The 70,641-nt window shown below is 50.4% G+C and overlaps 1 protein-coding gene across 1 annotated transcript; it reads left to right on the top strand.

Annotated features, from left to right (window-relative positions):
- The first annotated feature begins 23,816 nt into the window (after nucleotides 1–23,816).
- Nucleotides 23,817–70,373, top strand: Tsnare1 (t-SNARE domain containing 1). Its single transcript, XM_076912307.1, is given in 18 exon segments — nucleotides 23,817–23,862; nucleotides 26,611–26,756; nucleotides 26,759–26,950; nucleotides 26,952–27,039; nucleotides 27,042–27,140; nucleotides 36,778–36,803; nucleotides 41,227–41,275; nucleotides 41,832–41,905; nucleotides 49,063–49,137; nucleotides 51,447–51,499; nucleotides 51,501–51,519; nucleotides 51,996–52,052; nucleotides 52,641–52,653; nucleotides 57,687–57,776; nucleotides 57,779–57,928; nucleotides 67,136–67,313; nucleotides 67,535–67,549; nucleotides 70,235–70,373. Coding segments are annotated over 18 exon segments (1,509 nt in total).
- The last annotated feature ends 268 nt before the right edge of the window (nucleotides 70,374–70,641 follow it).

The following is a 70,641-nucleotide window of genomic DNA, read 5'->3' as shown; positions in this document are numbered from 1 at the left end:
GACTACTTACTGGGCTGAACACTGTGGGGCCTGGGCCTGCCCTGTTTTCTGCCAGTTCAGCTTCTGCCTGTGTAAGCTTAGGGGTATGCCCTTTCTGCCACCCATGGGTACCATGGTGCTCCCCAGTTCTTGGGTATCCTTTTTCTGTCCTTGTCTGTGAGGACATGTGTAGTTATACACACACACACACACAGAGAGAGAGAGAGAGAGAGAGAGAGAGAGAGAGAGAGAGAGAGAGAGAGAGAGAGAGAGAGAAATATAAGAATGTGTGGGTGTGGGATATGGGCTGCTTCAGATTATCCACAGCAGGTGACTATGATTTGCTTCATGCTCTAGCAGGGGTGTGGCTTTGCCAGTTGCAGATAATTTTCTGCGAGTGACATTTGTAATTCTGGAGACTTTTCGGAGGATATATAAATGCTAGAGCCCCGATGGGGAGCTGCTGGTTGGCTGGGTAGTGTTTGATTGCTGTTGGTTGCAGTTTGTCAAGTAGCCGTGTGTAAAGAGACGAAAAGGAGAAATTAGATATCCTGGCAGTGAGGATCAAGCTTGCCTCAAGGAACTCATCTCCCCTAATCAGCAGGAAGCATTCTAACGATTTTGTGGCCCTCTCTCCTCTCTCCTTTCTTTCCGACTTAGTGCTAGGGGGGTTGAAAGGGAAGAAGGAAAGGGGAGGAGAAGGGTGGAATAAGAAGGAACACAGAAAGTAGCCAAAAGTCCAGCTACAGACATGGATGTCCACATGTTGTCCACAAGCCATTTTGGTGGAAGACCTGTGTCTCTGGCGTGACTGTGAGGCATGGCCCTCCTAAATTTGGGCTTCCTATTTCCAGCCAGCTTATGGTCTCATCAAAGGAAAAAGTACAGGGACTATTGGTATTCAGGAGCCTTGCCTGAGGTCCACTGGATTTTGCCAAATGTAGATTAGCCCAACAGTAGCATTGGTACAAGCGCACGCACGTGTGTGTGTGTGTGTGTGTGTGTGTGTGTGTGTGTGTGTGTGTGTGTGTAAATATAGAAGCCTCTCTGTACTTCCTGAGGCCTTAGTGCTTAGGGATTCCTTCTGCTCTGACCCTGTCACTTTCCAGTTCCTTGATTCTCCGGTCCCCTGTTCCCATCACAAACTGTTCACATACAAAAGAACTCCTCAGGAGCCTCTGATTTATGGGTTTTTCCACTTGTAAAGCAGTTTGCTTGTCAGTCAAGCCCTCTGTGAGTCTCTAGACTTTTGGTTTCACCCCTCACTTTTGTCAAGAGTTTCAACATGTGAATTTGGGGATAGTCTTTGAGCTCTGGAGTTGCTCTCCGGCCCTGGGCCTCTCTCTGAGGGATAGCAGGAGCTCTGAGTCCAGCCTCCACTATTCAGGAGTTCTGACTGCAGAATGATGCTTTGTCTTTGTGTTGATCTTATGGGTGTGCTCCCTCTATCCTTACCTAGCTAACTTTGGAGGGGTCTAGCTGTTATTTCGGACCACAGAGGTAAGCTCTGTCTCTCTTCTGCTTCAGGCATCATGTGGTGAAGCCAACTCCTACCTTGGCCTAGGTTTTTATCTTCCAGGTCCTCAACTCACAGGTGGTCGGGTGATGTTAGGTCTCTTTTTGAGCCAAGTGCTGACTCCTGCCCAGCCTACATCCAGGTGATAATGTGGTGGTAGGGGTATATGGTGGTATGGTCACTCCAGAGAACAGGGCTAGTGTCCTTTTTTTCTTGGGACAGTGTGTAGTGACCTCACATGCCAGACACTGTCAGGATGGCAGCTGCACCTGACTCCAGCTCTCAGGGTACCCACCAGTCCAGCCTGTGTTTTTGCTCTGTCTGGGCAGGTGTGGGGGCTTCAGTCAGGAGACCAGTGGGGGCTGTGGTGAGTGGTAGGCAGGGGTTCCTGGAAGAGAGCAGAACCCTCCCCTCCAGCCCCCCCCCCCACAGTATCCTGCCCAGTGATTTTAGAGTCTGGGTCTTGGTTTCCTGAACCAGGTGGAGTTCGATGGCACATTGAGGAAGTCTATCCCACTATTTCCCTCCCTGTGGATGAGGCCCGGCTGGACTAGTTATGGCCTCATGGGCCTTTAAAACCATCCCAGCTGTTCTTTGAAGGTGGCCAGGCCTAAGCCAGCTCCCATGGCCTCAGCCCAGGTCTGTGCCCTGTGGTGTCTTCGAAGACCAGATGGTTTGCTTCCCAAGGGGTTTGGACTCAGCACTGCTAGGCCCGTGTGTTTATTGACCCCCCACCCCCCACCCCCGGGAGCTGTCCCGCTCTTCTGTCTTCCGAAGCCTAAGAGAATCTTTGGGGGCAGGATGAAGAGGTGGTCTGATAGTGGAGGATCCAGAGGGAGTGAGACACAGGCAGGATCAGAAAGGAGCCCAGAGGGAGTGTGCGGAACAAGTGGCTCCCTTAACCTGCTTGTTGGAGGGCATCTCATGAGCCTTTTGGCTTTCCTTTGCTCTCCTTATCCACTCAACAGACAGTTGCAGGGGAACCCCCGGCTCTGGTGCCAGGTGCTCAGTGCTGGCAGCTAAGGCTGCAGTGAGCCACTGCTGAGCTTTTCTGGCCAGCTGCTGCCCCTTCTGCCCAGCATCTGTACTCTAGAGGCCTTGCTGGCATCCAGCCTGCTGAGTGTCTGTCAGTGTGGACCTGTCCCCTGGGCTCCGCTCTGTGTTTCCAGGAGGTGATTTCCAGCCTTCACAGTGACCCCATCCTGAACCCACCCCTCGTTCCACTGCCTTTGTCTGTTCTCCCCCTCCAGCACTGTGACTGAACCCAGCGCCTTTGGCTGTGTTAGCACTCTACGACTGAGCTGTATCTCCAGACCCACCCTTGTCATCTGGATGGTAGCACTGCCAGCGAGGAGATCACAGTGCCTCTGTGCCATCATAGATAAGGCTGTTGACATGACATAGGCATAGTGCCCAGTGACTGTGGTAGATCTATAGTCTGTCAGGACAGGACTGTTTGTCCTCTTGTTCTTGGGTAAGCTTGACCTGATGGCTTACAGGGGATTTGTTGACTTGGTCTAAGTTGGAGGACTCACAGGTATTAACATAGCTAGAGTGCTTGAGATTGCTGGTGACATGGTCCCATCATCCTCCGAGCATCCCTAGGTCTAACAATAGTGTCCCTGAGTGCTCACTAGGGGCAGTACTCCACTGTGGCTCCATTTTGTCCCTGACACTTGCACTGAGAAAGAACACTTTTCTGGAAGTGCTTAGTCAACCCTTTCGTTCCCCTTGGCTTCTCTGGAGTGTTGTCAATGAATGGAATAGGGTTCTGCCATGGTATTCTTGTCTCACCAACTTGGGGAGGCCACTCCACTGGGTAACAGTTCCCGAGGGAAATCTGTTGTTCCTCCCACAAGGTCATGAGGACCTCTCTTTGTCAGCTTCTAGGCCTTTACATTTTTTTTTTTTTACATTTATTTACCTGTCTGATTAATTATTTCTTGCTATGATTCTCTGTTTCCTCACGTAAGTATGGTTGGAGCCCCCATTGTCTGACAGCTCTAGGGGCAATCTGTCTGCCTGGTTACCTTCTCTTTGTCTATGTGCTTCTCTATGGGGGCTCTAGCACCTTGTCTCCTGAGTGTGCCAACCTGCTGACCAGCTCCCCACAGGCACCCTTCATTTCTGCTGGCGGTGTTTATTACTTCCGGCATTCACAATTCTCAGATTCTCACATCTCTGTGAAGTAGTCCATGGTTCCAGCATGTGGTCTGCTCCCTTGGAACCTCTGATGTGCCACAGTCATTTTGGGGTCTTAGTCTGAGATCAGTGTCTGGTTGGCCTTGCGCTCCCATGGTATAGGATTGCATATTCCTGGGATGTCAGGGGTCAGCACATTCATGGTCAGAGTAAATATCCTGTTTGTTCTGCCTGTTGTGTGGGATTGAGTCCTGCTGGTCTGTCTGTTGGCAAGCACGTGCATGTTTGTGTGTGTGCATGTGTATGTTTGCACGCGTGCGCGCGCGCGCACACACACACACACACACACACGTGTTGGGTTGCTTTGCCTTGCTGCTGCTGTGGCTATCCTCAGTTTCCCTCAAATTCATGTTCTTCAGAAGTCCCCTTGTGCTTGGGGTGGACATGTTGCTGATAGCTCTCCTGGGGGTCTCAGCCTCAGGGGTGGATAGTTTCTTTTCACCCACTCTTGCCTCTGTCTACTCTCTGCTTCACTTGGCTCTGTGTTCATGATCACAGTAGTCCCACTGCAGCCTCAGTCATGACAGCCGTGGTCTGGTAGTGGGCTTTCTAGGAACCCCTCCCGCTGTGGCTGTCCAGTTGTGTGATGGCTCTTGTTGGTACTCTGGGGCGAAGACCCTCTGCTTTCCTTCCAGGGGCAGAGGGGCATATCTTGTTCTTGTTGCCTGGTCTCTATGGATAACCTGCTTGTCCAGGGATCAGCAGTTGATGCCTTCAGAACATTAGCCTGGCCTTGCTGCTGTAGGGGAGACGGGACCCCCACCTTGGCAGGGTTACAGCAGCCCTTGTCCCTGTACCCTAGGGATATCTGCTTATGAAGAGTGGAGTGGCTGTGATACCCAGGCTATTCCATTGTCTGAGAACAGGTTCTCATGATGCTCAGAAAAAGACAGCTGTGCAGCTTCTGTAGCCTTTTGTCTTGTTGGGTTGTGGCCCCAGGGGAGGAGCCCTCTCTAGCTCTGATCTGCACATCTCCAGTTCACGGAGATGTGGACTTCTGGTCACATCTTTAAGCCTGTTTTGTATAACACCTTTGAACTTTCTTTGTGTCTTCTTTCCCATTCAAACAACAACAACAACAACAACAACAAAAACCCCTTTTCTCCTATATGCCCAGAATTTCCACTAATAGTTACTGTCTGGAGCAGTGCTCGTCGTGCCCACACTGTGCTCGCTGTGCCTGCTCTGTGCTCGCCGTGCCTGCTGGCCATGTTGTGAGTCGTCCCTCTCTTCTCTCCCCTTTCCCATGGGAATATCTTCTTTTTTGTGTTTGCACATTCGTTGTTCTGCCTTTTACAGTGACAGCCATGATCTGTTTGGAAGATACTCCTTTTTATTATGTGAGGCATGAATCGATTTTTATTTTTCCACATGGCTGGCCAGATGTCCCAGCACCACTTAGGGAAAGCTCATCTTTGATCCCGGGTGCTTCGTTTATCTCACGCTGCATTTCCATAGTTGCAGGGACCTATTTTTAGACACCCCCCCCCCCATTCCCTGGTCTGTGTTTTCATGCACAGCATTTTAATTATAGGGACTTTCTAGCATTTTTAATAACAGCTTCATTGTCATGTCATCCACATACCAAAGGCTCGCCTCTTTCAAATGCACAATTCAGTGGGTTTGGCCTATTCACAGAGTGGTGTGCCCATGCTACTACTGAAATCTAGAACTTTCTCCATCCTGGTTAGCAGCCCCTCCCTGCCCACCTCTGGCTCCTTGCTGTGTCTTGGGTTTGCTTGCCGTGGACGTCCCATGAAGGCAGAGTTGCACAGCACGAGGCTGTTGGTGCCTGGCTGTGAATGCGCTCAGGATCCACCCACGCTGTGGCATGTGCCAGTACTCTGCTCTAGGATCTGCTCAAGTCTGCCAGTTCTAGGCCTTTCTGTTTGTTTGGTGTCTTCCTGTATGTTCTCATGCATTTGTTTCCCCACATGAACCTCCCTGTCAGTTTGTCGAGCCCCATAAAGATGCTGTTGGCTCTCTCCTTCCGTGTGGTGGGAGAATCCGTGTCTTTGAGAAACAGAGCTGTCGCATCCAAAGACTAGAGCGTGTCTCTACAGAGCTGTGTCTGTCTGGGGCTCCATCCTAGGACCCTTTCCAGTCTCCAGTGTCACACCCTCTCAGGTCCACTGCTCTGCTGCTGCTGGAGTTGAAGTTTCTCCATTCTCTCCTCCAGTTTGTGGGTGAATCCTTTTCTTTAAGACTCATTTTTATTTTTATTTTTATTTATGTGTGTGCCTGTGTATCTGTGTGAGTACAGACAGGTCCCGATGGGGGCCAGAAGAGGGTTTTTTTTTTTTTTTTTTTTTAATTCCATGGAGCTGGATTTATGAATGCTTGTGAGTTGTGAAGCGTAGGGGCTGGGCACTGAACTCCAGTCAAATGTTCTTAACCACTGAGTCATCTCTCGCGATCCAGCTGTTGGTTCTGTATATTAATATCTCATCCCGGTGTTTGGGTTGTGACTATAGGGTTTCACCCAAACTGTGGTGCTGCTTGCACGAGACAGTTTCATTTTGGCTGTGTGACTCCTTTTCTCTTCATCTCAGGGGCTCTAGCTGGCCCACTCACAAGATGTTGGCCCTTAGAGAGAAAATCCGTATGTTTTCCCAAGCTTTGGGAGCAGCGCCTGGTGTCTCCTTGTTAAATGAGATGCTTGTCTAAGGGTAGGCAGGTATTTATCACCAAAGATGGTGTTTTGAGCCATTACCCAGCAACAAGTGTTGGGTTTTGTGGGTATATTTGTGGCACACATATATATGAGGACCCCATGAGCACTCTCGTGTAGGTCCGCCATTAAAGGATGCCACATAACTGGATTTCCAAGTGCTGAGCCAGCTGTGTAGTCCTAGAAATTTTTTTTTCAACCAACAAGGCTTTGAATCTTGCTTCTTAGTGTTTAACTTCCGGTTTTTCCAGTTGATATTTATACTGACTTGTGGTTTTCTTTTGATTTTGGACCGTTTCTTGCACATCATTGTTACATGTGTGTCATAAAAACAGTTAGAACCAGGGTCAGTGAGGTGGCTCAGTAGGCAAAGGGGCTTGCTGCCAACCCGGATGACCCGAGGAGTTTGATCCCTGGGACAGGACTGACTGCTGCAAGTTATCTTCTGTGCACTGTTGTGTGAGTGAGTGTCATAGTCTCCTGCCCCTCCCCCACATGCAAAATGAAGGAAAATGTTTCAAAGGATTTTTAAAAATAGTTAACAAAATCCTAAGGAATCAGAATTCTCCTTCTGTTGTTTCTAGTGGTCTGGAGCTGGCTGTGTCCCAGCAGGGTTGTCCTGAAGCTCCTTCTCAGGACAGGCTTTGATTTTCCTATCCTTTCCCCAGCAGAAGCTTGGTTCTTCTGCGCGTCCCAAGGTCAGCATCCCTTGCCTGATGGATTCCCATTTCCTGTGACCCTTGTTTGCTCCAGTTCAGGAGTGTGAGGGACCCGGATTCCATATCCTGTTCTGTGTTCTCTTTCAGCTTCTACATGACATGCTGTGTTTCTCAGTTTTGTTTTGTTTTTGTTTTGTGGCAGGGTTTCATGTAGCCCTGGCTGGCCTTGAACTTGCTGCATAGATAAGTGTGTTCTTGAACTCCTAATTCTTCTGCCTCTATCTCCTGAGTGCTGGGACTATAGGTGTGGGCCATTCAACCCAGTTTAACACAGTGCTGGGTGCCAAGCCCTGGGCCTGTGTATGCTGAGCAAGCGTGCTATCAACTGGGCCCAATCCTAACCCTCTCCCTATTTTCTTGATTAAGTTAGTTGTTTGATGTCTATCTGTTAATTTTTTTTTTTTTTTAGAAAACAGCATTTTGATTTATTAATTAGGTCTCATGTTTTCTATTTTCTGCCTCATTGCTTTTTGCTTTTATTTGCATTATTTCTTTCCTTGTGGCTATTTTTGAGTTATTTGTTGTTTCTTTTCTAACCTTTTGAGCTAAAAATTAGTTCATCTGTTTTCACTTTTTTGTACAATATTGGAGTTAGCCATTTCCTCTCCTTCTGTCTTTGAATGTGTCTTCCTCATTTCTAAATGTTTCCGTTTCTAGTGTTTCCATTGTCAGTGTTCTTTTCTGTTCGTGTTGTGGGGTGCTGTCTCCTGCCTCTCCTCCCATAAAGCCTTTCAACCCCTTTCCAGGGGCTCAAGGGGCCTTCTCTGTTCTTTCTAACACCTGTGGGTACCTTTCATGTCCCAGGCCACCCAAGGTCAGTGGGTGCCCTCAGACCACCTGCCTGCCTGTCTTTGGTGCCTTGGGGGAAGGGGGCACCTTGTTGCAACGGGCTCTGCTCTACAAGGCTTGAGACAAAAGACTTAACAACGCCTGAATAGTTACTATGTTGCGGCCTGCTCCGCTCTGCCTGGCTTGGCCTTTCAAAGGCTGGGATTAAAGGTGTGAGCCACCACTGCCTGGCTTCAAACTGCCCCTCCGGTCTTCAGGTCAGGGTCTAGAGAGAGAGAGAGAGAGAGTGGGGATAAGGGGAAGAGCTGCAAGGAATAGAGACAAGACAGAGGTTCTGATCAAGTCTCAAGTCTTTTTTATTGAAGGGAAACCTGGGGTATTTATACACTTTTGCCACGCCCCTTGTAGGCGCGTGGATATGACGTAAGCCTTGGAGGCGTGGCTAGCATGTGGATAGCTGCTTTCTAGCTGCTTTCTGCTAAAAGTCAGCTCCCAACAGCACCTCTCTTTCTTCTGTTTGTATTTTTCTTCCCCCCACAAGACTTGTTTAGTTGGTGATCTTTATGTGGAAAGGGCTTCTTGGCTTAGTAAATACCCTAGTGTACATTCGTGCTGCTGCTGGGCCGGTGTTCAGTTTTGTTCCTGTTGCTAAGATAGGTGGGATCTTTGAAGCCTCCACCATGAGGCCAGACCTAGCAATCTTCCTGCCTCAGCCTCTCAGGGCTGGGTGTTTCTCTAAAGTTTTCAATAAAAGACGCCTTGGCAAGTGGACTTTGAAGCCTTTTAGGTGTCATGTTTACTAGTCTTTCACACACGGCCTATAGTGCTCAAGGGGCATTATTCTTCCCAAGTCAGGTCTCTCACGATAGCGCCAGCTCTACCTTCCTCCATAGCTGTTAGTGTATCTTTTACTTAGGATCTTTCTGCATGAGTATTGGTCAGTGAGTTATACTTCTTTCTCCCCTGCCTGGGCCCACCTCCCAGGTTGGAATTCTTTTTGACCGCAGTGGGTTAATGTTTTCCTTATGTGCTGAGGGCTTGGTCCCAGCATAGCAGCTCGCAGAGGAGAGTTTCTAAGCAAACAGCTGGGCTCCTAAGATCTTTCACCATGCCAGTAGAAGACGTCAGAGACTCCTGCTTGGCTGGCATTGTTAGCAGGTGGGTAGGGGACATTCAGGGGCAGGGCTTGTTTATGGGATGCACTGGAATTGGTGTATTACCTCCCTTTTCCTCAGTCTTCTCTCTACTTCCACTGTGAGGCAAGCAGCTTTGCTCCTGTACGTCTCTTCCTCAGAAATAACAGCACCAAGTGACCGTGAAGGATGCCTCGGAAACCATGAGTGGAAAGAAACCTTGTATTCTTTAGTTTGGTTCTCTCGGGCACTTTGTCACAGCTGTAGAAAGACAGCACTCACCGTCACCTATTTCCACACTCCCTGTCCTGGCTGTTTGCGTCATCGTGTCTTCCTGAGATGCCCTGGCTTCCTCTGAGCCTCTTCCCTATGTGGGAAGCCTGCCTTCTCCCTTTCCTCTGCAGCCCTGGAATCAGCCACTTCTCTTAGGATTCTTGACTCCTCTCATTCTTTATATTGAAGAATCACCATTAGTTTAGGAGCTAAGATGGATGTGCTGGTTAAAGCCTTGGAGGCTGTGTCAACATGGCTTTACCAGAGAGTGTACAGATGTGTGTGTGTGTGTGTGTGTGTGTGCACCACCTATGGAACTCCCACAGCCTATGCCTTTGTTTCTCTGTGCATATTAAAAATGATGACTGAATGCTAGTCCCTCTAAATGCTGAGCTCCTTACAAGTAAATCATCAAAGGCCTGGCCAGAGTGATGTAGCAAGGGAGAGGATGCTGCCCTCCTTCCATGTAGCTTCTGGCTAGATGGGAGGCCACTGTGTGGTACACTGGAGACCTTCATGTCTGGTGTGGAGAGCACACATGTGGGCCACACAGAATGGAGGAGACCCTGCAGCCTGTGCCACTGTGTGATACCCTGAGACTTCTCTGGGACTCTGCACTTTTCTTTCCTAGATCTACTTTTCCTTACCTGAAATACTGGGCTTTGAACTTCTTTGGAGAATTCCTAGTGTGGTGGCTCTGCTCCTTCACTTGGCTCATAGGGGGACATTGTTGTCACTCAAGACTCCTTTTGACTCTAGAGCAGACGTTTCCCCACACGACAACACAGCCTCAGGAGTTGAATGGCTGGATTCAACTTTTAGCCTGTGATTGAGTTGGCAGGTCACCTAGACTTGTGCGAGGCTGTGGTCTCTTTTATAAGGTCTCTTTGTATGACTTCGTGTCCCCAAAGATGCAGTCATATGGTTGAGGAGGCAGTGGCCAGTGGAGGGACGTAGGGGGTCCAGATGGCATTAGTCACAGCTTGGAGGCTCTGGCAAGGGCTGAGTCATGACATCCTGCCTGGCTAGGAAGACAGCTAGGGAATTCATCAGTCACCTGGACCATCCTAGGAAGAGCCAGGCATCTATCCATGCCTCCCAACACTGCTTTCACTGGGGAAGCAGTGCAACCTGGGGCCTCATGCTTCCCTTCCTGCACCATGCACCAGGGTGGAACTGAGTGCAGGAGAGTCCCGCCTCCAACTGTCTCTCTTCCCTTAGTAGACCAATGGGGATGTGGCAATACCATCATAGGTGGCAGCTAGGAGATTGGTCTCTTATCTTGAACTGTGAGCTGCTTGGGACCAGGAGCCCTTTCTAAGGATCAGAGTTGGGTATAGGTAGATCATAAAGTTGGGGGTAGCCAGTATCTGGAGCTTCTGTCTAGGGACAGACTATATCTTACACTTTATTGTGTTGGTATGAGTTTCTACTCTGTGATAGTCCCTCTGATTTTGCAAAAAAGGGAACAGGTCCTGGGACTGTTGGATTGACTAAGACAGTGTCTGCTAGAGGCCAAGTGGGAAGCCGACCCAAGTTTCTACTCCTAGGCTGGAACTTTTTCACCTCTGCCTTCAGCTGAGCTCAGGGAAGGCACTGTGTGGAGAAGTCCAGAGAGTCTGGAAGCATCTTGGTCAGTTCAGGATGCATGGTGTTATTAGCAGGCTCCATGGAGTTCTCAGAAAAGCCAAGAAACAGCAAGTCTTGCTTGAGGAGCTGGTGGGATCCCCCTGAGTGGTTGTCTGCTTCCTCCTACAGTGAACTTCAGGGTCATGTGTGAGGTGTAGAGTGGTCTGTGGTAGCAAGCAGAGAGTGTGCCTGTGAGTCTTGGCACGATTGCCTGTGGAGGTGTCCTGCCCAGCCAGCCTTTGCCCTATAGATGTTGGGGCTCTGACAAACCTCATCAGGTTTTTCTTCTTCATCTTTTAGTTTTAGAAGATAATTTTCCCTGCCAGGACAAGCTTTGGGAGAAAAATTTACCAGGGTTTGGGCGCAGTGTGTGTCTTCTCTGTGTTAGGCAGGACCTAGAGGTGCAGGCCGTATGCAGTAGAAATGGCGTTGACCAGCTACTGATTGTGGCCTGATGTACACCCTGCCCCCACTCCTTGCCCTTCCCTCTTTTGTCTTGGCAGTGTCTTTGGAGCCCCTCATGAGGCAGTTAGGATGAATGTGAAGGTACAGATGTGCTCCTGCGGGCTAGCCAGTCTGAGCTCTAGGAGACTGAAGTCTACCCTAGGCCGCCATTTGTACCTGTTGTATGAGTGGAGGGCAGGTACCAGAAAGGCGATAGATGTGAGCTGGCCTGCCTGGCTTGTGCCAGGGGCATGTTTAAGGACAGGAACTATGGCAGGCCATATATAGAGCCACTGGAAAGTCAGAAGTCATATTCACAATGTCCTGATGTGGAATTAGTGTAGGAACCTCCCAGGGGTCACCTGATGATTCATGGCTCAAATTCTCAGGAGTAGCTATCCTTAGCTCTGCCTTCCCTCTGGGATGGTTTCAGTTAGCAACAACCCATCTTTCTTCCACCTGTGTGACAACTGTGGCAGCATTCTCTGCTTGTCGCTGAATATGAGATTCCCCCAAGGGGAGAGCAGGCCAGACTGTCCTTTCCTACTGTTTACTCCCTGCCACCACCCCAGTGTGGGTGACTCCAGTCCTAGGAGGGAGGCCACTGGTCATTGACAAGTGACAAAACCTAGTGAGATGTGGCATCCCCTCTAGAGATGTGGCAAACAATCCCCATGGATTAGGGAACCTCTCAGCTCAGTGCAGAAGTGGGGTCCATTCTGGGGAACTCCATCCTACGGGTTATGATTTCTTGTTAGCTCCTGAGAAGGGTAGTCTTAGCTTGGGGGTTCTTTATGGGAGTAGCTCCTGGAAGGTCTGGCAGCTGGGCATGGAAACTGAAGTCAGAGCCTGGCCTGGAGTCCAGGACATGGAACCCTAGTCTGGTACCATGGATAGGAACACTGGGAGGTGGCAGTCCCTGGGGACTCTCTCCCTGGGCCTGGGTGCTTGGTCTTGGATTAGGACTTAGCTACTGGGGCAGCAGCAGCCTGAGGTAGGCGTTCCCTGGCACCCCCACTTCCTCTGGCACCCTGTAAACAGGATCTAGACAGTGCAAGGACAGATGGCTCCCTTCAGACTAGAAGGGGTTTGAGGTCCCTGGGAAGAAGTGGCGCCAGCCTGGAGAGCCCAAGGCCGGAGGGGCTGGGAGCTGGCCTTGGCAGCAGACATAGAAGCTGCATGGTTGGAGGCCTCCTTGGGAGCAAGTGATCATTGTCTCTGTGGTTTTTCTTCAGCCTCAGTAGGTTTGGGCCATTCTTGGGCACAACAGCCTACCAGCTTCCGCCCACCCCTCTGGCCAGGCCCTGCTGCCAGCTTCCGCCGGCCTGGGCTATGAACGGCTCTACAGCCTCTGTTCGGCTTCTCTTACAGACCATCGTTGCCCACTCTGACCTCACTACACCCCCTAGGGCCGCCTAGATGCCCACATGCCTGGTTCATTCCTTCCTGCCCCGTCCTCTAGGGACTCAGTCCCTTTGTCCTTCACTCCTGGCTCCTGCTAGATCCCTTGCCTGTGTGTAGTCCCCAGTTCTGGCCTGCCTCCCTCCGGAGACCTTAGGCACACTACAGAGACAGGCCTCAGTGAGACCCAGAGCCAGCTCTGAGTCCAGATCCTTCCCGACCTTAGCTGAGTGCCTAGTGCCTGGTGGCTGTGTTTCCCCATTGTCTGCCTTCTGGTGCTACGCCACTGTGCTTCACTCTGGCTTCAGCAGGCTCTTATGTCTCAAGCCCTGCTGGAACTTGCAAGAGCAGGAGTGCAGACGTATCCTCCTGGAGGCCATAGTGTGTGATGGGCAGTGTGTGAACTTGGAATAAAGCTGCACACTGCAGTGAGTCTGGGGCTCTAACACTGTGTTCCAAGCTCTATACTGACTTTCCAGTGACCTTGGACAGGTTGAGCCTTCTCCTCCCTTTCTTTAAGTGGAGCCTGTGTTTCTTACAAGTGAGCTGTGAGACGTAAGGTCACTGATACAGGTGAGGTGATTCACCAGTGCAGGAGCAAGCGAGCCCATGGATTTGACCTCCAGCCCCCTCGCCTGAGGTGTGGAGCCAGGTGTGTCTTGTCTGCCTCTTGGCTTTCCTGGTTCCTCTGTAAATAGGACTCGTGTGAGCATTGGCCTTGAGTTTGAGGGTGCCCTGTGACGTGAGTTATGCCCAACCCCTGAGGTCACTGTTTATCTCGTTTCCATACCCCTACTCCTCTCAGTGAAGGATCAGAGATGGCTCTGTGATGGACAAGCAGTGGAGTGTCCTTGAACTGTGGCAGAAGTGGTCTCCAGTTGAGATCCACTGGGACATGTTTGATGGTCACACAGGCTGGTTGGCTGAGACATATGAATAGGGCTGGCCCTGGGAAGGGTAACAAGAGATGGCACCCGGTGTCCCCAGAATGCAGGGACGCCTGGTAGGTGAGGGCCCATATGGGAATCTGAGGTGAGGCATGGCAAGAGAGCAGGCTGCCTGGTTGAGAAGGTGGGGGCAGGTCCTGGTTGCGGCATATGGGCAGAGACAGAGAGGAAGGTGGGAGTACAGTATGGGCAAAGGCACTGGGGTTGGAGACAGCTTTGGTGCTGATGAGTGCAATCCCAGAAAGCAAGCTAGGGTGGAGGAAGCTTTGAGGTTGTAGTGGTCCTGCTTCCAAGGCCAGTGAGGTCCCTGGAACCTGCAGACTGTCAGAGAGAGGCTCTGGGACAGTCTGAACTATAGACTTAAACCACATTGGTTGACTTTGGGAGGGCTGGTGTGGTAGAGGGTTCAAGTTTTGTGCTGAGGCTATAAGATGCTTGCAGTTTTGATTGGGCCAGCAGAATGCCTGTGGGTCTTGCTGTCTCCCAGAAATGGGTATGCATCTGCTGGATCCTAGCATCTACCTGGAGCCCAGAATGGCTGGCTAGGTGGTAGCGGACACACAGTAGTATTTCCTGTTCTTTACACCAGCTTTATTTTTCCACCCGTGGCTCTTTGTGTTCCTCCTTTCAGCTTCTGGGCGAACAAGTTCAGCATGCAGCAAAATGAAATTACAAGTCTGAGCTGGAGATCTTGTCCCTTTCTGTCACAGCCTGTGCATATATATCCCTCAGGCTGCACACACCTGGACAATTCTTGCTTTGCTCAGGTCCTGGGCCTGGTTCCTCCAGTCCTTTTCCAGCCATCCCACCTGTATTCAGGCCACAGAGGTCCTAGCTTTGGTGTATAAAGCCTGTCTGAGGCTCAGACACCTTCCTACCTCCCTACAAAGACTATAGACTTAACCACCTCATGGACACTTGATAACTCACTTTGCTTTCTCAGAAACCCGTTAGACGGCCCCGCAGTCCTGGAACTCATGTTGTCGACCAGGCTGGCCTCAAACTCGCAGATCTGCCTGTCTCTGCTTCCCAAGTGCTGGGGTCAAAGGCGTGCGCCACCACGTGGCTGTACACTTGGTGGGTTTACAGTGAACATTCCTGCTGCTCCAGGCCTTTCCTCTTTGGGCCTGGCTTGGTTCATTACTCTCGACCATAGATCCTCCCTGAGGTGGTGTCCCCACTGTGTGTCCAGTCAGCTGTCCTTTCTGTATGCATGGCTATTTACTTTCTGGTGTGAGGCGGTCACAGCTCTGTCTTCTGGCTTTCTCAGTAAGAGCTTGTGATTGGTCCTCTATGCCTGCTGACAGCCAGCTCACTGGGTTCCCTCTACTCTTCCAACCTTCGGCCCAGCTTTCTCTGAGTCTGGGGGACATTATTAACATGGCTCCTGGGGCACAGAGGATGTGCTGGGCCAGTGTGTGGGATGATTGGCCCACCCAGCCACCCAGAGCAGAGTGTACTGGTCAAGGGCCTGGGCCCCTGCTTTCCCACCTGTCTCCCTACTGGCTGTTGTGTGCTTAGGTTCCTGCAGCCTCTTCTGTTTCCAGACACTTTTGTCTGACTGATGTTTTTGTTGGGCTCTTATGCACACAGCTTAATACTTTAAAGTTATACAAGCGGAGAGTTTAGGGAGTAAACGAACTCTACAAGATTAATTAAGAACATTGTAATCCCCAGTGCCTCTCCACCGCCTCCCCAGAGGAGCTCTTTTCACCAGATTCCTTTGATGTTTATCTTTTCTCTAAATGATGAGCTGCGTTGCTACTTGATTTAAAAAAAAATCGTTTAGGCATTATTTATTGACTTGCGAGAGGAAGAACTCCAGTTTCTGTGCCTCTCACGGGCATGTGCACACTCACAGGCATGTTCTCACACAGCGAAGGCACATGTGCATGCACACACATAACACACAGCATGCAGGGGCACGCCTGCCTGTCGTTCTCCAGCTCCTGTCTCCCTTCTGCTCTTCCTCCGAGTTTATATCGGCCTCGGTGTAGCTTTCATGTCCTTCTTAAGCACTTACTGAAGCCCTGCCTCCAGTTCCTTCTGTCTCATGTTCTTGCCTCTCAGTCCAGTCTCCCTTTCATCTTCCTGATGTCCCTTAAGAAGCTTCTGCAGGACCTGGTCGGCAAGTATCCACCTTGCCTAGTCAGTCTTTGCCCTGGTTTCCCTTCATCTCTCTCTGGATTCTGGCAGTCGGAGCTAGCCTTTCATTAGCCACGGGATGAAGCCTTCCATTAAGTCTCATGGGGTTAAAGGGCCCTGGTGCATTTCTCTGGGGCCTGACACAATAGGACTAGGTATCACAGCCAGAACCCCTGGACCCATCTATGATGTAACACAGTAGGGCTAGGTCCAGGACCAGAGTGCCTGGATCCCAAACCTCTCTCTGCGAATTTCCAGCTGTGTGGCTGTGGGCAGGTTGGTTCCTCCTGTCACCTTCTGTGTCCACATCTGTCAGGTCTGAACTGAGAGGCTGAGCCCGTGAATGGTCAACTCGGATGCCTGCATGTGCAGTGTGTACTGACTGCTGACTGCTACCGGCTACCATTCCTGCTTTCTCCAGTGAGCCAGTAGTCTCTGCTCCACTCCCAGGCCCCCTATGTCAGGGGTCTCTCCCAATGCAGTTCTGCCATAGGGACCACTCTGCTCTGTGGGCCTTACCTTGACTGACACTTAAAGCTGTTGTGCTCTCTGGTCACATGTCCCTAACACCAACAGACATCTGTCACTTTCTTCCATTGAGGTTGTTTTCTGTCACTTCTCCAAAAGCACCTAGAAAGTAAAGTAGGGGAGAAAACCAGGCTGGGGGCAGCCGCTGGCACCTGCCTCAGAGCTCAAAGTTGTCTTGGAGACCCATGGAGGCTCCACAGGGCAATGTGATGATGGAGAGGAGGCTGCAGAGCTTGCAACTTAAAAAAAAAAAACCACACAAGTCTTATGAAAGATGGCAGATGTACATACCCATCACTGCTGCATCTCAGCCAGCAGGCTGCAAACACATGAGCCATGGGGCACTGAGCACTGATGACAGAGAGTGGCCTGGAGCTCCTGCACAAACAGGTCAATATGAAACAGAGCGATCCCTAGGCCCACTGACCACCCCCTAGCATGGAGCTGTTGTGGCTGCAGCCTGTGCTGCTTGCCCTATTCTCTACAAACACAAAAATTGAACCCAGGAAGTCTGGGGTGGCAGACATTGAGGGAAGGGAGGTGTGTGACAGCCAGACACTCACACAGAGCCTGCCCTCAGATGGCCTTCCTAGCCACACCATCGCCCTGACTCTGGGTAACAGCAGGATATCTAAGACTCTGTAATGGTCCAGTATGTATGGTGCTTCAGAAATCAAAAACCATGAACCAGACCAATGATCAGACCAACAACTCATTGCAGTGAGTATTTTTGCATGTAAAGCTGTTGGATATATATCTGTGTGGCGTACTGATGTTTCCAATGCCACTGCAAGGAACAATATCCAATGGAGAGGTGAGAAAGATGGAGGAATGGGGCGGTGAGTATGTGCCAGAGAGAGGTGGAACTAGAGACTCGACAGTAGTGACAGATGAGGAAGACTGCAGTGGATGGGGGACATGTTGTTGCTGATAGGACTCACAGGGTGGTATGCAGCGGCCTGGAGCTTGTGCAGACCCAGCCCCCAAATGCACTCCCAAGATGCCAGATCGCCCTGGTTCTGAGCAACAACAGGGTGATATAGATGAAGAATGGCTTCTTTATGGTCTGTGTAGGCCCCGGAGACCATGTTGGCTATCCATGGTCCATTGCTCCAGGTTATACTGAAGCAGAAGGTTCATGTGAATGTCTGGTCTGGGCTGCCACGGGAGGCCATGTGGATACCCAAGGCCTGTGCTACCACCTGAGGCTAGTGGACATCTGTAATCTGTGTTACTGCAGGAGGCCATAGTAGTGTGTATGTTTGGGTTGCCACCAGAGGCCATGTTGATGTGAGTGGCCTGTACTGTCACTTGAAGCCGTGTTGATGTCCGTGGTCTGCACTGCCACCAGAGGCCATGCTGAGGTCTGTGGCACATGCTGACGCTAGAGACCATGTGGATGTTCATGGTCCAGGCTGTCACCAGTACAACCACGTGGAAGTCCATGCTCCACACTCCTGCTGACTATGAAGTGCAAGGAAGCTACTTTTGAGGTGGTGTCAATGACTGCAGACTCATAATTGAGAAAAAGGGACCTAGAAGGCTTCTATGACAACCCTTAACCTCCTTCCCCCAAAGTAACAGCTAAACAAGAAGCCATTGAAGAGAACTCTTAACGATTGTGATGAGGATGCTGAATCAGCTCTCCAAAGCTGATGGCTTCTGGTAAAGGTGTGGGTGGGGGAGGACTCAGTCTTCTTTAAGGGGCTGGCCACTGGGAGTTTGATCATGCTCCTGTGAGTATATGGTCAGCACAAATTGGACTTCTTCTTCCTCTCCCTCCTCCACTTCTGCCTTTCCTCCTCCTCCTATTCCTTCTCCTTCTCCTCGTATTCTTGGGGGACGGTCACAGGATAAGGGGTGGACCTGGGAGGACTTCATGGGTGTGATGGGGTGCCTGATGTGAAATTGTCAAATAATGAATAAACATGTTATGTTGTTAAAAAAAACAGAAAGGAAGAAAGGAAGGAGGAAGGAAAGAAGGAAGTGAATGGAAACCTAATGGCATCATATTGGTCCCAGGATGCAAGGCCTAAGGGAGAGGACTCCTGAGTGCTTTCAGAGGCCTCCTAAGCCTCTCCTCTGCCAGCTGCCTCCCACTGTGTTGCTGGCTTTCTTCCTGGGCTGCAGCTAGAGCTGTGCAGGCTGGCCTGGATGCAGATGCGAGTGCTTGTACATCACTCTGCTCTGCTTTGCTTTGGAAGGTGTATGCTGTGTGTTAACAGTGATAGGCTTATTGTCATTTACTTCAAAATATGCTAATATGCAACCGAGAGGAAGTCCCTTTTAGTTTCGAACAGAGTAAAATCTGTTGATAGAATTGCATGAACCAGAGCTTGTGGAGTTTCCGGTTCTCAGCATTGTCATGGGGTGCCAGAATCTGAAAGGGTTGGAGCTTCTGCTATGTACTTGCCCTGCTAGGCCGAGCGCAGGCACATGTATGTGGCAGATATAATGGAGGAGCCTGCAGAGACCCAGCGATCCAAAGTATGAGCTGGGAAGGCATTCATGGGTAAGGATCTAGGTGAGCAGGACTCTCAATGTGGGTAATTTACGTTTATTTATTTTGTGTATGTCTGGGGAGGAGTGGGGGGAGGCTGTGAGCCACAGAGTTCATGCAGAAGTCAGGAAAGCTCACAGGAGTTGGCGATTTCCTTCTACTAAGTTTATTTCACTGGTTGGATTCAAGACAGACAATACATTTACCTCCTGAGCCATCTTACTGGCCCATCTGTTTGTTTGTTTGTTTGTTTGTTTTTCAATTATGTGTATATGTATTTGTGCATGCAATGCAGAGCCTCTGGGGGACAGAGGAGGGCATTGGATCCCCCTGAGCTGGAGTTATAGGCAGTTGTGAGCCACCTGATAGGAGTGCTGGGTACTAGATTTGAGTCCTTTGGAAGGGCAGCAAGCCCCCTTAGCCCCTCTCATTCTGTGATCTTCCTAGAGGTAGCCAGAGAGCTTCTTCCCAGAGCCCTTGAGAGAGAAAATAGGGCATACCTTCTTCTTGACCCTATTTCACTGTTTCCTTTTGTTCACAGGTAGTGACCATTCTGTCAAGGTCACAGCTTTGGGGGCCCTAGAAATGGATGTAGAGGAGCTAGGTGGACCTGAGTTGGCCTGTGCTGAGTCCTGAACCTGAACTCTTCCTCTTTTCTCTCCCCGTCTCTCTGGGATTTTGTGTTTTTCTGTTTAGCTAGGAGGCTTCCTGCTGCCTTGCCCACCAGAAGATGTCCTCTGAATCCATCACCAGCAGAGGTGGCTTGGGGAGCCATGGCTCTTTTGAGGGGGCCCTCACAAAAAGTGTGCCAGGCCCTAGGTAATGACACAGCAGATACCCAGGGGTGGGCAGGTGGTAGCAGTGTCGGCTCCATCAGGTCACACTCCTCTGAGGAGTGACCAGCACCAGTGATAACTATGACTGGGGTAATCTAGGAGAGGAAGGATGGGGGCTGCTCTGTGTGGGGACATGGAAGAGTTGTCATTTGCACGTGCCCACTGCCACACTCCTGGGATGTTCTAGGCGTGTGTGGGTGCAGCTGAGGGATGAATGATTTTGGTTGGACCTACTGAGAGTGCTGGAGCAAGCTGCACTTTGATTAAGCGAGGCACTAAGTCCCCTGGGTGATAAGCTGTGGTCAGGGGTTACATATCTACAGAGCAAGGCTCTCCCTGTAGGTATCTGAGTTTGTGATTTACTGAGTCCCTTGCCTTTTCTGCCATATTCTGCTGTGAGTCTGGCCTGGAAGGTACCCTGATCCATTTGGGCCTATATGAGGGTCTCTTATGGCTATAGTTCCCTCATCTGGCCCAGCTTCTGCTTAGGAGAGTCTTTCTGTCTTGGAGTAAGGAGGACATTGAATTTGGGGTCTGCTTAGGCTCAGTTTAGTAGTTGCTGCAGGTTAGGGGTCCTGCCTATGTGTTGGGCCTTGCTTCATCGAGCTCAGGGTCCTTGTGGGTTGAGGGATCCTCTCCTCAGCTCTCCCTAGGCTCTCTTCAGCTGAGTGAAGACCGCCAGGTTGGCTAATCTACTTCCTTCCTTCGACCTCTAGCTAAAGATGGCTGCTCTCTACCTTGATTATGCTGAGGTGTGCACCGTGTCAGGGAGAAGGACAGTTGCGTGTCCCCTCCTCATGGTGCTTCTACCATGTATGGCCTCCTCAACTGGGACAAAGTGCTGTTCAGGCACTGTCTGCCCAGGCCTTCCTTCTCACATGGTTGGTCTCTTCTCACCTCGACACCATCGTAACTTTAATTTTTTTCAAAACCTATTTTTTAACGATGGTTCTTAAACACTTTAACCTCCTTTGAAGCCCGCCACCCACCAGAGATAATGGAAAAGAAAAGATACGGGGGTAGGGGAGGGGAAGTGGACCTGTTTAGAAGGGTTCTCTGAAGCGACTCCCACCTGTGTTGTCTGGAAATTGGCAGTTCAGTTCCCAGGTTAGCCCAGGCAGCTCGATCCACTCGCAAACACTTCACGGATACACCAGCAATCCAGTTCTGTAGAGTTGGGATGGCAAATGGGAATCACCTAGTGGTGGCATTACCTCGTTTAATTTCCACCTAGCAGAGACAGCCAGGCCTTAGCCTCGGCTTGAGTCTGCAGGAGGGACGAGGAGGGATACCAGAGGAAGTTCTCGGCTGCACCTCTCTCAGGTATTTGAAAAATCACATAAGATGTGAGACCCATAAGCATTGTACAGCTAGTTCTATAATCAAACCTAGCTCTACCTCTGTCACTATCCATTGAGTCCTTTTTATACTCTCTCCAAATATCACATGTCCTTCTCATGTCTTGCCTCAGCACGTGGGTCTGTCTTAGCCGACATCACGCTGCCAATCAGCCCAAGTCCACAGAAGTGGCAAAAAAGCAGAGGCACACCACCAGAAGTTTTTTGGTGCGTGTCTCTCTCTATGGAGTCCCAACAAGTGCAGCTCAACTACACAGTGTAAGGCGGGCCAATACATGCCTGTTGTTAGCAAAGAATCCTTCATCATATGTCTTTTCACGTGTTTGCTAAATTTAGCATAACATCCCTTCTCCTGTGTCTGCTTCAGCAAAACGTTCCTTCACCAGTCTGCCTTAGTCTTTCACCTGTGTCCACTTCAGGAAAACACTCCTTCACATGTTTGCCCCCACAAAACACCATCCAACACAGTTGACTCTCCAAAGAACACTTAAGTTTCCATTTCACACCATCTCTTTCTCTCTGCTGGTTCTGTCTGTATTCCAGGCTGGACTCCAGACACTGGGTCTTGAATGGAGAAAGTAAGTGAATCCCAGACCTAGGGGCTATGTTGTTGGGAGGCTTTCTGGGATGGCATCATGTGAATGTTGAGAGCCAGAGACAAAGCTTAAGCTGACTAGGGAGTGGGGGAGGAGAAGCTTGAAGGGAGCAGCCACGGGGAGACTTGAGTGGGAAGGCACAGGGCCAGAATTGAGTGCCATGCATTCTTCCACGTGGCCAGGCAGCAGGTGAGGGCTTAAGCAGGATACAGGAGAGCTGGATTTCAGGGGTGTCAGGTTATGGTGTTCTTGGTCAGGTTATGCTGAGTGTATAAAGGGTAGATGCATATGTGCAGTGTGTTCTCTTTAGATGCTCACAGTTCATATTCATGGTTTGAAGATGGATGATAAGCACTCTTGGTCACTCGCCGTTTCCAGCCCAGCTCCTGGTCCTGAATCTTGATTGCTTTCTTCCCCCTTAGTTTAATTTCTCTGTGTGTTTCCTTATTGGTGCCTTTCTGGGTTTGGTGTGCTTTGGTTTGCCTTGGGGCTTTATCAAGTGGGCTTTGCTACCACAGGGGTCTGATGTGCTGCCCCTGTTCTTGATCTGATGCCTGTTGGTGTGACACAGAGCTGTCATGCTTTAGCTGTTCCTGTCATTCGTTCTGCTGTGGGCATACTGGAGCTACTCTTCCCTCACACCACTGCTCCTGTTGCTGAGCCCCACAAAGGTGCCCAGAGGCTCTTAGGGCATGGAGGATGTGTGCATCCTGAAGTCTCCTCAGCTGTTGTTCTGATTGGGATTGTATGTCCACTGGGTGCACATGGGGGAAATCCATATGCCTGTCATTCCGTCTTCAGTCTTTGTATTCTTCTGTCCTGTTCTCCAATAAAGCCCTGTGTACTTTTCCATAAAGGTCCTATACATCATTTCTTTCTCTTTTTCTTCCTTCCTTCCTTTCTTCCTTTCTTCCTTTCTTCCTTTCTTCCTTTCTTCCCTTCTTCCCTCCCTCCCTCCCTCCCTCCCTCCCTCCCTCCCTCCCTCCCTCCCTCCCTCCCTCCCTCCCTCCCTCCCTCCCTCCCTCCCTCCCTCCCTCCCTCCCTTCTTTCTTTCTTTCTTTCTTTCTTTCTTTCTTTCTTTCTTTCTTTCTTTCTTTTTTCCGAGACAGGGTTTCTCTGTGTAGCCCTGGTTGTCCTGGAACTCACTCTGTAGACCAGGCTGGCCTTGAACTCAGAAATCCGCCTGCCTCTGCCTCCCAAGTGCTGAGATTAAAGACATGCGCCACCACCGCCCGGCGCATCATTTCTTAATTAAAAAAAAATCATAAGAGCATTTTCGCTGTTATTGGTGGTAGGGTTCTGAATATTAAGTTTTTTCCAAGTGTTTGTTGCTGGTATGCACACATATTTAGTTTTTTTTTTTTTTTTTTGAAAAGCAAAATCTGGAGTTCTTTCTTAATGTTTTGTTTCTTAACTTTATAGATACAGTAACTTTCATATACACAAGAGAGATATAGCAATTTAGTAACCCCCTACTGTCCCCCTTGTCCCTTGTCACTGCTGCCTTGTCTGATTAGTTGGTTAGGTCTCATTTGAATCCTTCTCTCTCCGTTGTCTTGTCTGCTAACATCTCTGCACGTCTCTTTGCAGTCAGTGCCAGGCAATGCCACTCAGCAGCCACGTGCTGAGGCAGGCGCTGCTCGGGATTGCCGTGGGTGGTGGGCCTGCAGACCACACATCCTGAGCCTTCTGGGCCCTCCACATCTCCACACACACCTCTGTCATTTTCCCTTTTGTCCTTGAAGTTTATTTGTTGAAGGAGCCAGCTTTTCCTGTGGAGTGTAATTGAGTTCATCCCCAGCCGTTTTGCTGAAGTCTTTCTTATGAATTGCAGTAATTTGTCCGTGAGATCTTTTGAGTTTGCTCTGAGCATGCTTGTGAACAGGGCAGTTTTCTCTTCCAGCAGTTTCACCTGCTCATGTTTTCCCCTCTCCCTGAAACTGGCTGGGGACTGTTTTCAAATATTGGGCTGACATGGGGACCTCATGTGCCCCTCAGTAAGCCATTAAGTCACAGTGAGTGGACAGTGATTAGTCTCACCAAACCTCATGGCTTAGCTGGAGGTGCTGCAAGTCCTCACTGGACGGTAGATATGGGTAGGCTGTCTAACAACACACCATCTGTCCTGTGAACACGTTGCTTGTGTAGACATGGAGGAGTGCAAAGTTCCAGACATCAGCTCCGCCAGGTCCCCTGGTGAGGCATGCTGGAGCCACACTGCGTGCCACCAGGGGATTGTGCCACACATTACCAGCCCAGAAAAGGCCACCATTCAAAATCCCAAGTGCATGAGTGAAGCTCCACCATGGATCTGTGTTTCAGGTGTAAGGCCACCATGAGACATGTCACCTTGTCACACTGTTGTAGCATAGACACCTGTTGGGGACTGTCTCTCCACTGAAATCATAAAGGAAGGCATGCGTGCTCCTTGAACCTTCCTGAGACATTGCTGTATAAACGGTTTTGCGCATGGAAGCATTTTGACTTCAGTCAGTCCTCCAAGCTGCGAAAAGCCACTCCTGTATTTTTGTTCCTTCTCATGGCAGTTTAAAAATGTGTTTGTTTCACCCAGACATTCAGATTTATTGAAGTAAAGACTGTACACTGTGCCTCTCCTTGCCAGTGTCCAAGGTCAGCACTGCCGAGAGTGTACAGCTTTGTTCTGCCCCTGGTGCCCCTGCTGTGTCTCTAGGCAGCTTGGTTTCATCTAAAGATGGAACCAGGTAGACCCCATCCCCGAGGCCTTGCAAAGGCTGGGTAAACTGCTCCCCTCCAGGCACCAGCAGCCAGGGCTGCAGAGAACGGTTCTGCTGGGATTTTGTTCCTGTCTGAACGTGGTCCACACAGGGTTTCAGCCTCTTTCCTCCCACCCCTGGGACTTGTGCTTGCTACTGCTGGCTCCCAAGGTCACTGTTTCTTCCAGCTTCTTTCCGGAGTTAGAGTTGACATTTTGTTAGTCTAGGCTTATGTTTCTTACCTTCCCTCCTCCTGCCTGTTGCTTTTTGTCTCCAGACTCTCAGGTTGGATGTTTTCCTTATGCATATTCAATGCTTGGCTTTTATTCTTCATTAAGAAAAAAACATTTAAAGCTATAAATTTTCAAAGACCCACTGCTTCAATTGAACATCACACATTTTTAAAAACATGTAACAGGTTACATCTTTGTTTGGTAATAAATATTTCCAGATTCCCATTGTGATTTTTCTCTTTGACCCAGGAATTATTTTGAAGTGGATTTCATCATTTCCGAGAGTGTTTGTCTTCCCAGATGTCTTTTAAAAATGATTTTTAAAGCAAACGAGCCTGGCCACGATTCCTTCAGCAAGCGCCTGCCATGCAGAGGAGATGGTGTTTTCATGGGGGGGTTGTTGGGGATGTCTGGTGTTCCTGGGTCTGCCTTCTCGTGCTGCCTTCTGTCCTGGGTGGCCTGGGGAAGCCCTTGTAGGGCTGGCCCTAGAGCTGGGGGGTCTTCCAGGCAGGAAGGTGGGAATATGTACATGGCTCTGGAAGGGAGGACAGTGCCATTCGCTGCTGACACTGCAGTTCCTTCATGCACAATCATGTGTTACCTCAGCATCCGCTCTCCATGACCACCCCCCAGTTCTCATGTGGAGCTCCCTCAGACAGCAGGCTGCAGACAGGTGCTTGCAGTCTCCACCAAGTGGCTTTGTCCCAGCATACACCACCCCTGTCAGCTATGATGTGCTGAAAGGCGGGTCTCTGGTTTAGAGAAGATAAATGTAGTATATCTGAGGACCCAAGAGCACTAGTGCCTATGTCTACAAACGTCATCACGATACATGGAAATTAAGACACATTCTCTGTGTGGCCCATATCTGTGCTGGGCCTACTGGGACTGGAGCTGGGGAGACTTGCCACTCTTCTGCACTGGGGGTCCCTCAGCCCTGCTGTTGAAAAAGTGAGATCTTAGAGCATGATCCAGTAGAATGTGTGAGTCTGTGCTGGGGTCTTGTGGCGGTTTGTCCCTGGCTCACATCTAAGGGTCTTGATATAAAGATTTTGTCTAGCTTGGGACCAAGTTTCAGAAGAACTGTGGTTCAGAGAGTAGTCTGGAACATGTGACATTCTGAACTCAGTGCTAGCTTTGAGCCCAGTGAGGATGGGAGGCAGGGTGGTCAGGGAGGGCTTCCTGTAGGAGTTGGTCCTGGCTAGTGCCCTGGGCTCTTTCACTCCAGAACCCTCAGAGTGGGCTAGTGACGGGGCTCGGGTTGTTGGTGTGTGATTGAGGAGGCACAGGTACAGTGAAACCTGTAGAGGTGGTCTGGATGGGCATCCCTCCTGCTAACGAAGGGCTGTCTATGCGCCCCAGGGACACTGACCCTCACGAAGGGCAGGCTTCTTCCTGGTGGGGCTCCAAGGTACCTCTGCTTTACTTAAGGGTCTTTCAGTTTGGGCTTGGGAAGGCTCTGCTCCTGCCTTTAGGAAACCTTTGTCTCCATGGAGCCATCCCTTGGTAACAGATCCCCTGCCTCCAGGAAGACATGGTGTCATTAGGGAGGAGACTACTATGGGGTGACAGGCAGTCCAGCATGGACTCCTGTTCTGTGAGTGGGCAGGCTATGGTTCCTGAGTAGCTGTGGTGTGCTGCAACCACATTGCCTCCCAGCTGTCTGCCCTGTACCTCAGAGGCAGAGGGGAGGCACAGCATTGCCCACCAGACACTTGACATGCAGCTGGCAGGCCTGTCAGGATGGTAGGCCTGTCCCTGCCAGTCTGCTCTGATGGTCACTATGAGGGCCAGGCTGGGACAGTGACAGTGCAGCACCATGGCTTAGAAGTAAAGTGTCTTGCTGTCACCTAGCTAGAAGGTCTTGCACACAGGCCTCCAGACAGGGGTGGGGAGGGGTTGTGAGCAGGAATGGGTAACTGTGTCCTGACCTGGAAGATGCAGAAGAGGCTCTCCCTGAGCCCCCCACTTCCAAGGCCACAGACACCCACATTTTGATGTCTTTCCGGGGCCAGGGGTCTCCCCTGAAGGCAGCCAGATACCAGAGACCACCTTGTCTTCCATGGGCCCAAGGAAAGACACTGCCATTGGGCTCTATAGCTGGATGGCAGGACCTAGCACATCACTCATGCAAAAAAGAGGAAGCCCAACCTCAGCCTTCAGGAGACTAAGGTGCTGGTGTCTATAGTCATCAAGCACCACCGGCTGCTGTCTGAGTCAGGGCTGCTGAAGGCTGAGCCCACCCACAGGTACCACATGAGGAGCCAGATCCTACAGTTGCTGAATGCACTGGGCTACTGTCACCAAGATGTGGTGGGATCCGAAGCACAAGTGGGTAGACTTGTGTGCTGTTGTGTGGAACAAGCTGGGTCAACTCCAGAAGGTGCCTGTTAGCCCAGGCTCTGGCCTCAGCTCTGGCTCACACCCATGGAGTGGTCAGTAGCTAGGATGTTCCTGTGCCAGGCCCTGCTCCCTGAGGGTTTCTACCTGGAGGTGCCCATAGGCAGCTTGCCTGCTGGGTTACCGGTCTGGCCTGTAGAAAGGTGGCCCCACCTTAGCGGCCGCGCTTGTACCTTCCTTCTAGGTGATCCGTCCTCGCCTTTTCTCCTCATTGTCCTCACTACCGCTGTAACCATCTGGAATGTTCTCATTCAGTCATTTTCTGCTCCAGTCACTCTCTCACTTGTCCACCCATCTGCTCATGATACTTTCAAGGTCTGTGACACTTGTGACCGACCACCTGGCTAGCTTTCAGCTCTTCCTTACCCAGTCCTGGACAGAACTGAGTGGAGACAGACTTCCCTGCTGGAATCTCAGTCACTTGGGCTATAATATAAGATACATGCTAGCACACAGCTCAGACCCAGCCCCTTCAAACAGGGCTCTAACATTCTAGCCCCATCTGAGGTGCCGCTACTGTTCCGATCCACCCTTGCCATACAGAATGCTCAGTAACTTGCTGATCTGTCCTCAGAGATCCATGCTATGCTGTGGCTTATTTTTTTTCTTTAAAAAAAAAAAAAAAAAGATATGGGACTTCACTGTGTGCTGCAGGCTGGCCCAAACCCCTGGGTTTAGGTGACCCTCTTTCCGTAGCCATCCAGGAGTGGGAGGAACAGGTGTGAGAGATACTGTTCTGGTTCTGCGTGTTTATCATCCTCAGCAGAGATGTCCTTCCTGGCAGGTCCAGCACTACAGCGTTGGGTGAGTGCAAGTGGGACCTGGAAGGTGGAGTCTATTGGAGCCACTCTTAGTCTTTCAGGCTGGGGTCTGTTCAGCACCTGACAGGTTGAGGAGGCCAACAGAGGTTAGTGCAGACTCAAGGCCCTGGAGCATATTAGGTGTGGGGTGCAGGCACTGGGGAGCCAGGCTATTGTGTGGAGATGAATAGTTCCAGAGCTGTGGCAGCAGCCAATGAGCTGGCCAGGAGGTCCGGTCCTTGTATGGGGTTCTGGCTCCAGGGCTGTGTGGCAGCTGGCCAGACGGGTCACAGCACTGGGGCCAGACTGGTTCCCGGAGCTCAGGGCTAGCTTGGGATGCCTGCTCAGATTTACCCTCCCACCCCCTGCCCAAGTGAGGGCACAGAGAAGACTGAGATATCTCGAGCCTGTGGTTGCAGCAAAACTGGCAGTACTTGAAAGGCGGTCTGGGCAATGCTTGAGGCTAGCTCCTTTGTAGGTACTGTAGCAGTCTATTTTATATCTCCCCCTCTCCCCCCACCACTCTCTCTCTCCTCCTTCTCTCCCTCCTTCTCTCCTTCCTTTCCTCTCTCCATGCCCCTCTGTTTCTCTGTGTATGTGTATTCATTCAAGCGCATGTGTGTATGTGTGCATATGTATGTATCTGTATGTGTCTGTATGTGTGGGTTTATGTGCATACACGTGTGTTCATGAGCATGTGGAGGCATGAGGTTAACCTAGGGTGTCATTCCTCAGGAGCCAGTCACCTTGTTTTTTGAGACAAGGTCTCCCATTTGACCTAGAGCTTGCTGATTAGGCTGGCTGGCTGGTCAGTGAGCCCATCTGTCTCTACGTCCCCAGTGCTCGGATCACCAGTGCCCCTCCATACCTGGCGTTTCCTGTGGTTTTGGGCATGGAGCTCACAGCCCTTGTGCTTGCACAGTGAGCGCTTCACCCACGAAGCTGTGTCTCTAGCCCCTTGCAGCATTCCTTTGTTGAGATAATGTTCATGTATTGAAATTCGGCATCTTATCTCCTCTCACACACTTTTCTTCCCTCCAGTCCTGCACATGCTAGGCACCTGCTGTACCCTGGGCTACACCTCCAGCCCTCTCCCCCTTTTCCAAATGCAAGTTTCATGGTTTTCAGCATCTCTTTCCCTTTGTTTGTCTGTTACCCCATCTAACTTTAGTGCATCCCTGTGATCCCGAGGCAGTCTGTACCTTTGGTAACTGGTGGTAGTCCCGTCCTCTGCTCGAGCCCTCAACAGCCCGTGGTCCGTCTGCCTTGTCTTTGCTTCTGGTGGTTCCTCTAAATAGTCCATTCCTGCTGTGTGCACATATGTCTTCTCTGCAACTTGGAGCTTTACTCCTCTCCTCTATGGATGGAGGTTTGTCTACTGTGGTCTTAGGAATCAGTGTGCCACAGGCTATGTGGTGGTGCCTTCCTCTCTCTGATTTGACTTATTCTCATTTCTTCTAGATTTATAGAACTTACTTGGTCTTAGTGTTATTCCTGCTCCCTGACCTTCCTGCCCACATCTTCCCTAATAGCTGTCTGCTTCCTGGGGTGCATTGTGTCCTGAGTCTGAGCCCTGCCCTGGCACTGCTGTGGCATAAGCTGACACGCCACCTCACCAGTCCCTTTGTTCCACTTGGTAAGCTGTCCCCATCCTTCTTTGGTCCTCAGTCCAGCATGATTTGGGGGCCTGCTAGAGACATAAATGCAATGGTGTTTTAGGTCACAGGGAGGAGTAGAGCTTGTAAGGACATGGGTGTGGTACTTCTGGCTAGTGAGGTGTCCAGTCTCATGCTAGTGCATGAGCCCATGTAGCTGGAGGCCCCGCCCTTTGGCATTCTCACCTTTGGCTTTTCTTCTTAGCATATCCTCCTTTGAGGCTCAATTCCTGATCCCATAGGCTTTGGAGTCTTGTCCAGGAGCCTTTGAGCACTACCCTTCCTCCTCAGGGATTCATAAGCATTCTCTCACCGTGAAGACCATCACCTGCTACGCATGTGCTTGAGGCTTCGCAGCTTGGTTCTCACCAGGAATCTTCCCATCCTTTTGATTGCACAAACGGCACTTTGAACAGAGCCCATGTTAGCAGTCACCGGGGCAAGTGCCACTGAGAGCCAGGAGCATCCTTTGGTGCCACTCCTTGGTGAAGTCATTTATCCCTTTTGGAGGTCTGACTTTGTCCTCGGCCTCTGGAGAGCCTCCCACAGCTGTTCACTCAGGCCTTGGATTTGCCTTGAAACATGGATAGGGGAAGAGCTGCATGCAGCAGCGGGTGGGGGCTGTCTTCGGGATGCTCAGTTGCCACACGTTATTAATCGAGATTCCCTTTCCCGCCGCAGGCAGACCATGATGTGTGTTGTTGCAAGACATGTGAGGGTGTGCCGGCTGATTTTATGTCAACTTGACATAAAGTTATCCGAGAGGAGCGAACCTCGGTGAGATCAGGCTGCAGGCAAGCCTGTGGGGTATTTTCTTAATTAACTAATGACGGGGGAAGGTCCATGCCATTGTGGGTGATGTCACCCCCAGGCTGGTGGTCCTGGGTTCTATAATAAAGCAGGATAAGCCATCTAGAGAGAGAAAGCCAATAAGCAGCACCCCTCCACAGCGTCTGCATCAGCTCCTGCCTCCAGGATCTTGTCCTGTTTGACTTCCTTCAATGATGAACAGTGATTTATAAGCATAAACCAGTAAACCCTTTCCTCTCCAAGTTGCTTTGGTCATGCTGTTTCATCACAGCAATGGTAACCCTAACTAGGACGGAAGGGGCACAGGTCAGGGACACCCCCTTCCTCCTAGTGCTCAGGATGCTGATTGTGCCTATCACACCAAAGGCCAGAGTAAAACACGGAGGAAGGAGGAAAGCCTCAAGAGGCTTGGCTGACTGACACTTTATTTTATATTTTACTGAGTGTGTGGGAGTCAGTACCTAGGTAGAGTAAAGGTGGCATCCTTAAGCCCAAGCATCCTTTTTCTTCTGGGAAGAACTGAGGCACAGGGTTCCCTCTCTGGTTCTCCCCTGAGGATGGGCAGAGCCATGGTATGGCTTCCTTCTGGCTTTGTGAAAGCCAGGCCTCCTGGACAATGGCTGCCCCCAAAGAGTTCTTGAAGCCTCCGGAGACAGACTTATCATAGTTCACATTCTGATCTGCATTTGCTATCTGAAGCCGTGCTGCACATTGTGTGTCTGTTGAACATCGTGAATCCAGCAGGGGCCTGACCTTGTGGGGTAAGACAATGTAGGTGCCTGTGCTGGGGCTTGGGGGGGGGAACCATGCCCCAGGAGTGTGGTGGCTGTGTGGGGCCCCACTGCCAGGTGTTCATGGTTACCTGGTGTCCCTGGGGTGTGTCCTGAGCTGTGGTTTGTACTGATCTCAGCAGTCATCTCTGGGAGGGATAGTTGTAACAGACTCCAGTCACAGGGCTTGATGCTGCATGGGCAGAATGGCCTCTCTTGCCCATAGGGAGATGGTGTTTGGAGGGCAGAGCTTTGTCTAGGTCCTGGGCACCTAGCCTGCTGGGCTTGCTAGGCCAGGTGGGCCTTGGGCTGGGCAGCTGGGCAGCTGGGATGGGAAGTCAGGGCTGGATGGAAGCAACCATGATAGCTCTGATGGGGAGTAGAGGTACGTTACTCTGCATATGCTCTGCTTCATCCATTTGTCTACAGATGCATAACCATATATAGTGCATGCCCTTGTGTCAGCTCTGTGACACCTGTGTCACGTCCACCCAAAGGAGGGAGAGGGCTTCCCACGCTCTAAGATTAGCTTTAGCCTCTCCCTGGTCACACTGAATTCAAGATCTGGCTACCTACCTTTCTTTTGACACTTAGTCTCTAGCTCCTCACTCCTGGGCTCTGGTCCCCTGACCTTCCTTCCTGCTCAGTACTGAGCACAGTTCAGGTTGGCTTCATCTCTGGGTCCCATCCTCTTGATGTACTTTGTTTCCAGCATCATTGTGAAAACTTTGTATGGCAAAGGTTTCTACTTTTTAAAAAATTCTTTGTTTTCATTATTTTTTTTTATATAAAAAAAAAACAACCTCTTTTTCCTGATTGTGAGTGTCACATCATGCACCCCAATCCTACCCATCTCTGGTCCCTTTGTATCTGCCCTCCACCCTTGCAACCTCCCTCTCTAAAGGAAAAGAAGATAGAATAAAAAAACCTTGTCATGGAGGCTGTAGTGTGTTACAGTGTGTCACAGTGTGTCACACAGTACACCAGTTTGTCCACACTTCTTTACTTGCAAATGTTCATTGCAGTGAGTCATTGGTCTGGTTCGAGGCCTCTGGCTTCTGCTACACCCTCAATACTGGGACCTCACAGGGATATCCTGTTGTTGCCCTGTGTTGTGGACACCCTGCAGCTTTGGATCTGCAAGACCAGCCCTTTCACATGCTCCAGCACACATGGGACAGATGTTGGGGTGGGCCAACTCAAAGCCCTGGATCTGGGTCTGGGTGATAGCTGAGTTAGTCAGTCTGCCAGCTCTCCAGTGTTCACCTCACTAGGGAAAGCACTCCTATACTATCCCAGCCAGCTTACCCAATGTTGCAACAAGGGACAGGGCCAGCTCTTCCTCTCTCACACCCTCAGGGCCAGTTGACACTCACCCCTACCAGCCACCTTGGTTAACAGTACTGTGCTGCCCTGGTGAGGTGCAGGGCCTACTGTCCCAAGTTCTCCAGCTCTCATGACCTCAGCGCTAGCTCTCCCACCTTCCCCAGGCAGTGAAGGGCCAGGGTAAGGAGGCCATCTTTTACCCAAGCCACCCCATGGCTGACTAGGGGTGGGGCCAGATCTCCCACGATCATGCCCTCAAGGCTGACTCCCCAGCTCCCCTGCCATCATGATCCATTCTACTGTGCTCTCCAGGTGAGGGACAGGCCAGCTCTCCCAAATGTGGTGGCCAGTGAGGGATGGGACTATCTCAGTACAGTGCCTTAGGCAGCAAGCAGTCTAGACATCTACATGGCCTTTGGTAGTAACAGAGACCTGGGACATCAACACAGACCCTGGCTGCCGAAGGACTACAGACACAGACGTGGCCCTGGCAGTCGCCTGGGTTTGGATGGCCTCAGGTGGCAGAGCAGGCCATTCAGATCAGCATGTCCCCCCTGCCTCCAGCAGCACAACCATCAGATATTTACAGGATCTCCAGTGCTAGCGCAGACCACAGACATTGGCTTGGCCTTTGGTGGTAACTCAGGCCACAAACATTGACACAGACCCCAGCTGCAGCAGGACTGTGGACTCAGCCATGGCCCTTGATAGCAGCCCGGGCTAGAACCTCACCATGGCCTCCTCATATCTGCCTATTTCTCACGGCCAGTTCCACCTTTCTCCGCAGTGTACGAACCCTCAGATTTACTTTCTCTTCTATCTTTCTACCATATCCTCCATCTTTTGGCCATCGTAGTGGAACCTGCAGCCAGCACTTGGGTATCTGGGTGTCTTTCTTCTGCCTCCCACGGCTGGCAGTACTAGGACAAATGTTTGGTTGTCTTTCTTCCTCTCTTTTGCTGCCCCTGCGGGTGTGTGGATTTTACTCTTTTTTTTTTTTTTTTTCAGGAATGTTGATACCTAGGAGAGGAGTTGCTGGCTATGTCAGGGTGACTTTGAAAGAAATGCCTTTTGTGAAAGCCCCTGAGCAGCAGGTGCTCACTGGCTCCCCACCCTCACAGGTCCATGCTCGATGCTCGTGGTTAGCCATTGCACATGGCTTTGAATCTGCACTGTCCTGTCATTGAGTGTTCACAGGCACTGGCCATTTGCACTCTCTCCACGTCTGTCTGTTCAGCCCCATTGTTGCTGTTCTCTTGTGTTATCATGTGTGAGTTTGCCTCTTCTGTACACAAGGGCTTTGCCGGATGCCTGTGATTGAATATTTTCTTGTCGACTATGGCTTGTTTCACTTAATCTTAGCTATGGCTTTTTGAAGGTTATGTACTTGCTATTTGGACCGTTTCTTTGATTGCTTTTCTGTTTGTATTCTGCCCATGGAGACTTTGACTAGTATCTTGTTACAGAGTGTTGTCTCCTTACTTCATCGCAGACGTTGAAGATCTACCATGTATGTCTGTGATGCATGTTGCTCTCTGTGTGTGGGAATTTGAGGTCTTGTTGGTTGAGAGGTGCTTCTTTCTCCATGGATCACTTAGCTCTTGTCTCCTTCAATTCAGGTGGGTGTTTGTCTGAATAGCTGCTTCCGCCAGAACCGCACCATCATGATTGCAGGGTCTGTAAAATTCATTTTGAAATAAGTTGGGAACTGATGCCTCCATCTTCTGAGGAGTATGTGCAGAGTCGTTGTGAATTTCCTGTAAATATTTGGCAGAATTTGCCAAGGAAGCCTTCTGAGTCTGGAGTTTCCATTGAGAGAGATACTGAACTTTGAGTTCATTTTCCTTCAGGCTGCAGTGGTGCCCATGGCGTCTGCTGCTTCTCACATGACCTGATTTTTAAAGGCCTTACCCATTTCAAGTAAACTGTCAGAACAGTGGAACACGGTGTGTCCTCTTCCTGTCCATAGGATCTTCAGTGGTGTCTCTTCCTCCATGGCTGGTGTTGCTGGTCTGTATTTGTTCCCTCTCCTCGTGTGTGTGTTCCCCCCACCCCCGCTGTGTGTGTGTGTGTGTGTGTGTGTGTGTGTGTGTGTGTGTGTGCAGACAGGGTCTGGCTGTATAGTCCTGGCTGATGTCTAGCTTGCTATGTAGAGCATGCTGTCCTGGAACTCATGGTGGTCCTTGTCCGTCTGCCTCCCAGGTGCTGGGATTCCAGGATTCAGGGTTTGTACCACCACACCCAGGCTTACTCTTTTGTTTTGATTGTCTGGTATAACTTTATTGTTTTAGATAATCTAAGGTAGAATTGGAGTTAATGCAATTAATGTAAAGTTATAAGTTTCACTGTTTCTAAGAAGCAGGCTCTGGTTGCATTGATTTTTCTCTAATGTTGGTTGATTTTTTTTTTCTCCCTTCCGCTGCCTTGGAGTCAGACTTGCTTTTGTTATTTTTAGGTCATCAACTGAGATGATTCTTTTTTTCTGATATGTGTTCCTTGATATAAATTTCCCTCTGTTTACTGTTTAACTTGTATACATTGAAGATACCATTTCCAGTTTATGCAGTTAATATTTTTTAAATTTTCCTTGTAACTTCTTATTTTACTTACTTACTAAATGAGTGTGCTGCCTAATTTCAAGTAACTACGTATATTCATGGGCACCTTTGTGCTCTTCCCAGCCTTGTCTGTTTGCTTCCACCTGTGTTCAAGCTGTGTTATTAGGCACATTCTGTTTACCATTCAACCTCATGCAAGCGTTCTTCTCTTGCCCCTGGCTGTATTGGTTCTGAACTCTGCCGTCTGATGTCAGTTTGTCCACAGTGTATTTTCCATCCCTTTTACCTGGCCATATCTTTTCTGTAGCAGAGTTATGCACATTCGGTGAGATTCTTGCTTCTCACCGCCTCGGTTGGCAGCCTCTGCTCTGTGACTGAGCTGGTGCTGTTGGACGGAGCCTGTGGAAACTGGAAAAGCTTCGTGTCCCACCTTCTCTGCTGTGAAGTAGTACAGGGACATTTAAAATGTGCAGCTGAAGAATGAATCATTTTATTTAATTTCAGTTCATTACAGTTTACATTCAGACTCCACCCTGGCTAGGGGTTGCTGGCCTGGCCACCTCCTGTCCAGCCTTTCATCCATGCTGCAGGTGCCAGGGGTTTCTTCCACCCTGCCCACTTGATGCATGCTTTCCAATATTTGGTTGGAACGGGCTCCCACCTTTTATTTGTAGGAAATAAATATCTACTTGGCGCCTATTTTGAAATGTATTTTCAGTATTTCCCTACGGTTGTTTTTCTCATCTTGACCCTCCCTTTCTTGGAGCAATTGATCAATTGATTAGTATCAAGTTTTACTGTCGTTAGGGCTTAGTAACGATTTCTATGTACTATCTTAGTGGTTGCTTTCTAGTTCACAGTATGTACCTTTAACTCTTAGGCCCACCTCCAAACCTACACCCTTCTGCCTACATAGTTCTTCCTGTCCTTGTTCATTCATAAGTATTTTATCTGTTCCCCCAGTATGCTAACAGCCATCATTAATGTTATTACTGATTTTACTTTAACAGTCACTTTTCCTTTAGATAACAGAAGTGAGAAGATGCCTGTTTAAAGCTCTCTCCCTCTGCACCATCCCGACTTTCTTCAGCTCTTTATTTAGACTGAGATTTCCTTTGCTTGGTGCTTCTGACCTGAATAACTTACTTCAACACATTCTGTGGTGCACATTTGGTTGGAACAGGCTCTCACTCTTTATTTGTAGAAAATAAATATCTACTCCACATCTATTTTCGAAATAGATTTCCAGTGAGTATAGAGTTCAGCTGGAAGTTTCTTTTTTCTTTCTGTATTTAAAGGTGCTGCAGTTTACCATCTCCCTCCGACCCACCATAGGCCCCATGTGCTGGGAGGGTCTTCCTCTGCCCTTGGGAGCTGTCTGCTTTCCAGTGGCTTCTTGCCTCTTACTGTGACTTACTGCCCGGGGCTTATTGACACTTAGTTGCTGTAGTTTATAGTTTTGTAGTATGTGGATGCTTTTGGTCATTGGTTTTCGAAGTCTCCTTTGATTGCTTGCTTATGTGCTTATGTGCCTTCTTCCCATGTGTACTCTGGACTTTGGGGGTGTGGCCAGGGATCCTGGACCCCTTTTTCCTTTCCTTGGCTTTTTTCCCTTTGGGTTTAGTTTTTCCTGTTCTTTTTTTCTGCCCACTAGCCCCTTTATTTTCTCCCTAGCTGTGGACAGTCACTTCCAGTATTCCCACTGCCTCAGCCCTTCCCCTGGTGCTGAGGGTTGGACTCAGGGCCTTGCCCGTGTTCAACAGGCCATGGCCACTGAGCCGAATTCCCTTCATACATTTATTTCAGCCCCCTGTGGGCTTACAGCTCCCTGGGATCCTTGCTCCCTTGAAGTTGTTCTTCCCTTGGCTTGTATGGGCACAGATTTGTGCCTGGCTGCAGGCTGGTGCCCTGGGCAGAGCTTCAGAGTGCCTTGTCGGCACCCCTCTCACTGGCTGTACTGGCCCCGCTTGTAGCAGCTCTGCCTCATCGTGCCTATGAGTTGACTTTGTAAACCTCAGAAGCAGTTGAATCTTCCAAGCGTCCCTCCTTGCTCCGCAGGCTCATTTGAGCAGTTCATTTTTCTCTTACCCTCAGAATTACAGTGCCGTAGTGAGTATGGTCACAGGTCAGAGAGTCCTCTCCCGTGTTTGATGGGTTTCCAGCAATAGGAGGGAGCTCAGGCCAGTCTGAGGCACACAAGCTCCTGGCTGTGCATCAGAACAGTGGGGTTTGGCTTAGATTGGCCTCAGTCTCTAAGTAGCCTAGGCTCATCTGGAACTCTCCATCCCCCTGCTTCAGCTTCTGAGTGCTTCAGAGATGTGGTGATCACACCTGACAGCCACAAAGGACAACAACCAGGTCCTTCTCCTTCCCTCCCTCCCCTCCCCTCCTCAGCGCCCAACTGCAATTCTGCTTTCCTGGCATTGTGTAGTTGGCAGAAATAGCAGCCCTGCAGAGTCTGTGCTGCTTCCCTTCAGTTCAGTGTTGGCCTGCCATTTGCCTGTGTTGGTGAAGGGTTGGCTGTGGGATATGTAGGGACCTTGCAGGCTAGTTAGGAGACATCAGATGCAGCATACCAGAGCAGATCGATGAGGTATACTGGGAATTTTCTGGGCTCTGGAAACCTGGTAGTTTCTGGAGGCTGGAAGTAGAGAAACTAGTTTGACCCAGGCTATTATGGTGAGAACTGACCACATAATTTCTCTTTCTAGAAGCTTGAGCCCTGTAGCCTCTCCTCCTGTTACGGAAAGCCTTGCCTTCTCTGGGTGGGCCATAGGCACAGGGTTTCTAACCACCAGACTAGGCAAAGAAGACTGGGTGGACCTTGGCTTGACACAGAGAGGAAGCAGTCTGGAATATACCAGGCAGAAGGGGGCAGCCTGTGAACAGTCGGTATCTCAGCAGGAGGTCAAACCCTAGGAGTCTTCAGCAGTTCAAATGTGAATACGGAAGGCTCATAGGCCTTTCTTAGCATCTGAGAGGAAACCAGGCTGTGGTACTGCAGTCAGCCATGTGCAGCAGTACTACCCTGGCTCTGGTTCTCTGTCACATTCTGACTCCACTCCTGGTCCAGTTCAGCTCCTTTGTCTGAGCACTGTCCTCACAAGTGTTTGCCACTTGACTGCAACACCCTCATTGGGCCTGTAGGCAGCCTGGGGGACAGGGCACAGCCTGAGGCTTGGCAGTTGCTGTGCAGGGTGTAGGCTAGCTGTAGTGTGGCCCTGCTCCCTGAAGCATGCGTCCTCTAGGGGACACAGTGAAGAAGGTATCTACACAGTTGTCTCTCCAGGAGATGGTTCCATGTATGGCAGCTGTGGCATGCCTCCACCTGCAGCTAAAGGTTTTGTGAGAATGTCATTTGATTGTCCCACGTATCCCTGCCTAGGCAGCACACGGGGGATGGGGGCAGTGTGCACACTTGCTCTCATGGTTGTGCAGCTGGGCACTATGCCCATGGCAGGGACAGGGGCATCTGTCACACCTAGATGGTTGTGTTTTCATCATGCCTAGCCGCCTTGCCCTTTCTTCTGAGTTCCCATTTACACATGATGAATTGCTCAGAGATCAAGTGTGCATTCTGGGAATTCTACTTTTTTTTTATGGTACCCAGGATTGAACTCAGGTCCTGTCACAGTAGCTAAGCATCCTTTAAGCTAAATAAATCCCCAGGCTTCTCTTCTGGGCATCCTGACAAATTCCTGCACTTCTGTACTCTTGTGTCACCTGCTCCTGACTGTTGAACACTCATGCCTGGCCACCCTCCTCTGTCACCTGCTCTTGACTGTTGGACACACATGCCTGGCCACCCTCCTCTGTCACCTGCTCCTGACTGTTGGACACTCATGCCTGGCCACCCTCCTCTGTCACCTGCTCCTGACTGTTGGACACTCATGCCTGGCCACCCTCCTCTGTCACCTGCTCCTGACTGTTGGGCACTCATGCCTGGCCACCCTCCTCTGTCACCTGCTCCTGACTGTTGTGCACTTGTGCCTATCCACCCTCCTCTGATACCTGCTCCTGACTGTTGGACACTTGTGCCTGTCCGGCCTCCTGGTCTCCTTGCCACTGGCATTTTCTTAGCTCTGACAAAGTTTCTGTGGCATCCTTAGGTCATTGTAGGCCTATACCCAACCTGCACATCATCATTGCAAGGGGCCTTGCCACTTTTTTCTCATAGAAGAGTGATTTTTGATGCTTCCATAGTGTTCTTAAGGTTTTATTAAATTAATATAGAATTTGTCTAGCATTGAAGCTATCAGTTCAGCCATGTTGATGATTTATCCATAACCTGGTTTCATTTCTGTTTCTGAAAAAAAAAAAAAAAAATCCCAAGAAAAAGCAACCTAGGGGCAAAAGGTTTATTTTTCACTCACAATGTCAGATTGTAGTCCATGCTGCGGGAAAGCCATGGTGGTGGGAACTTGGAACAGTTATATCACAGGCCAAGGCAAAGAAGGAATGGATGTACATATGCTTATTGCTCAGCTAGCTTTCTCTACTCTTACTCCGAGGTGCTATGTATACAGAACCTGGAATGTGAATTTTCATCAGGGAGGCTGGGGTCCAAGGAGCATACAGGAAACTTCAAGGACCTAGAATGTGTCTTGTGCTGAGCTTTTATTAGGAACAACTGATGCACAGATACTATGTGCGCAGATACTATGTGTGCAGATACTAAGTGCGCAGATACTATGTGCGCAAATACTGTGTGTGCAGATACTATGCAATCATTGAAGTACATTTACAAGAAATAGAGGGTTTGTTTGTTTGTTTTTTAACAGATCACCAGTGAGAACAAAGACAAGTGTGGACAACACATACACTGGAGCAGAGCAAGCCTTTGCATCTCAACAAAGTACATTCCATTTCCTGAGTTATAAGTGCCCATCGAACAGACTGTTTCCTTCTGCCCTTAGTGTGCCAAGGGCTGGAATGCTTTTAGAATGTGTTTCTTTCACAGACTAGGCTCCTGGCAATACCAAAGTTCAGTACCTGGAGTGGTGCCACTCACATTCAGGCTGTGTCTTTTTATACCAAGCAAAGCAGTCAAGACGGTTCCTATCAGACCTTCCCACAGCCTCCCTGAGCTAGACAGTCCCTCGCTGAGTCATCTCTCAGGTGACTCCAGGTAATGTCATGTTGACAATGTTAACCAACCATCACAACCAGGCTAGCCAGCTCTCATCACCTCCTGACTTCCAAATATTCTGTCATCTCAGAGAGGCCCCCAACCACTATACTACCTTCATCCCGACTGCAGCCTTATGTGTTCCAACTCTGCAGACTTGCCATTTCTAGGTGTATAGTCTAGATAGAGTCATGCAGCTCCTGGTTTGTTGCTGAGCACAGGTGCTGGGTGTATCATCACATGGTAGCATATGTGTGTCAGTCAGACCCCTCTTTAGTCCCTTTTGTTACATTGTCTGAAAAGATAAGGCTATAGCTTATCCGTTGTTGAACATTTGGCTGGCCTCTACTTCTTCTCAGGACACAGTGCTACTCTGAGTGCCCTGGTGGTATTGTGTGGATAAAAGTCCTCACTATTCTTGGCATGTGTACTTTGCGGTAGAATTGTTTATGTGCACAGTAATGGGATTGCAGAGCACAGGGACTAGGTTTCTCTTTGGTGAGGTTAGTATTGTCAATCAGATACCTATGAGACAGGCTTCTGGGAACACCTTTGAGGGATCGTCTGGGTTAAGGTTAGCCTCTGGGAATGAATGTCTATGAAGGACTGCCTGGATTAAGATGAGATGGGAAGACCTGCCCACTGTGGGAGGCACCATTCCCTAGTCAGGGTATCCTGAATCTTATAAGAGTGGAGAATGTGAGTAGAGGACTAGCATGTATATGTTAATCCAGTGGTCTCTGCTTTGAAATGTGGACAGAATATGACCGTTTTTCTCAAATATCTGCTTCTGTGACCTCCCACCATGATGACTATGACCTGGAATTGTGAGCCTAGTGAATCCTTTCTCCCTTAAGTTGCTTTTGTCTGAGATTTTATTACAACAGAAAAGAAACTAAGACAGAGACCCCTTCCCTTTGCAGCCCGAGTGGTAGGAGGGCAGGTATAGATATCCATGCCTGACTCCCTGTCTGGCTCTGCATGCTGAACTGGAAGGCAGCTGTAGGGTACGGAGCATCTGTCCTGGAGACCCCCACTGTGAGAACAACCCAAGCATCTGGTGATAGTGATCCCGCAGGCAGCACCATCATCTGTCTTCTCTACTCCTTCCTCTTGCCACCCAGGGTCATGCTCTTGACATCCAGGAGCTGTGCCAGGTCACAGTGGCCAATGTCTTTCAAATCAACTCCCATGGTGAGTCCAGGGTTGGGCCCATTCTCCATCCTGCTGCCCTGGGTCACTGAGGTGACACTGGAGGCCTTACTGTATTGTGACCACCATGCAGGCCAACCCCAGCTTTTCAGGTGTTCTTTCCCAGCATGAGACAGGCTCCCTGGCTACCCTATTCCCCATTATCAGCTATTCATGGCTGCCCTTCCCAAACTCCTACTTTCCTTCAGTTTCCTATAGATCTTCAGTATGATGACGTTGAGGCCATGGAAGGAGTGTATCCTAGGTTCCCTTGGGTGTTCAGGGTGGGCAGTACAAGGGATGAGAGCCAAACCCCACGAGCTCAGGGAGAGGGGGGAAGCCTTTCCTAGACTTGTGGTATGCAGGCCTGGGGCCTGTCCAGGTGGGCCTATGCTGGGTGTGAGTGGACTGAGCCTAGTGTTCAGGGTACATAGTTGATCTGCACTGTCCTTTGTCCAGGCCTCCTTTGTCCAATTTCTGCCATAGTAACTGCATGCTGGGGGTGCACCCATGGGAGGAAGAGTCCTTTTGATTATCTCGACCATCTTCTCTTGGGCAGTGACATCCTTGGAACAGAGTCTCCGGTCCTTGGGGGAACTAAGTAACACACAGGAGCTTCAGGACAGGCTGTATGTGTGGCCACTACATCTCTGCACTCCTGCATGGTGCCACATGTACACTTGCACACTTGTGGGTGAGCCGATCTGAGCTCAGAACCTGAGGCCACAACAGCCCTGTGGCTCACGTCCATGTGACACACACAGTTGCATACCTGCTTCACTTTAGAAGTAAGCACATCTGTGGCCACATTCTGAGACACATGCATGGATATACTAAGGGCAGGTGCATGTCACCTTGTATTGTGCCTCACCACGTGCTCAACCGTGTGTCTGTTGTACCCCAGACTCAATGACAGACTCAAAGAGATGAAAATGTCTCAGTGGACACAGGCTGGAGTAGAGAAAGCTCATAGGTTTGCTGCTGCCCAATGGGACTCCAGTCCTCTAAGAGGGTCCTGCTGGCCTGTTCTAGCTGAACTGGGCTGAGGCCTAGGTCCCAAGAGAAAGGTCCTATCTGTGAAGCTAAGTCCTGAGGGTTGGGAAGAGAAAAAGAACCTTTGTAGGGAGTGTAGGCCTGCCTCTCAGCAGCATCGCTTTACATGTAGGCTTGTAGGCCTGAGGGCATTGGGAAGCCTGATGCTTTTACTCACCCACCTACCTAGGCTGTGCTACAGGCATGGCTCCACTCCCTGCCTAGCTTCTTCTGGCATGGGTGAACTGAGGACTCACTAGCTCCAGGCTGTTGGATTCTCATTGGCCACAGTGTTGAGGTGTTTGGTTCTTATGTCCTCCCTTTCTATCTGTCCCATGTCACCCAACACCAGCCCTATTTTTGGCATCCTTGGTAAGTTCCTTGTCTTGGCACAGAGAGCACATGGCAATCACTTCCCAGTTGTGTTTCTTGTTTAGAACTCTGGGAAATACACCCCACACCTATCTGACTTCAGGGAGGCTGGATACATGAGCTTTCTGGAGGCTGCTGTTTACATGTGGCAGCTCTGGGCTGTCTTCACAACTCTGCCTCCTCTGTGCAGATTGAAGTGGCTAGCATGATAGAAACTGCTTTCCCAGTTCAAATGCATGGCAGCCCTCATGAGCGTGCTTTCTGATGGCTGTCAGCTGAGGGTGTCACTGGCTGCATGTGGTACCAGGGCTCTAGGGTTATGGTTAGGGTCTTGGTGCCCTGTGTGGTTTAGTGACAGTATATTGTCTACCTTGATGTCACTCCCTCTTTTGGGGCTCAGTGGGCATTTAAAGGACCGTGGCCACTTGTCTTGGAGAGTAGAAGGTTCCCAGCCAAGTTTACTAGAGGCCCCCAAATACAGGCTCTGACCTACAGTGGCCATTGCCCACAGCTTCGTCTGAGGTTGAGGGCCAAACAATGGTCTCCCAGTCCCCTCTCACACGTCCTGTCACTCCATTCATATTAGCAGGCCTAATGTGCTTGTCATGGCTTTCTGGGGTCTTATCTGATCCCATCTGATGAATGCGTATCATACAAATGCCATTAGCATTTAAAATTTTGAGATAAGCACAGGATTACCACATCCTTTTCTCTATGTTGACAGAGATTCTTGCTTTAAATTGTTATTATTGTGTATGTGTTTGTGTGTACTCTGTGTGTGTGTGCATGCCCATGCGCGTGTGTGCATGTCATAGCACACTTGTAAAGTTCAGATAGTTGATCTCTCATCCTGTAAAGGCTTCTTGGGATCTAACTCAGCTCCCCAGGCTTGTGAAGTGGGCACTTCTACCCACAGAGCAGTCTTACTGGCCATGCCCAGTGCCTACTTCCTTGAGTATAAGCTGAGTGAGCACACCACCTACTGTGCACTTCAAGGGGAAAATGGTATTTCAGTTGCAGGAGTGACCTTTGAGGAGGGGGACACTTTGGGTCATTGAGTAGATCAGACTCATCTGGGTCACACATGCTGACCCTTTCAGTCTTGCCCTGCACCAGGCAGTGCTGCTTTGAGATCTGCCACAGGGTTCAGCCTAAGCCTCCATGTCATAGGCCCCCAAATCCAAGCATGAGACTTGTATCAGTAATTTAATGGCTTAGTGGTGGCAAGGACAATATTTGTCTGGCTGTGGGTGGCCTAGTGTCATCTCAGGGTGCTGTTGGAATTGCAGGTTCTTGGCTGGTTGATTCTAGAATCCCATCTCAGTGTTTTCCTTGTGCGGTGGGCCAGACACTGCTCTCTGTCTGACACTGGCTGGGCTGAATCCACACCAGGTTCTTGGTCAGCCTGGATTAAGGTAAATGTGCAGATCTCTTTCTCTTGGCAGTGGAGAAGATTCCTCTGTGTCAGGCTCACAGATGGTCAGGTGGCTTAGCTAGGGTTTCTGTTGCTGTGATGAAACACCATGACCAAAGGCAAGTTGGGGAGGAAGGAGTTTATTTACTTCCACTTCCACATCATAGTCCATCACTGAAGGAAGTCAGGACAGGAACTCAAACAGGGCAGGAACCTGGAGGCAGGAGCTGATGCAGAGGCCATGGATGGGGGCTGCTTACTGACATTCTCCTCATGGCTCGCTCAGCCTGCCTTCTTATAGGACTCAGGCCCACCAGCCCGGAGCTGGCACCACTCACAGTAGGCTGAACCCTGTCCCATCAGTTACTAATCAGGACCACAGCCTGAGAGCATCTTATCCAGCCCGCTACAGTTGAGCACACCTATATACAGAGACCTGATAGCTCAGGAGGCTCACAGATGCAGACAGGACTTCTCACTCCACATGGGAAAACTGCGGTCCTGAGGGAGGACTTTTCCTGGATCTACAGAATGAGAAAATAGATGGTAATAGAGTTTCTCTTCAGCAGGGATGGCACCTGTGTGTTTTCTTGGGAGACACTGTGCACAAACTCAGGGCTTCTGTGAATGCCCCACCCACAGCCCATACTCAGCCCTGTGCCTTGTTCAGAGGAGTGTCAGCTTAGGGTGTCGGGTCTTGTTTGATGTGACAGTAGAATAACCCTGGGTTACTCCCAGGCACTTTTGGTGCCAGTCTTCTCTACAGAGGCCAGAGGTCCTTGCCAAATGAGGCTACTATACCTAGTGGCCCCACCCATGCTGAGGTGCCAGAGGGCATACCTGGTTCTGGATGTCTTTTTTTTTTCAGTCCTGGGACAGGCAGAGCTTTGTCAACCTGTCCACTGTCACTGGGACATGTTTGTGTGTATGTGTGTGTGTGTGTGTGTGTGTGTGTTGGGGTGGGGGGGGATGAGTGTAAGTTGGTTTCATTGATAGCCATACCACCGGTTGGTTAGCATGCATTCAGTAAGCCTGATACTGTGTGTTCGCTGGAGTCACTCTGGGTGAATGCTGAGTATTTATTTCCTTTCAGAAACTCCCTCTGGTTCCTTCTCACCCGATACCTACTGCCTGTTTTCTAGTCTATTGTGGACTACATGTGAACTACATGCATGTACAGTCATGGGGGTTGTCCTTGTAATCCATACCATGTGTCACTCATGGTGGCCACGCTGAGTCCTTTCCTTTACATTGCTAAGTAGTGGCTTTATCACTTTCTTTTTACCCAGCACCTTCTGAGGGACCCAAGGCTGATTCCAGGTAGTGCTGAAGCCGCGCTGGCTCTACAAGGTTTCTGTGTGTTTCCACTTCTCGGTGAGTTGCCCGAAGCAAAATTGTAGAGCAAATAATGAGGTTTGTGTTAACTCGAAGCTGAATCCATTCAGCTTTCCAGAGCAGCTGACATTTACAGGACTCTGTGTCCTCTCCAGAGCCTGCAGGTGGGGGCAGTTGTAGCTTCCGTGTGTATTGCAGTGGCTCCTGTGCGGTGTGTTCTCCTCTGGGTGCACGTCAGTCTCTTGCCTGTCCTTGTCATTACTTGTTCTTGTCTTGTGACTGTGGGGTTGTCAGAGCTCTTGTGTGCTCAATGCAAGTCCTGTGGCAGGTGCTAAGGGGAGACTTTCCTGGCACAGGCTTGTCTTTTATTGGAGTATCTTATTTCTAACGTCACTGGGGTCCCCAGAGTGTTCCACCCACTCCTGTGGTGTGAACATGATTTCTGCCTTACCCTTCACTCAGGCACCATTAGGAAGGTGGACATTCAGTCCAGCCTTGGTGCATGGCGAGGCCTTTGGGGAGGGGGGTGGTTAAATACAGGACACCAAGGCAGAGGCTCGTGATAGAATTCTGGTGGTTTAGGAAAAGAGACCCAAGAAGTACACATGTGTCTCAGCCATGAATCCTGGAAGGTCCTCTTGAGGGCCTGTTCTATGTTGTTGAGATTTCTTTTCTTTATTAGGTACCCTGCCTCAGGCATTTCGTTACAGTAATGCACTGTTGTATTAATGGCTTATGTATTTGCAGGCTTACGGTTTTCATATTCTCGGCTCCCACCTTTGGGCCTGACATGCTTGGAATTTATTCTTGTGTATGCGGTGAGGTAAGACTGAGCTCATTAAACAAGTAAAAAAAAAAAAAAAAGTTTTTTCCTGTTGACTATGCTGGCGTCCTTTTGGAGAGCTGCCATAGCCGATTGCTGTAGTACATCCTGGGCCTGTGATACTTGAATTCAGGCGTAGGGCCTCCGCTGCTGGCTGTTCTGAAGCTCTTCTGGATGCCCAGGCCTTTTGTGTTTCAGTTCAACTCAGCATCAGCTTGTTAACTTCTATTTAAAAAAAAAAAAAACTTTTTTCTAATTTTGATTGTGAAGGCTTTGAAGAATTAACATCTCAGCAACACTGTCTTACACCCCATAAAGCCGCTTTTTCTTCTATTTGTTCTCTCTTTAGAATTGCTTGTAGTTATCAGTGACATGCTTTGTTCATGCTGTAACATATTTAATTCATCTGAATGTTCGCGTGGTTTCTATACCATCACAAACACCACTGTTTAAATTTCACTTTCCGATTTGGGCCACAGTTCACAAACGTGGCTGGCGTTTGTACACTGCTGCCCAGTGGCACCTGAGATTTCCTTGTTTATTCTTGGAGGTTTCCTTTGGCTTCCTCGGGGCCCTCTGCAGATGGCAAACCCAAGACACAGCCCTGATGTGGACTTCCAGCGTACCCATCTTGTCCCCCTGTCTTTTCCGATACTGCAGCTCCAAGTGCTAACTTGTGCTCTGTGCTGTCCCCGCTGCATTGTGATTCTCTCTGCTGAGTATCCTCAGAGTTCTGATTTCTGCTTCTGGTGGTAGATGGGCTGGCAGGCTGATCTGGGCCACAGCTGTGCATAGTTTCTGGGTTGGGCCTGTCAATACTGTGAGTGTCCTTGAAGAGGAGGATTCTGTAAATGCTCTCACTGGCTGCTGGAATTATTGGTGGTTCACACTTCTTTTCTCTCTCTGTGCTGTTTCTTGGGTTCACTGGCTGTGTAGCTGCTGTTTGTCAAGGCCATGACAGAGTGACCTAATGCACGAAGGATGCCAGGCCAAGTAAGGAGGCTGGCTTGCTTTTCTGTTATGAGATGACCACAGTCTATGAGAGATGGAGAAAAGACACATCCTGGAAGGGACACAAAAGTAGACTGCTTTCAGTCTCAGAAAGATGAGAGCCACACCAGCATCCCGTCTGCCATTGTCTGGGACAGGATCTGAGGAGGAGTAGAGAGGGCTTTACAGGAGGAGGCTAGAGTGGCTCCTACCCCTTGCACTGGGGCTTTGCCTACTGCTCTGTATCTGAAGAATGAAACGGCCGGTGGCAGCTGAGCTGCTGCTACCCTCCCTGGCTGTCCAGGGGCTGCAGAGCAGTGCCCTGGGTGGTACTGGAACGTCGTTGGATTTGGCTTTGCTGGGGATGAAACAGAATTGTTGTTATGTGCAGAGGCTGGAGGGACATGAACTGATCTCTGAGAGGCATACCTCATGCTGCCCCACCTGCGACAGCTTGTGAGGTAGTGGTAGTAGATGGCCAGAAGACACTACTGAAGTCTGGAGACATGGGAAGAGGCACGTGTTGGACAGCATTTGCCTAAACACATTGCAGCAGAGCTGGCTAATAAACTGTAGTGGGCTGCATGGAGCAGGGCTTTGCTTCAGGGACTGGAAGGATGGGGCTTGCAGAGTCTGAGGTGGGTAAAAGGGGCCAATGCCATACCTGGGCAGAGCTGCCAGCGGGAGGCCATAGAGGCTAGCTTGGAGTTCAGAGCCAGCTGGGAACAGAACATGGGCTAGTGGCACTCAGATGATGTCAAGTCCAGAGGCTATCAGGTGGTTCTCATAGGGAGTGGCAAGTGACATGGTCCTGGGGAAGTCTGTGCTCTGATGTTCTGAGGTTGGCCAGGTAAGCAGATGACCTTGGGCCATAGCAGGTAGTGACATATGGCAAGAAAGCCTCTGCTAGCCCCCACCTTCTTTGTAACCCGTCATAGCATCCTTAGCCCGTGATTGTCTGCAAGTATTCCCTGTTTGTTTTCTCTTTCCATGCAGGCTGCCAGGACTGTGTCCCTTGGGAGGCGGGGCCTTATTCGCTGTTTCTGCCATGATCTGTGGTCTCAGGCAGGCTGCTCTATGGTACAAGGCATGGTGGTTGGTGGCCTTGGAGGACCCAAGGCTGTGGATCCTGCCAGGTCAGACCTCCTTCTCTGTTGGGCTATGTGTGTTGGAGACAGGCTAGGACAGGGTTGCTCTGGCTGGCACTATGGGTAAGGTGTGCAGGGTTATCCCTAAGCAGCAGACTCATGGTATTTGGAGAGGATGGGTTACACGTCATTGTAGGTAAGTCTTTTGCGTTGGAAGGACCTGAGTTCCCCATGGAAGAGGCCCCTACTCTGCCAGGTTTAGGTTATCACAAGGGCGGGAGAGCAGTATGGTGTGCCTCTCTGCATGACAGACACTGGCCTCAATAGGAGCAGAAAGTCCAGCCATTTGTCTAGGAAGGAGTTGGAGCCACAGGGTCAGTGGCTTCAGCTCCCACAGCCAACTGTGTGTTTTGCTCTCTTTGCTCTGCATGCCCCTATCCATCCACCTCCCTACCCTCTTTTGTCTTTTTGTGTGTTTTCTGCCTGTTCCTCTAGGTTGCTATTTTTGTCTGCCTTTTTGCCCTTCAGTGATATACTTACTACCTACCTGAAGCACCCCTCACTCCTGTGCCTTGCCTTTCTGCTCCTGACTGTCCTTGGCACCTCACACCCTTTATCTGAGCATCTCCCAAACTCTACCTGTTTCTGCCCCATCTCCCTGTTCTTCTCTCCTATTCTGGGCTATTCCTGAGCTTCCTGCCAACCCCAGCCTCTCTACTCCAGGCTTGAAGTCTAGCAGGACACCAAGAAAACTGCTGCCACCAGCTCCAGTGCCATGAAGCAGGTGTCAGAGCTGTGGGGCTTCTGCCTGGCATGTTCCCCCTAGGGAACTTGAGGCTTGGCGAAGGTGGTGGCTGGTGGGCGGAGGAGAGGGTGCCCTGGTGCCTGTGATGGGGTGCAGAGCAGGCAGGGGAAAGACATTGGACTGATATATGTAGAAGGACACTCAGGACAGTTGGGCTCATTCTGGGCTCATTCTGTGGTCAGCACACTTACTGAGAGCCCCTACTCTTCTGGAGCCCATGGTACAGTGGACATGAGGGCAGCCTACTCTTCCTGGAGATGGACACCCTGGACACCCTGTCAGCAGTTGCATGGCCCTCACCTCTATTGCTTATGTCTTCTCATCCTGCCCTGCCTTCTGTCCCCTACACTTCTACTTCCAGCCATCCTGTGCTCTGCCTCTTTGTGTACCCTCTCAGTTACACCAACATCATGGGCACATGATGGTTCTCACAGACCACTGCCGCACACTGTCCCACCTACTGCTGTCCCTTCCTGCATAATCCACCCATGCATGTCCACTCGTTCCATTTGTTAGCAACACCCTTCCATAGTTCCCATAGACTGGAGAGTGCCCAGGACATGAGAGTAACGGCTGTAAGTCTGCAGTCTGTGGAGCAATAGGCTGCTGCCTGCCACCCCCTGCCTGCACAAGGCAGCTTACCATGCTCAGCTTCCCTGGCTGGTTCCACTGTCCTCTACTACTGCTACTGTATCTGTAGCAGATTGCCTGCGAAGCCTAGAATACCAAGCATCTGCCCTTGACGGGAAATGTCTGCCACCCCTGTTCTGTCGAGCTGTGAGCAGTGTGGTCCACACTCGCAGGGACTGTCAGCAGCAGCAGCAGGGGGTGAAATAAGGAGATCTGCCTATGTGGGAGTGGCTCCGTCAGCACAAGTCTGGAATAATGATGGATGAAGCCTGCACAGGTGGGTATGCTCCCGAGACAATGTCCAGATAGTATGGGTCATGGAGACGGAAAACGGACTGGTGGCTGCGGGGACTGGTGTAAGCAGGATCTAGCTGAATTGGGCTGTGAGGGCGCTGAGAGTATGCTAGTGTTCTAAGACTGAGTTGTAACAGTCATGCATCTGTGTAGTACTGAGTCACGGTTGGCGAAAACATTCTGTTTCCAAGTATTGACTTACACTAACCCGAAGGTGCTGAGGAGGTGGTAACTATTGGTCTAGTGAGTAGAACATTCCAGAAATCAGACTGTGAAAGCCCTTTGTCCTTGGTTTGGGTGGCCAGCAGCTGCTGCGCCCAGCATTTTAGAGTCATAACTGCAGTGGTTCACGAGGCAAGATGGTGCTTCACTCTGAATCTTTGGTGGGATGTTTGTTCTTCATAAGTGACGCCACACAGTGCACCAGTGTCCTGTGTCACTGGAAGTGTGCCCAGTAGGGCTCTCTGGAAGGTTATGTGTAGATGATCCCATTAAGCGATAGGCTACAGAGTAGAGTAGCCAGTGTTTTGCTCTCTGTCTCCTTGTTGTCTTGGGTTCTCACATGGGCCAGTAACTATAACTTCCCCTGATACTAAAACATCCAGGGACTGTGGTGCACACTGCCAATGAGCAGCCTGCTTATATAGAGTTGTCATCGTGAGTGCTGGGTAGGCGTAGTGGTAGGTATGCTATGGAGTAGAGAAGCCTGGTCAGCCAGAACCGTTCAGAAGGGTGTTAGGCTGCGTGGGTGTGGCTTCAGACTCACTTGATCAAAATTTCTGAGAACCAGCTGGTTTCCTTGGTGCAGATTCTGCCTGGCCAGAGGCAAGAGGGTGGCCCCACCAGCTGGTGCTGCACACATTGTGGAAGCCTGAGCTGACCGCGCTAAGGCACGGGGCACTCCTCTTGGAACACTAGCTGGACTCCCCTGGGCATTGGAAGCATGGCTGAAAACATTTCAACAGAGAAGCTAGAAGAAGTGGAGTGAGAAGCTGTTGGCGAGATGAGGCATGGCTTAGCCTCATCGCCTGTGTGAGCAGCCACTCGGGACTTGGCCACAGCCTTCTGACCTGTGCAATGGGTCCATTATTCTTCTCAGTTGGATTTCCAAGGGTTTAAGTCCACATGCCTTGGCAGAGCTGCTCCTGACACCCATGGGCTATGCCAAGCATACTAGAGAGAGCTCCTGTGGTGTTGGTGTCCAAAGGGATGCTGACTGAAGATATAAACTATGATGGGCCTAGTGCTTAGTTAGGGCAGAGGGTGTGAGGGCACATGGAAAAGGGGGTGTAACCCTATGGGGGATGAAGTGGGCACAGGGATCTCTGGGGACCAAAAGCCTGGGTCTGGGGTAAGACAGGACAAATGTTCTATAAAACCACCCTCTGCAGCAGGAGCACCGTCAGCTGCACTGGCTGAAAACCCAACTCTCAGATGCTATTCAGCCATGGAGTGGTGCAGAGGGTGAGGGGCTGAGAGGGATGGTGTCCAGCTAGTTATTACTCCTGCCTTGAACCCCCCTCACTAGCTGTCTTGTCCTGGGTTTGTTTGATGTGGCCTCTCCACCAGAGCAGAAGAGTAGGCATTCCTTGGGAGCATTGTAACAGGTACCAAGGGCTCATTGCATATCTTCAGACTGTATTCTTGGAAGGGTTTGTTCTCAGAGGTGCTTCCCAAAGGTGGCCTCCCAGCATCTCCTAGAAATCTGGAAGAGCAGAGATTATTAGGACTGATCAGCAGGGAAACAGACCCAGGAGATGATGTGGATTAGTTGGGGGATACCCAGTAGATCCCTACAGAGACCCAGTAGATCCCTACAGAGACTATCTGCTATCTGTTAGCAGACAGCCTAAGCATACATTGGTGGCTGCTTGGTGCCAGGTCATCTTTCTGTCCTTTTATATTCTTCCATATTTCCCATTTTGTACTTTTTCCAATAGAGGATTGCAGAAAGGTCCAAAGCACTGCTTTCCAGCATGCAGCAGGGCAGTAAGCAGGTGAGGACCAAGTGTTGACTGTATCTGGAACCTTGGAGACAATCCAGAACCTGCTACTGTTTGTGCTGTCAGAAAGGGCAGGAAGGGCTGAGGTAGGAGCTCCACAGTGGTCAGGTTTAACTGACAGCTTTCAAAACTCTGCTGGAGCATGGCACATAGTGAAGCAGCCAAGTGACAGCCATTGTTGGTTCTCTGTGTTGTGCAAGACTGATTGGCGTTCAGGTGGTCTTAACCTGCTCTCCACAGGCTGGGATAACTTATAAAGAGAAGCAGTAACATTTAGCTCAGTTTTGGAGGCTGAAGGTCCAGAGTGGAGTGGCCTCTGATAAGGTTCTCTTTGCAAAAGGCATTATGATAGAGGCCACAGAAGTCAGGGTTAGTTTGCACTCAGAGGCAGTCAGTGTAACAGGAAGAAACTGGCAAGGTCCTCACCACAGAGAAGAAAGCTCAGGCTAAAGCTCATGCCCATAAAGGAAATGACCTATGAAGGTGTCTGTGGAAGTGTTCATCAGACACCACATGTGCCAGGGAAGCAGTCTCCTGAGGCTGAGGGCAGAGGGTCTTGTCTCCTCCTTTGCTGCCTCATAGGGCTTTGCAGCAGGTGTGAAGAGAAGACCAAAGGTGGGATCGGGGATAGCATAGTCATGTCACTGACACTGAGTGGCACTGCAGGGACATTAGAACTGACAATATGCCTCCAAACAAGATCACTTTTCCAGGTCAGCATCTAAGAGGACAGTGAGCTTGGAAATGGCATGTAGGACCGGGTGTCACTCTAAGTTGGTGTGGCAGCATGTGCCTGTGGTCCTAGTGCCTGGGAATTGAGGCCACGGAGGGTGTCATAGAGACACCTTGAAAAGAAGAAAGAAATGACTGCATTAGCATGGTGCCAAATGAAGGAAGAGATCCAGCATGGCTGCTGTCACCGCCAGGAAAGGAGAGAAGATGTAAGGAATGAGAGTGCCATGTTTAGAGTCTAGGTCAGCGTGTGTGTGTGTGTGTGTGTGTGTGTGTGTGTGTGCATTTGCGTGTGTGTGTGTGCGCGTGTTTGTGTGTGTGTATGTGTGTGTGTCTATGCGTATGTGTTTGTGTGTTTGCATGTATCTATGCGTGTGCATGTGCATTTGTGTGTGTGTGTGTGTGTTTGTGTGTGTGTGTGTGTATCTGTGTGAATGGAAGAGACAGAGTAGTGAAGATGAGTTTGTAGAACCAAAGAACTTGTTCATACCACAGACACCAGCCAAACTGGTGGTGCGGAATCTGTGAGGTGCATAGGTTGGTTTTGGGTGGTCCAGCAGCAGTCCAGGTGTGTGCTGGCTAGTGAGTGGGTGGTGGAGGTGGCCAGAGAAGGTGGCTGTCCTTCGAGAATTTGATGCTTACTCAGGGTTTGATGCCAGCTTAGTTGAGTCTGAACTAGGGACAAAGATCTTTTATGCATATAAATGTTCCCTCCAAAAGAGAGACACCCCTAGAAGCAGGAAGTACTTCCCACCTCCACAGTGGCAGGGCCCTGATCACAGAGATGAAGACCGATGACTTTATCAAAAGCAATACATCAGGAAAAGAGTCGAAGCTGCCCAGAGTTAGAGAGCTTTTGCACAGCGTGGTTCTGAGACGCTCTCTGCCAACATTCATGAAGATCTCTCACAAGTCAATGTGGACATGTTCTCAAAGAGTATTTCCAAATAAATAATGAACAGTGAACATGTACTCAACCAAAGTGGCTACTGGGAAAAAATAAAGATAGTCCAGGAGGCTGAGGCAGGAAGATGGCCGTGCATTCAAGACCACTGTAGGTTATATAGTTTTAGGCTAGCCTGGACTACAGTGTGATACTCTGTCTCATTTTTTTTTTTAAAGGAGAGGAGTATCATGGTGTTGGTCACTTCATACTCCCTCATACCCCAGATAATTACTTGAACAAGAACTTGAATACAAATGCCAGAACCTGTCACTGGTAGATATGAAAGAGACAGTGGAGACAGGATGAATTTGCACCCTGATCTGGAGGCCTAGGAGTGTCAGCTGAAGTCGAACCTGGTTCTACGATTCTGCCCTGAGGAAAAGTGTGTGTGTGCATTCGCTGAAGGTCGTGGTGTGATCAGGCGCTGCCACATCCATGCTGACTTCAGGCAGTATGAAGGTTCGCAGTAGTCCTGAGGATGAGGCATGGTTGCTGGGGCCCCCATGCAGTCTCAGACAGTGAGTGATCCCTGGTTGGTCTAGATAATCTGGCCCCAAGCAGAGCTGATAGTTTGGTATTGGGGACAAGCTTCAGGTTCATGCTGTCTGCCTTTGTACCACCACTGGCTGACATAGCTGAATGGTTATTTTTCTTATTTTCCTTTTTTCTTTTTTCTTTTTCTCTGTCTCTCCCTCCTTTCCTCCCTTCTTTCTTTTCTTTTCTTTCTGTTTGTGTGTGCGCCTAGACCACAGGGGCCATACAGCTTCATTTCTACAGTTTAGCTAGAAGTCAGTTGTCATGCTATCGTATTTAGAGCACAGGGCAGAGTTCTCCTTCATCTTTTGGCCCATGCCATTTGGAGGAGTTGAAGAGCAGATGTTGGCATCTTTCCCAAGTGAGGAAGTGGCACCACCTGATCCCTCCTCTTAGCTGGGATTGCAGTGCGTGAGAAAATGCCCAGTTTCCCAGAGCCTGAGCCCCAGACACTGCCTAGGTCTGAACCTTCCAGCTCCTGCTCCCCCAGCAGGAGGAGGGCAGAGTCAGCCAGTATCATTGTCCCCAAAGATGCCCATCCTAACTTTGCGTCTTCTCATGGGAAACCAAACCCTTTCTCCAGTGGTCCCACGGCAGGGTTTATTTATTCCTAAGTCTGTGTGTGTTCAAGCCATGGCTAGGGGTGAGAAAGCTGCCTTTGTCAGCCTTTCTCTAGCTGGAAAACCATCACAGGCCCCACTCTGCACCCTAGCACCTGGCAAGCAAATCCTTAATCTGGGCATCAGAGCTAAAGACCCAAATTAAGCCTTTGTAAGCAGCATAAAGAAGAGCTTTGTCTCCCTTTCAGGAGGCTGGAAGATCCGTTAAACTGTTTCTTCAGTCCTGTTCTTTGCCATGTGTGCTGGGGAAGGTGGACCTGTATGAAGGGGAAGGAAGTCCTTACAGGGCCCTGCCTGGTGTGGTTGAACTGCTGTCCCCACCCCCTGCAAACTCAGCCCCATATCTCCTCTCTGTGCCCTCAGTGGGGCAGCCCATCAAAGGCATGGGCTCCCTGCAGCACACATGGGTAGTCTGGCTCCCTGTGCCTTCGACTTGCAGGGAGCTGCCCTTTGAGACTTCACCCTCAGGTCATGTCACACCGAGTTTTCTCTGAATTCTTTCCCTAGCAGGTTTGACTTGATGCTAACTGGCCCATGGCATCTGGTCATGAGATTGGACCCAGTTTTTTCCAGCTCTCTCTTCTGGGATGGGCCAGCTGTTAGAACAGCTGCGGGTTATGCACAGGCTCTTGAGGAAGTGCCACAAGCCTATCAAGATGTGTCAGGCCAGGAACAGAGAAGCAGATGGAACAGGCCTCTGCATGGCTGTTTTCAGGGCCTGATATTTTACTGATATCCTGTGGCTTACAGGGGACCAGTCTTTATAGTGTCCTCTCCTGGAATCGGTAGCAGAGTTTCTCAGTCCACTGTCTTTACTATGTATGCACTGGCCCTTGATTAGACATCTTGTTTTCAAGGGCTTAGATGGCAGCAGCTCCATATCTCAGACGCTAAAACTTTCTCTGACCACACAGTAAGAAGCCTCTTCTTAGGCAGGCAGGTCCCCCTAATAAAGTGTCAAGATATAAAAGTTCCCAGTGCTCTGCAGGCAGGGAGGACCACAGAATAAAGGTGCTTGCTGAGATCATATCACACATTGGGTCATTGCAGTACAGCACCATTCCCAGTTGACAGATGTGTACACCGAGGTCCAGAGGATGTGAGTGCCGTGCTTGCATCTTACAGAAAGTGCTGTACTGGGCCAGGACCCTTGCCAGAGTTCTTTACATGAGCCTGGAAGCTCAGGAGACTGCAGAGAAGGAGGCGTTGGGGATGGGGGGTGGATAGAGTGAGGCCTGGCATAGGGCCAGAGCCTCCCCACCCCCCCAGGCCCTGCTCACTTCCTCCCACCCACAGGGAAGGGAGGCGATAATTACTGCCTTGGATGAGAGCACTTGTCAACAGATTTTTAGATCTTTTATTTTACATTCATCTATCCACATATTTGTTTATTTAAAGGCCTCTGCTGACTTCCTTGTGTTCCCGTGATGCGTGGGAAGGACGTTGGCTTGGGAAGGAGACCTGGGTGAGGGTGGCTTCACCGTTACTCCAAGTGTCATCGGCTGTGCCTACTTGGTGGGTCCTTAGAAAAAGCCTCTCGCCTTCCGCCTCAAAAGGAGCTGATCTAGTTCCTTCCAGCTTGCCCAGGCAGAGCCATGACACCCCAGTGTCTGCCCTTAGATAGAGCTGCGGAACCACACAGCTGTCCCAGCTTCATGTGCCTAACCAGGGTAGATTCTACCCCAAATATGCTGGGCCAGTAATACCCAGACTTTCCCATGCCATCTGTGCTAGCTCGTACCCATTCATTGCTGTACCTCTGTCCCTTAGACCCTGGTCCAGAATGACAGTGGAGACGAGGTCCTGCCATCTTCCAAGCCAGACAACCTAATCATGCCCTAGCTATACTTCTGCTTGAGGGCTCTGGGACCAAGGGAGAGGGACAAGCTGGCTGGGCCATGTGTTTTAAAGGGGAGAGTTTCAGAAATGGAGAGAGGTCCTTGACCATGCCTTCTGTAGAAGACTAGAGAGGCTGAGTCCAGGGTCCTTGGAAATGATGGGGCAGATGGTGCTGGGGCTGAGCTGGATCTTGGTGTTGGAGTGGAGTCCCTCATTCTGAAACTCCTCCCAGCTTGACCAGTGCTTGGGGACCAGATGGAAGCTCAGTGATTGTCTCTCTAGAGCCACTGCCACAGAAGGCTCTGGAAATGTGCCCAGCTTGTCCGATCAGAGAGTAAATGGGGTTAGAGAAATATCATTTATTGTATTAAAACATTTGGTGAATTAAAGAAATCAAGGAAGAATTAAATTGAAAATCCCCCCCAAGTTCCCCATTCTCAGTCCATTCAGCAGGGGCAGGCTCCCTGGGATGGTGTTTGGACTTTGACTTCATGGTATCAGGTGGCCATTTTTCTGGGAGTCTGGCTTCACAGATTCTTCCTGGAGCTGGGCCCATGATGGGTCTGTAGCCTTCAGTGAGACAGTGGACTTTGGTTCCTTTCACAGGCATGTCCTTGGTAACTCACAAAGAGGCCTATGACCCGTAATAGCTGGGTACAAGAGTATGTGCTCTTGGGGGTCAGGACTGTATCCCTAGACTAGCTATGGTCCAGAAACTGGCATCATTGTATACAATCATGGAGTATAAGCCCATTGTACTCTCCTCGTGCCTGCATAATCACAGGACAGGTGACCAGGGACCATCAGCCCTCAGTCCTGCCTAGCTTACCTAGCAACCTATAGCCTCTTCTCCCTGGAGCATGCTTTCCTGGCCTAAGAGCTACACACCTGTCAACTCCCAGGCTTTCAGCATCCCAGGACAAGGCCCCAGGACAGAGATGTCCTGACCGGGACTAGGGAAGAAGACCTCCAGGGTATCGGATGGTAATTTGCAGGCCTGGCTGATCGTCAGAAGAAACTTTAGTGGAAATGATAGCGAGTGGCAAGGCCAGAGCAGGTGCTGCTTCTATGCTTGACTAACGAGGACCTGGAAGCCAGCTGACTGCACAGGGAGTCCATCCTGCAGATGATGGTGCGAATTGCATGTGTTGACTCTCAACTTTCCGCTATGGGGACTGCCAAGAACTCCAGGGCTCAAGGTGCCAGCCTGTTGTAGGCTTCTACCCTCACCATGAGGATTGGAGTTGCATCTGGCCTTGTAGTCCTGGTTGCTCTGGAGACATGGTGGAGAACCTTAGGATCCTGTGTGACTTCTTGACATTTGTGGTAAGACAAGGTGCCTCTGTTCAACCTGGGCCATTAAGGGAGTAGGAAGAGACTGGGTGCCTGCCATAGTTCCCAGTGGGTAGCCTTCAGGTGACCAACAAACCTCTCAGAACTGACCCTGCAATTTGCTGGTCCTGCCAGCAGGTGGCAGGTGAGCTGTCTGCGTGGGCTGTGGGTGTGAGACTGTGCTGCATGTTCTAATTTCATAAGGTTTGCTTCTGTGTGGTACCTGCTGGCAGCCTGTCTGTGCAGAGCCCACAGAAAATCTGTGCAGCTGCTGAGTGTATGCTCTTCTGCGAGGTGCACAGTACAAGTGTGTGAGTGTAAGTGTGCCCCTTCCCATGAGGAAATGTAGAACAAGGTAGCTGAGCTGATGGAGACCTGACTTTGTTGGCTATAGTCCTGAGACTTCCCTCCTTCTGGGCCACCTCTACCTCAGGAATGTTGGATCCTGCTCAGGAGCAACCAGGGGCTGCCAGTAATGATCCTTAAAGACAGGGACACAGACAATTCTCCTAAGCCTACTAAGGTCTCAGCTGAGAACCAACATGTCTCCATTTTCCTGGAAGGGCCAGGCTCAAGGCCACTGACAGGGCTCTGTTATTTCCTGACTGCATGGAGGAAGTGGGAGTCTGATTCAGGCCCCAGGTCCAGTCACACATACATATACATACATATAGATACATATACAGTCGGTTTGTCTGTATAGTGGGTACCCTGGCACAAACCTGCCCACTGAGAGGATGTGCGGAAGAAGACTTTTGTCAACCAAAAGATGAAAAATGCCATGGTAGTCACGTGTCTGGCTTTTTTTTTTAAAGTCACCTAAAAAGAGCCATTGCAAGAGGTGTGGGCTGTGGGGAACCCTCTTCTACTGAGGCCTCCTTCCCTTCCAGCCCTTCTGAAGCTCCCCTGAGAATACCTCCGAGATGAGAGCCAGGCCGAGATGTCAGAGGGAGGGCCTGGCATCTGCTAGCTTAGCCACTTCCTAACACCAATGTCCATGGACCCCACAGGGGCTGGTGCTGCTGACAGCAGAGGCTATGGTCCCTGAAAGGACTCATGTCCGTGAGGGATCCTGGGGATGAGGAGCCCTCTAGCCTAAGGGAGCAGGCTGGGGCGTCTTATCTGAGCCCATCACTTTCTAAAGTAGATGTGGGGCTTCTGCTGTGAGACTCCTAGAGCTCCATAACGTGGAGGAATCGAAGAGGTGTTCATTTTACAGAATTCAGTATACCCCATATTCTGTGTTCCCAGTCTGGGGACATATGTCCTTGGTACCTGTGCAGAGCCCTGGGTGATAGCTGTACTCTTTTCTATCTGAGAGCATGGGGACATGTGTTCTGTGCTATGATGGGCTGGGTTAGGACAGTAGCCTTCAGGGTTCTTGCTAGATCTGATGCTGCCAGGCTGTGGACCCCATGCTCAGATGTTAAGTTTCGAAGGTGACAGAGACCCCATAGAGTGGATGGGCTAGAGAGCCTCCCCTGTTCTCTCTTTTTTCCTGTCTTCTCAGCACTCAACCCTTCTCACTAGTAACCTTGCTCACCTCCACCTGCTCTGCATGGGGCCAATTCTAGGCTGTTCTGGGAGCTGCCCCAGGCTACCATGAATCCCTAGTCGCTGCCCTTGTTGCACCATGAAACCCCTGGTCTCCATCCCTGTTGTGTGTGAGAAGCGATTTACCCTTTCTCTGCAGAGACTCCTCCATGGTGCACAGGCAGAGCTTCTTTGGTAATATCAAGAGCCTTTCTCTCCTGCTCTTCTTTCCTGTGGTCTGGTTAGTCGCATGGTCTTGAATACATGCAGGGACTTTCTTGGGGGGGGCACTAAATACCCGAACTCTTCTGAATTCCAGCACCTCAGACAGCCCAAACCCCACTGCTCTTGCACTTCCCCTTCCTACCTTAGCTTAGGGCACCGCAACCCCCACCCCTCTGCCACATCCATCGGCTAGCACGCCTGCCATTGGTGTATCCCTTGCCCGCCCCACTGACTTCTTGTCTGTTGCTGCCTCCCCTCACCCATGCAGCCCAACTGCCTCCCCTTCCCCAGTTCCAGCCCTTATATAGTGCTTCTTAGAGATGGAACACATAGAGCAACAGTTGGGGCTTTGGAGGCTGTGAGGTGCCATGCAATGTGTGCTGCCCCCAAACTCAGTGGCATTAAGGAGAGCAATGGATTTCCACAGCGGGCCTTTAGGTGGGGCTCTACAGGGATGGCTGCTGTTGAATCTGAGGCCTGTGGAGCCTCTAGTGGGAAGACTTGTGTGACCAAGAGTGATGCAGATGGCTGGAGGCTGGAGCCATGCTGAATCTTATTTATTCTGTGCCTGGTACCTGGGCTGGAGGACACACAGGCTGATGAGGACTCCCCTTTCATTGGTTCCCCCTGGCTACTTCCCATGGCTCAGGATTACTCACACCTCCAGCCCCCCCAGCTGCTCAGAATTCCAAGGCTTCAAAGCTCACCATGGCCCTCTCCTGCTTTGCTGGTACAGCAACCAAAACTTCTCTGACTGACAGGGAGAGCCTTTGGCCCAGCAGCAAGACTGTGAGGAACCCAGGGCATGCTACCCGTGGCGTGTGGTACCTGTGCTGTGCACTGTGGCGTTGTCAACATTGATAGGGTGTATTACTGTCTAGAGCTCTTGATGGGGTTTGCTTTCTCTGCCAGTTAAAGAATTAAAAGGCAGGAGAAAGCTCAAGCATGACATTGAGAAATTGTGACTACAGTGAACAGGAGTGTTTATTAGGGTGAAGAAGCACAGATGGACAGACACACGGAGAAAGACCCTCGGCAAAGCAGAGGTGAGAACTCTGACTCGGGAGCCCCCAAATTTAGTCTGTCCTTGAGGACTAAGGTTTGAATCCTTCGATAGGTCTAGCTTTTCCTAATTTATGGTTATTTGAAGAAAGTTAGGATGGCTGATTGGTCCATAAATGTGTATAACACATCCTGATCTGTCTTGCACTCCTTGGTGAGCCATTAGCAGTGGGAGGTCCTCTTGGTGGAAGGAAAAGGGCCTTTAGGTCTTTGTTTTCAGCTGTTGTTTCAGGTCAGGAGGGTGAGGAAGAAGCTAGCTGGCCATTTTGAAAGGTCACCATCTTTATGACCTAGTCAGAAGCCCCCTCCCCATCTATCTGTCTTTTGGAGAGTCTGTCCTAGTCCTTCAGTTGGTCAGAGATAGAGCAGGGCTAAGCCTCTGTGCCATGGAACCCTGGCTTCTTGGGTTCCTGCTAGCTACTGACTGAGGCAGAACTGGAACTCTTAGCCTGAACTCCATATATGTGGTCTGACCATGTGCTGGTTGGTCCCAAGGCTGGGTCCTAACTAGGAAGCTAGGTGAGACTTCTCTAGCCTTGCAGGCCACACAGCATCTCTGCCAGATTATTTTTGTTCAGGCCCACAAGAGGGGCTGTGTTCTTGTGAGGAGACTGTCCATGCCACTCTATAGAAGGAGCATCCTGTGGATTGGCCTGGCCTCTGGGAGATGCAGAGTCTCTCCCTCCCTCTCTCCCTCTCTCCCTCCCTCCCTCCCTTTCCCCATCCCTCCTTCTCTCCTTCCCTCCCTCCCTCATTCCCTCCCTTCTTTCACCATCACCTCACAGCCTGAGTGCCTGCCTTACAGCCTGTGTACCTGCCCAACCACATGACCCTCTGCCTGTAGCCTTGCTGTCCTATCCTGGACCAACATGCACCCTGTCTGAACGCTCACTTCAGACAGTCCCTTTGGTGCCTTCTCTGATACCCAGTTTAATACCTTCCTGCTGTTCATCTCCCTCCACTAGAACATGTCAGGCAGCTAGCTGGAGGCAGTGGTGTGGTCTGTTGTAGCTGTTGCTGCATTCTTGTCTCTGTGGTTAGTTAGTGGCTTCGAGTGGAGGCGGGAATGTGGCTTTATGTGATGGGACTCTTGGAAGAGCTGCTTTAGTTCACAGCCAATGTTTCTGTGTACCTCAGCTCACACCAGGACCCCAAGAGAGTAAGCACTCAAGGTGTTGATATTGTCAGGGTAAGCCAGAAATGTCCTGATGGCTAGCCCAGGTCACAGCTGGTGAGGCTGGAACCCAGCACAGACTGCCTGACTTCCTCTCCGAAAGGCTGTCTCAGCTGTAATGTTCTCAGATTAGTCCAGTCTCAGAAGAGAATCCCTCCAGAGACTGAATGCTAATAGCTGTTCCACACAGGCCAGCACCCAGTGAGTCCTGATCCAGGTATGAGAGCCAGGATGGACACAGCCTAAGCTGCCGCCGGTGTGCGGCCACACACTACGACAGTCGGAGCCATCTGTTGTTGTGTGCCAGGCTCCCCACACCAAGCTCTCACCTGATGGAGATCCCCAACACTTGTCACCTGACCTAGGTGCAGGCTCTGAAAATACTAGCTGCTCTGTTGCCATGGCTACTTGATAGGCCTGGGAGGGCTGAGGACTGAGTGAAAAGACACAAGAAGGGAAAGACTTCAGAGGCCCCAGACATGGACAGACAGCCCTGCACAGGTAAGGCTGATCCTGCCTGTGCTAACAGATAAACAGATAAATAAACACACAAACAAAAGCTGGCTATTCTGTGAACTGGAGCAGTTGCCTTTGCAGGTAGACAATTGCCAGAAGAATTCTATGACAGAGAGAAACACACACACACACACACAGACACACACACACACACACAGACAGACACACACACACACACACACACACACACACACACACACATTGAGAAAGAGATTTTATTATGTCTTATGTGAAGTAGTTCCATGGTACCAGAGAAAGAAGAGAAAGAAGGTTCTGTGAGCTTATAATGAGTTCTAGCTTTAGAAGCAATCAAAAGAAATAATTGCACAACTTAAACACTAAGTTGGGGTATTTCCCAGTGTCCCTTGCTTCTACTCTCTGTTGCCCATGCTGGGGGTGGAAGCTGGGCTGTCTGTACTTTCCAGCACACTGTCTAGGGCTGCTCTGTTCTAGGTAGCTGGGATCTGGGTATAGGGGTCCAGGTCTTTTAGACTTTCTCCTCCTAGGCCTGGCCTTATCTTTCACCAAAGGACAGTAGGTCAACTTCTGTCTGGAATTGGCTTCTTGCCTAGCTCTTGCAGAGAGGTGGAGACTGAAGTCTAGATGTCTGGCACATATCCCAGTGTGCCTGGGAGTCGGATCCTACCAGAAACTGAGGTCTACCCAGTAGCCAGTGATGGGAGAGGTGCTGGTCTGTGCTAGCTGCCTAACCCAGAGCCCTGTCAGGGTTGACATCCACCATCAGTGACAGGCCCAGTACAATGTCCCAGCCCTACTGTACCTGCCTAATTCTGCCACTGTGAGACTGCTTCCTGCTCTGCATCCTTTCACAAATGATGGCTGTCAAAGAAGGGTACAAAGATGCAGATGTTACCACTCCTTTCACAGCAGCTGCAGAGGGCATGTGGCTGCCTGCCACTCTGGCCCATCTTTTGTTGCCCAGTATTACCAAGACAGTCTTCAGAAAAAGGGTGGCCTCCCAGTACCCAGCCTTTGGACTATGAAATCACCTAGCTTGTATGGGGCAAGTACTTTTCTCTGAACAGCACTAGGAGAGCCTTTGACCACAAGAGAGGAAGGGGTCCTGGTTTGTGGTATACATAAGTTTATGTGAAGGAAGGGCTTATGGTCTATGGGAAGTAAGGTCACCTGCAGTGATCTACCTCCTCTCCCAATATCAGGTCAGGGGTTGCTTTTATTCAAGCTATGGTTTCTCTTTACCCAAAATGGGTGCCGCTCACTAGACAGTGAGACCTACAGAGGTCATCAGCCAGACAGGGATCAGGCCAGGGCCGGAGACTATAGGGCTTCAGTTGTTCGAGTACTTGCAGCCAAGCCTTATGCCATGTGGTACTGTGGGGTCACTGGTGTGAGCCCGATGTTATAAAGAGAGGCATCTAGAAAGGAGAGGTGTCTGTGCAAAATCTGTTTGAATTCCAAGAGCCAGAGAGTGAAACTGCATTTGTATGTAGCTCTGGCCTCCCTTTTGCTAATTGTGGGCTCTGATACCTCTAAGAAAGTTCTGCTTCTGTGCAATGGCCCTGCTGTGCACAGAAACCCTGGAAGTCTGCGTCCTCCACAGTATCTATGGTGTGAATTTACTTTCCATGTGTCTAAGCTCATCCCATTGATACGCCACTCTCCCTTGTTGCCTCTTCTGCTGAGTTCAGCATAAGTCTCACTGCCTAGGACAGCTGTCCCTAGCTTCTCTGTCCTTGTGGTTCTAACAGACACCGTTGTATAATTGACTGGGATATCAGGAGTTAGATACAGTACCTGCAGCCCGTGATGGATAGTCATGCCCAGGCTAGCCACAATTAGAGGGAGCCAGGACCTAGGCTTTCTGAAACCCTCTGAGGCCATGGTTGGACTGCAGTGAATTTAGCCCTCAGCCACTGTGTGTCGAAAATGTCTCACCCAAAGCCTAGAATAGAAGCTATCTGATTTTGACCTGGGAATAGTGTCTTATCATGACTAACGCAGGTTATAGGAGTCAACACTGCCCCAGCCTAGGGATTCCCATGAAGTACCCTTTGTATTAAACTAAGCCATGGAGATACATAGGGTCCACAGGGACTTCCAACCTGGACCCCTGAGCCAGATCAACAGATTCTTGGTCATACCAGTGGTGCCTTCCTGCCCTGTTGCCAAGGCTGTGATAAAGTCATTCTATCCATCAAGGCAACACAGACATCAGTGTCCCTCTGCTGCTAGACAAGCAGCAAGTGATGCAGTGTACTTGTGGGCTTCATCCATGCGGCAATCCAATGGGTTTCTGCCCTAGGGGAGATCACTATTCTTGGATCATGGCCAACTCCATTGCTGGTAGTGCCTGGGGGTGCAGTTAACCTTGACTTGGGCTTGGGTCCTGGCTCCAACATTGCATGGCATAATTTCTACTGTGTAATCCTGTCCATCTGTAGAATGGAGCAAGAGTAAGAAGCACAGTTTAAGGAGATGAATGAGTCCCTAGGTGTAGTGTTCTGGGACTGGGCTGACAGCAGTCAGGTCCAGGGCTGGTGTGGAGAATCAGTACCTGGCTTGGACCAGTAACCTTAGAGTCCATGGAGTTAGACCTCTTGGTTCATGGCCAGCTGAGCTAGGAGCAATCGCCTCATGACAGTACTGGGCTGGGATCCCACTCCCAAAGCATGCAGATATTGAGAAGAACCCAGAAGCTGACCAGCCAGCACCCAATTGTCCCATCAGCTGTTACCCCATCTGCTACCATGGATAAGTGGGAACTGACCAGAGCAGAGACCCCACCCCCAAGTTCCTCACTACCTTCCTGTCCGTGGCTTGTTTCCAGGGAGCAGCCACCCGCCCTGTGCCATATTTAAGCCCAGTAATTGAATTGCAATTGATAGTACATGCCGGTTTAAGATCATGCTAATTGCTTCATTTCCCAGAACACTCCTAAAAAGAAAATGAATTTCCCTGTAATATTTGCGGTGGGGTGAAATGACCCTTGTGGAAATCAATCCTCGCTCCATGATGAGCTATGAGTGCCGGGGCAGGGGCCACCTGCACTCCTCCGTGCCTGCCTCAGCAGGTGTAAGGAGTGTTCCTTGGCTGGGCTTGTACCCAGCCATTATCCAGATAAGGGAGCAGACATGACTCCCAGGAAACTGGCTTATCTAGGGTCTCACAGTGTAAGTGTGGCACTAGAGCAGGGTGGGCATCCAGGCAGTGGGCACAGATATGAGGCCAACTCTTGCCCTCACTGAAAGGCTGCAGAGGTCACAGGACTTCTTGAACCCTCCTACCCTTTAAGGAATAGGGGTGACAGTGTGTGGCCGGCCACCAGCACAGCTCCTGGTGTAGTCCCTGGCAGTGTGGGAGTATCCCTCATGGATATCTTGGCTACTTAAGTGGACAGAGAGTTAAGATAAAGTTTGGCAATGTGGAGAATGGGAGAGACCAGATGGCAAGCTAGCATGAGGAACCCAGAATCTTCCTGGCACAGGTTTCTGTTCCTTACATGGTTCTCTAGCTTCATAGAACTACTCTGTGCCTGGATAGAAGTAGGGCCACTACCCCCAACCCGACACCCACTACTTACTCTTCAGCCACTCACACCCCCCAGGCTAACCTGCTCATACTTCCTGCTGTCTGTTCATCCTTCCACCCGTCATGCGCCTTCCTGTCCCCCTTCCTTTAGATTTGCTCAGCAGCACCAATATGACCCAAACAGAAAGAAGGCAGAGCCTTCTATCAAGGAGCCCCTAACAACAGGGGATGGGCCATCACTAGAGGCTATAGATAACATGGACACTCTGTGCCATGTATAGCCTTTAGGCTCTCTGACAAGCCACCACCAAGGTGGTGCTGGGAATACCCTGTTTTGCTCTAAACTACAAAACAGGGTATTTGGGGCTGTGTAGGTCCTGGGATCTCTGCATGCATAGAGGAAGCTTGTGGTTTTCAATGAATACCTATGGGTCAGGATCTGAGTAAGTAGGCACAGGCCTACCTACCCCTTTGGGGCCTCAAGCACCCCAATAGGAAGAGGACCTTTTCCTGAGTTCTAGGTGCTAGATGGCTCTGGGCTTTTATATTATGGACCTAGGTTCCCATAGCATCCCTGCTTCTATCAGGGTTTCTTTCTCTTTTTACAAGGTGACATGCTATATGTGAAACAGATCATCAAGGACTTGGCCTTGGTGATGTTAGAATAAGATGCCATTGGTTGGTACTTGCTTTACTTGAGCCACCTGCTAGACAGAGAGCTGGCTGTTTGCCAGCTTTCAACATCCCTTTTCCTGACAGGAGTGGAGGAAGGCCCATGGCAAGACCTGTTCCCTTGCCTCCTGTGGGCATCATCTAGAGTGATGGCCCCAGTCATTGCTACTTTGAGCTCATCATAATGGCTGGGAGATGTACAGTACATAATAGCTTGTCTAGCCCAGATGCCTCCCAATCCCAGTGGGCTGATGGAAGGGAGGTGAGAAATAGCTAAAGGCCAAGCAGGTGGAGAAAGAGCTGCTGGCTCAAAGCCTCAGTGTGGTAGGCATAGGGCACCTGAGCACCAGAGGACCCCACTCAGTTTCCAGTATCTCCTCAGAGTCCAGCAACAAGATCACAGGCCTGCAGAGCTTCCGCTCAGAGCCAGCAGAGGCAGTCCTGCTACCAGGCACTCACTCCTGCACCAAGACACACAAGCCCAACTTCTGCCTCCCCCAGGAGTTGGAGGTGCTGGTACACAGAGCATCACACCAGCATGCACTGCTGTTTGGAGCATGGTAGGACACAAGAGCATAGAAGCATCAGGTGTGGAATAGGAGCCTTCAGGCCGTGGACTCTGGGCTACTGCCACCGTTACCTGTGCGAACTCAGGTGAGCGGAAGGAACTTTGTACTGGGCACAGGAACCTGAGTGACAGAGAGCTCTGTCCCTGGCCTTGTCCTTGCTCTCATTGAACACATGGTAGCTGAGACCTTCTCAAACTTCCGTCCCTCAACAGGGGAGCCCCTGACAGGTAAGTGGACCTTTCCATACATCCTGCCAACTGAGTCTCTTTTGTTGGCTTCTTCCAGTGTTTGGAATCTGTTTGAGATTCTGTGAAGGAGTGGGAAGCCCTTCTCCTAGATAGGAAGCTCAAGAGCTACTTCTTCTCGGCCTTACATTCAGTGCCTTACTTAAAGTCTTGACCTAGTATAGCCAGGAGCCTGGAGGCCTCTGGAGGCCCTTCATGAATTCACTTGCAGGACCATGGTGCTCAGGTAAGGAGTGCAGAAAATGCTCAGTGTCCCACCAAGGCTGTCCAGGCAGGACACGAGGATGCCAGTGCAGAGCAGTCTGTCCTGCACAGCTGGGGCACAGGCCTGCCTAGGGTTGGTTCCATCTCAGCTTCTGCCACATCTAGCATGTGGTGGAGGCTGTAGTGTAACCATCTGACTCCCGCTCAGTGCCCTCATGAATGGACTTGGCATGCAAAGCTCAGAGCATGGCTGTGGTTAGGCTACCTGACTTGAGAAAAGTAACTCCCTGTGCTGAGAGTGCTGAGTGCGAGTCCAGGCGGCCATGGAGTTTGACAGGTGGAGGAAGGCCTTCCTCCCTCCCTCCTCCTGTAGACTGAACCCAGACCTGGAAGGTGGGTGAGGGTGCCTTGGAGAGGTAGGCCACACATTGTCCTTCACTGAGCCTTCTGGTACCGGAAACCTATTGGCCAGTCCTCACGGTTGTGGAGTTGGGGTGGAGCCAGGAGGGAACTGAAGCCTTACTGCCCATATCCACCCCTTTCTCAACTACTGAGGCCTGAGGTGGGAGCTGGGTAACTACCCTTCTCCTATAGGTTCTTCCGGTCTGACTCTTAGGGCTCTCAGCTGTAATGTGCTGTCTGCCACTGTCCTTGTCCACTTGTGCTCTGGTCCCCTCATGACGCTGGCTCAAGTGTCTGTTGCCGCTTTTTGTCCTGCTTCCTCCCCTCACATCCACCTTGAAGCCAAGCCTGATGGGCTGTCCTGTCCCAGGAAGCTGCTGGAAGGAAGTTGGGATAAAGCCCCAGGAAGCAGATGAATGAACTTCTTTCCGACAACGTCTTGCAAACCAAAGGACAGCTTTGCCTCTCCAGCAGGCAGCTCTGATGACAGTGCCGCCGTGGGACGGCCCTGCTCCTCTTCCATGCCTGCTGCCACTACACATGGGTGCAGGAGATGGCATGGCTTTAGGATGGGCCTCAGAGAGGCAGCAAGATCTCGGGAGTGCCCCCATCTGCTATGAGGCCTAGCCCAGACTTCCTGGACACCTGGTAGTTTAGCCCACTCTCAAGCCCTAACAACCCTTAGCTCATCTCCCTCTGGCAACACAATTGACACTAGTGGTTCCTAATGCCCTGACCTTACCTCCCTCCCTCAGGGAGTGTAACTGCCTGGTGCTCCATGATGCCCTGGGCTCCTCATGGCAATGGTCTCCATATTGCTGACAGCTTTCTGAATTTGTTGATTTATTGACTGAGAGTTAGAGGCAAGAAGAAGTAAATGGTTTCAGAGCCCTGTAATAGGCTGGGGGCATTACATTGGAGGCCAAGATACCCTGTGCCAACCATAAGCCTCAAGATTAGCACCAGCCTTGGTATTTGGTAGAGCCAGACTTTAAGGGCTGAAGACTGAGGCTGTGAGCTGTCAGAGTACCTGAGTCTCCTGGGATACATGGTCCTTGAGGCCAAGTAGAGTACCTGCCATCTTCCTGTGTCTGGGGAGGGGAGGGCCTGTCACCCAAATGTCTCTCAGAGCTATGATACAACATTGGGGCAGGGGTGTCTGGGGCCATTGAAGGCAGCCTGTGCCTGCGATGGGTAAAGTCCTGGCTGATCAAGCTGTGAGACTGCCACCCAGTCGTGTCTCCATACAGATTCAGAGCATGAGTTGAGCTGGGTCTCTGACTGTCTGACATCCCCCAGAGAAGTACTGAGTTCGAATGTGGGGTGTGCCACAGCCAACTAAATCTACCCATCTGCCTATGGCCTACGACCTATCTGAAGAGCCCTCAGAACACGGGCCTCTCTCTTTTCTCCTGGAAACAGGCAGCAGAGTAGGAGCTCCCAGGATCAGATCCCCCAGCATGGAGATGGTGCTCCACTGGGTGCAGTACCCCTCTCCTGTTGCCTCCTCCCTCAGTCTCTGAAGGACAGGTCAGCTCAGAGGCATGCCTTGGTGTGCCAATAGGTAGAGGGTTTTGGTGTGGGTGGAGGTCTACAGAGAGATGGACGAACAGGATAGCAGATAGATCACTGGTAGATAGACAAAGGCAGATGAGTAAACAGTGGGAGAACCTAAGATGTTGGAGGAGCTGTGGTCTGGTCCTGGTGCTAGAGAAAATATTTCACCCGCAGGATCTTAGTTTACTCATCCTCCTAACAGCTGCGCTGTGGAGGTTCTTCGCACGAGACTGCCACTGGGATTTCACAGTGGTGGCTCACATCGTCTGATGCTTCTGTCTCCTTCTGCCAACCTTCCAGCCAACCAGGAGGATGAGGCCCCTACCAGCCTGTGGCTACAGACTGTGGATGGCACAGCCCATGTGAACTCAAGCCCCTGGACTTCTGTGGAGTCTTCTGTGCATCCATGTCCCCGTTCTCCCCACCTGCATATCCAACCTTAGCATTCCCTGCAACCACATGCATGGAGACCTTCGGCCTCTCCCTGTCCTCTCTGCCCTTCAGAAGGACCCCAGAAACAGCAACTGAGCCCTTCACCTCTGAGCAACAGCCGCTGGACTTTCACAGGCAGCAGGGCACCCTCCTGGCCACCTGGTCCCAGCAACAGAGCACACTGATGGCCCAGCAAAACCAGCTGCTGTAGCAGCTGACCAAGCAAAGCCAGTGGCTGGTTAATGGTGTCAAACTCTCAACCAAACCCTTGAGCACTTGCTAGCAGGATGCCTTGCCCAGGAAGTCTCATCCTCAGTCCCATACAATATCCCAGCTGGTAGATCATCACAGAGACTCACTGAGTGTCCCTAGAGTATCCACCTGTGCCTGGAGGTCTTCCCATAGTTCCTAAAAGGTGAAAGAGGAGATGTAGGTTGGACGAGGGGCTCTAATCCCTCCTCAGCATCTGGCTGGAAAAA

Source organism: Arvicanthis niloticus, chromosome 13, assembly GCF_011762505.2.
Source record: "Arvicanthis niloticus isolate mArvNil1 chromosome 13, mArvNil1.pat.X, whole genome shotgun sequence".
In the NCBI taxonomy this organism is placed as follows: Eukaryota; Metazoa; Chordata; class Mammalia; order Rodentia; family Muridae; genus Arvicanthis; species Arvicanthis niloticus.
Note: the sequence above shows the minus strand (reverse complement) of the source record. Positions and strands in the feature narration are given on the sequence as shown.